The 70,796-nt window shown below is 35.3% G+C and overlaps 1 long non-coding RNA gene, 1 other non-coding gene and 1 pseudogene across 2 annotated transcripts; 2 read left to right on the top strand and 1 right to left on the bottom strand.

Moving 5' to 3' along the window:
• Positions 1-12,496: 12,496 nt before the first annotated feature.
• Positions 12,497-12,603, top strand: LOC112781539 (small nucleolar RNA R71). Its single transcript, XR_003192312.1, has one exon. It is a non-coding gene; the product is annotated as a small nucleolar RNA R71 (small nucleolar RNA).
• A 15,482-nt stretch (positions 12,604-28,085) lies between these two features.
• On the top strand, positions 28,086-29,372 carry LOC112775159 (uncharacterized). Its single transcript, XR_003189475.3, has 2 exons — positions 28,086-28,604; positions 28,693-29,372. It is a non-coding gene; the product is annotated as an uncharacterized lncRNA (long non-coding RNA).
• Positions 29,373-29,466: 94 nt separating this feature from the next.
• Positions 29,467-37,758, bottom strand: LOC112779236 (alpha-amylase 3, chloroplastic-like; annotated as a pseudogene).
• Between the last annotated feature and the right edge of the window lie 33,038 nt (positions 37,759-70,796).

Below are 70,796 nucleotides of genomic sequence, written 5' to 3'. Positions count from 1 at the left end.
GACAATCTTCGTAGGATCGACCCTTACTCACGTAAGGTTTATTACTTGGACGACCCAGTGCACTTGCTGGTTAGTTGTGCGAAGTTGTGAAAAAGAGTGATATTACAATTGTGCGTACCAAGTTGTTGGCCCCATTGAGATCACAATTTCGTGCACCAAGCGGATAATTTATACGCTTTTTTACATTGTTTTTAGGTAGTTTTTAGTATGTTTTAGTCACTTTTTAGTATATTTTTATTAGTTTTTATGCAAAAATTCACATTTCTGGACTTTACAATGAGTTTGTGTGTTTTTCTGTGATTTCAGGTATTTTCTGGCTGAAATTGAGGGACCTGAGCAAAAATCTGATTCAGAGGCTGAGAAAGGACTGCAGATGCTATTGGATTCTGACCTCCCTGCACTTGAAGTGGATTTTTTGGAGCTACAGAAGCCCAATTGGTGCGATCTCAATTGCGTTGCATAGTAGACATCTTGGGATTTCCAACAATGTATAATAGTCCATACTTTGCCCGAGATTTGATGGCCCAAACTGGCGTCCAAACGCCCATTAGAGACCCTTTTCTGGCGTAAAACGCCAGAACTGGCACCAAAGCTGGAATTAAACGCCCAAACTGGAACCCAAGCTGGTGTTTAACTCCAAGGATGGCCTATGCATGTGAAAGCTTCAAGGCTCAGCCCAAACACACACCAAGTGGGCCCTGGAAGTGGATTTCTGCACTATCTACTCATCTTCTGTAAACATAGTTTACTAGTTTAGTATAAATAGCACTTTTTACTATTGTATTTGCGTCTTTGACCTTTTGGGGAGTTCTTCGAGCCATTTTTGGAGGCTGGCCATTCGGCCATGCCTAGACCATTTTGTTCTTATGTATTTTCAACGGTGGAGTTTCTACACCTCATAGATTAAGGTGAGGAGCTCTGCTGTTCCTCATGAATTAATGCAAGTACTATGGTTTTTCATTCAATTCACGCCTACTTCTTCTCCAAGATATACTCTTGTACTTAATTCAGTTAAGTCAAACTGAAGGGGTGTCCCGTGACAATCACCCTCTATCTTCAGTACTCGCTTAGCCAAGATCCGCGTGCCTGACAACCACAAAGCGGTCTACATGATGTTCAATATAGTCATTGGACGACAGCCGGAGTATATTCTCTTGGGTCTCTAATCAACGATTCACATCGTCTCTCTTGACAACAGAGCATCTGAATCTGAGATTAGGATCTTCGTGGTATAAGCTAGAACACTAGACAGCATTCCTGAGATCTGGAAAGTCTAAACCTTGTCTGTGGTATTCGGAGTAGGATCTGGGAAGGGATGACTGTGAGGAGCTTCAAACTCGCGAATGTTGGGTGCAGTGACAGTGTGCAAAAGGATCAATGGATCTTATTCCGATGCTAGTGAGAACCGACAGATGATTAGCCCTACGGTAGCTGTGCCTGGTATTTTTCATCCGAGACGAGAAATTCGACAATTGATTAGCCGTACAAAGACCGTAGCCGGACCATTTTCATTGAGAGGATCATATAGCCTACCAAGGAAGGGAGCACGCATGATTGGATGAAGACAATAGGAAAGCAGAGGTTCAGAGGCAACAAAGCATCTCCAAACGCTTATCTAAAATTCCCACCAATAAATTACATAAGTATCTCTATGTTATTTTCCGCTTTATTTATCTTTTAATAATCAATTCCTCATAACCATTTGAATCTGCCTGACTGAGATTTACAAGATGACCATAGCTTGCTTCAAGCCGTCAATCTCCATGGGATCGACCCTTACTCACGTAAGGTATTACTTGGACAACCCAGTGTACTTGCTGGTTAGTTGTGCGGAGTTGTGAAAAGTGTGATCACAATTTCATGCACCAGTGTGCTTTGGCTGGCATTCAACGCCAGCTTTGTCAGCATATTGGGCGTTGAACGCCCATGCTGTCCACCCTGATTGGCGTTAAACGCCAGTCCCTCTAGCATTCTGGGTGTTGAACGCCCAGCAGGCAGTTCCTCACTGGCGTTCAGCGCCAGGCAGCCTGCCTTATTGGGCATTGAACGCCCAGCCAATGCTCTCTAGCTGGCGTTCAACGCCAGCTTTTCTGCCAGGATGGGCGTTAAACGCCCAGTGAGGGGTTCCTCACTGGCGTTTAACGCCAGGCATGCTGCCATTGTGGTTGTTGAATGCCCAGTGAAGGCTTGCTGCCATTGCTGCCATTGTATGTTGTGAGTTTGGGAGCTTTTGGAGCTAGTTGGTGCTTGTTAGAGTCCTTTTGGAGGCTTGCTTGTGGTTGGAATCTCAACTTGTGCTCTTTTGGGATTTTGGTTCATATTGGGAATCGGCCAACGTATAGTTTCGGTTTTCTCTATGTAGTATATAATATTCATGGGCACTTAGGCTAGTGAACCATAGGATAGGTTTGGATTTAAATGGTTGTTGAGTTGTTGATTGATTGTATGTGATGATTTAAGATGAATTAATGATTGTTGGGTGTTGAATATTGATGTATGATGATTTATGATGGGTTGAGGAATTTTTTTTTCAATGATGATGACTAATATTGATATGATGAGGATGAACGAATGTGTGGATTGAAAGGTGGTTGGAGATGTTATATTTTTTATGATTGAGATGGAGAATGATGAAGTGTGATGGAAAAATTGGTGGGAATGATGGATGGTGACCTAAAAAGGGTAGATTGTGTTGTAATTGGTAGTTTGGAATGATTTTGGGTGGATGTGGTTTGTAAAAGTTGGTAAATTAAGATTTTGTGAGTTTTGGAAAAAGTTGGTTTTTGGTAAACTTTGTCTGATTATAACTTTTGCCTCGATTTTCAAAATTTGATGAAATTAGTTTAGAATTAAATTTTTTTGAAAACTCTTCGAATCTATATAAAGTTTGTAAAATTTGGAATTTTTTAGACGAAATTATGATCATCCAAAGTTGGTGTTAAAAATCTGAAATTCTGCCAAGTTACAGAATTTTATGATTTCTGGTATGTACGGACGCACAACCCTGCGAAAATTGTAACCTGTGCGCACGCACGCAGGGGAAGGCTCTCTGTTTGCAGCGCTAGCAAAGCTTGTGCGCGCACATACCAATGAGGATTTGTGACCTGTGTGTACGCACACACCTGTGCACCCGTACACGTTGGGAAGGCCAGTCTGTTGGAGGCGCTGGCATAGGTTGTGCGAGCGAACAGACATTAACAAATTTGACACCTGTGCGTACGCACACCTCTATGCGTACGCACACTTTTGAAAACTCTTCTGGGCGTGCGCACGCACACCCCTGTGCGTACGCACACGCCCTGTTTCTCAAACTTAAACTTTATTTTTAACTATTTCACCTTCCCAACAAGCTTGTAAGCTTCTGTGACACCATTTTAAGACTCTTGGGATTATTTTGGGTATTATAACATGGGTAAAATCTTAAAGGATTTGGTTTGGTTTTATTTTGAAAAGTTAGAGGACGGAGGCTTAGGTTTCTAATGTACTGAGGATAGGTTTGGTGGAGTGCGAAAGAGGAATGGGATGTGAATTGAGAAATTGACGAACTAGTGAGTTTGGAATAGAAAGTTGTGAATTGATGATGGTTGTGAGGAGTTGGAAAACTTGGAAATGAATGGTTATGACTGATGAAATGAGTATGAGTAGAAGTGTGCTATGAGGAGTGGCCTCTGAGATTGAATACATGATTATAATATGCAATGTTATCCATCGTAGGGACTATGGAAGTCTCCCGCCTACGTTCGAATGTGAGACTTGAAGCTGGGATTCCCACTCATGTTTATCGCACAAGAGAAAGGTGGTAGGGCATTCTCCCTCGGAACGTTTTCCTCTGAAAGAAGAAGGTGGTAGGGCACTTATCCCTCAGAATTATTCCTCCTGAGCATGGGTTTCTCTCTGGTTGCAAGGTGGTAGGGCACTAACCGACGAAATTATACGGCATCCAGAGGATGGTGGTAGGGCACTCTCCCTCGGAACGTTTCCCTTTGAAAGGAGAAGGTGGTAGGGCACTGACGATCAGAATTTCTGCGCGGTCTAGAATTTTCACAAAATAAATCCTCGTTGCAAGTATAGCTTCTAAACCGGCAAGGAATCCCTTCGTACAAACGTTTGGTTGTCACAAGTAACAAAACCCAATAAAATTTATAAACCGAAGTATTCAAACCTCGGGTCGTCTTCTCAAGGAATTGCAGGGAAGTATGATTTATTATTGGTTATGGAAAACAATATTTTTGGGTTTTTGAAAAGGTTTGAACAAGGAAAATAAATTGCAGGAATTAATAAATTAATAACTAGAAAACTCTTGGCAAGGTATGCAAATTGGAAATCCCATCCTAGTTATCCTTATCAGGTGTGATGAGTATTGTCCGTTGCTCCCACTTAGTTAACCCTTACTAAATAAAGGAAAGTCAAGTAGACCAATTAATTTAATTCCTCAAGTCCTAGTTAACTCCTAAGGAAAGACTAGCTTTAGAGGGATCCAAATTAACCAGCAAACTTCAAATATTAATCAACTGCTGAGTTTGATAACTCAAGAGTTACCAATTACTCAACCAAAGCCAAAAGGGAAAAATCTAAATTATTTATATAATAAATAAAAGAAAGCAATCATAAGTCTGAAATACCTCAAATTGTATTAAATAGAAGATTAATCTAAACATAAAGAGTTCATAAACCAAATTGAGAAAATAAATAAAAGGAATATTAAACCTGGAAATTGAGAAGAACAAATCCTAAATCCTCTAAGAGGAATCCTAATCCTAAATCCTAAGAGAGAGGAGAGAACCTCTCTCTCTAAAAACTACATCTAAAAATCTAAAATTGTGAGTTATGAGTGTTGTATGAAGTATTTTTTATAAATGGATGGACTCCTCCACTTTATAGCCTCTAATCTGTGTCTTCTGGGCCGAAAACTAGGTCAGAAACAGCCCAGAAATTGCTGGGCAGCTTAGCAAATTCTTCAACTTCTTGTATTCCTTCCACTTTTGCATGCTTCCTTTCCATCCTCTGAGCTATTCCTGCCCTGTAATTTCTGAAATCACTTAACACACATATCAAGGCATCGAATGGTAATAAGAGATGATTAAAATACACAAATTAAAGACTTTAGGAAGCAAGTTTTCAATCATAGAACGAATTCTGGAAAGGAATTGTAAAACCATGCAAATAGTATGAATAAGTGTGCAAAGGCTTGATAAAAATCACTCAATTGAGCATAAGATAAACCATAAAATAGTGGTTTATCATGCACTTATCCCTCGAAACTATTCCTCCTGAGTATGCGCAACACAGAGACTAATCCGGGAGTTGCCGTCCGGAATTTCTGTCGGGTTTGGCACATTAACCGACATGTGATATCACGCCAATAGGGCAGACATTCATCATATGCATCTTCTATATGTTTGCCTGCTTTGATTACTTGAGTTTTCCTAATTATATAATATGCCTACTTGCTTCTTGAATTACTTGTTATATATATGACTACTACTTGTGCTTTCTTTGCCTGCATTATCTGTGTTTGTCTGGTGCTGAGGAGGTTAGGTAGGCGGTGGCGATGGAATTGCACGGAGGGTAGGTTGGTGAAGGCTGTGGGACAGCGGTGACTAGTTTTAGTTAGAAATTCCCTAAGATCAGATACCTTGTTTATTATTTACGGTTTATGTTATTTATCTCATTTAAGCTTGAATATCTGTTTGGTATGAAGCTTTAGGATTGGCTCTGGCATCCCAGTATCTTACATCTTACATTAATGGGTACTGTTACCATGCTGAGAACCTCCGGTTCTCATTCCATACGTTGTTGTTGTTTTTCAGATGCAGGTCGCAACCCACCTTAGTGAGTTGTTTGATAGTAGCAGAGCGGAGTATCTTATTCTATTTTGTTGCTAGTAGGGTTATTTTGATTTGTACTCTCACTTTTGCTTTTACTTTTGCCTAGAGGCTTCCTTTGAGAGGAAAAACTTGTATAAGCTATTTTAAATCTTCATATTTCTGTATTGTTTGTATATTGCTAGCCGGCTTAAACTTTGCGAGCCGTGGCTAGATTCTTATGCTATTATACTTTTATATTTTGTTATATTATATCTATATCTTATGCGTTAGGTTAGTAGCTTCGTGAGTACATTTTGCGCTTTTCAAATCCTATTTTTGAGTTATTTTCTTCATCGGCCTTCTAGAATTATTATTCCTTCTATATATGTATTTATGTATGAACCTTAGAATTGTTGTAACCCTTGATTAACCTTTACTTTACGGCATGCGGTAAGGCTTAGGGTAATTAGGGTGTTACATTAGTGGTATCAGAGCGGTTCGTCCTGATGAGCCTGAGGGATGGACCGATCGTGCTTCATTGCATACTCTGGGTCATTTTTCTTTCATGCTATTTAGGTTATCTACTTGATATTTCATAGCATGCTTGTTTGTGAGTGCCTTTTTGGGATAATTGAAGCACTAGGCTTTTGATATTGAGACTGATCACCTTGATATCGAATGTTTGGTGTAGACAGGAACCCTAATGGCTACTCGCGGACGAGGTCATACACATTCACGATGGGAGAGTCAAAACGAGCAACCAGCTGATAACCATCCGAGTTCATGACGGAAATGGCGAATCTTGCAAACACCATGGAGGCAAATGCTCCTACGACTCTGCAAACTACGAAGAGGCTGGGTCAACCGGTGGGAAACGAGAACGGTAATGGAAATGGAGACAGAAATGGTGATGACTTGGGAGGTGCTCTGATGACTTTGGAAACTTTTCTCAAGGTTCGTCCACCAAGTTTCAGAGGATCAACTAATCCCACGGAAGCGGACAATTGGTTCCAAGCTATGGAGCGTGCGCTGCAAGCACATCATGTCCCGAATAACCAATATGTGGAGTTTGCTGCCTATCAGCTTCGGGAAGAGGCCCAGCATTGGTGACAAGTAGAATGCCGCTTACTACAGCTTCAGAACACCGATATTCCTTGGGATGTATTCCAGACGGCCTTCTACAAGAAGTACTTTCCTGAGTCTGCAAGGGAAGCAAAGGAGATGAAACTTATACAGCTGAAGCAAGGCTCCTTATCTGTGGCGGACTACACCATTCGATTTGAGGAACTCTGTAGGTTCTCTAGGGCGTGTCATGGTGCCCTGGAGACCTATGAAAGTTGGAAGTGTGTCAAGTATCAAAGGGGCTTGAAGGATGACATCATGATTGCTGTGGCTCCTATAGAGATTCGGATTTTCTCCGATCTGGTGAACAAGGCAAGAGTGGCTGAAGAATACGCAAAGGCAGTAGCCTCGTCAAGGGACACTCATGGAGGAAACGCTAGTAGGGAACGGGATAATTACCTTGAACCAAGGAGACAAAACTTCAAGAAATATGGTGAAGGGAAGCGGTCAAGAGCTTACTCCTCTGATATGAAATGTCAGGAGTATGGGAACTTCCATCCGAATAGGCCATGCCAGTTGGGCAAGAAACTATGTTACAAGTGTGGCTCACTGGGACATTTGGTTAGAGATTGCCCACACCGAGGAGCACATGAGGCGGATCGATCACAACAACGGGGTTGAGGTAATTACGAAGCCGATGGCCAGACCTCAACTTATCTTCATAGTATAGACTATCGTCGTTCGTGTTGAAAAAGTTTTAAAGTTTAGATTGACTTTTAAACTTGGTTTGGAACTCTGGTTTGAATGATTTGGTTTTGAAACTAGAACTGGAACTTTTGATCAAATGATACGAATTAAAAAGGAAAGTGAGTCCTAAAATTTTGTTATCTTGTGATTTTCATTTGTAAAAATTTAACTTATCAAAAGGGATTCAAATTGAAAGGTTCTGATTTAAGGATTTTAATGAATTTAGAAAAATCGTGCTTCAAAGTGATTGATTTACAAATAAAAGGTTTTTGACTCTTTTGATAAGGTTTTAACAATGGACTCATTTAAATTGAACTTGTTTTAAAGGTTTTGAAAAATATTACAAAATCGGTATTTGAGTTAAGGAAAATTTTCGGATTCCTAGTGACGATAATCAGAGTGACGCAGCGGAAGGCGAGAGAGAACATTGACACGGTGGGATGATGATGAACGAGATGCTTTGGCAACTTGTTGGGTTGGTAACGTTGATAGTAGGATGATTCGTGGAGAATATATATATATATATACATTACATCGCGTGATTCGGATTTTTGAGGGCGAAAATCTTTTTTAGGAGGAGAGGATGTAAGAACTGGAGTTTTCACGAAATAAAATAATTTAAATGCCTGAATTAAGTTCCGGAAATTTAGAATGAGAATTTGGGGATTTAAATATGATTTTTGGACTCAGTAGGTCTTTCTGAGTCAGAAAATGTATTTTCTGCGAAAAACCGTGAAAAATCGCAAACCGGTTTAAGTCTGTCCGGTATTGCGCGAGAAAAGTGAAAACGGTCGAAAATCCTAGAAACATATTAGAAATGAAAAACCGGGCGTTAGTGTTAAAGGTTTGGCCCAAAGTTGGGCCGAACGGGCTAAAAATGCTAGCAGGTTGGACCGGGCCCAAGTTGGGCCCAAGCCCAACATATATAAGAGTTCATTAATGAACCCATTCAACCCAACACACCCATAAACACATACACACCAGCTGCAAGAAGGAGAAGGGAGAAGAGAGAAGAAACACTATTCACCTCCTCACTCCTTTCATCATATCTTGAGCTACGGTGCTCCGATTTGTGTGCCGTCAGCGGCTACGCGAAGCTCTTGCCAAGCTCGTCGTTTCTATTCAAGCTTTGTGGTAAGTATCTCGAGTTTCCCTTCTCAGTTTTCGTGCCCTTGTGAAATTTGAGTTTTAGGGTTTGGTTTTCAGTGATATCTTGTGATTTGGATGTTTAGATACACTCTAGCACTTGATTGCTTATGGTTTTGGCTTCCAAAACTGTTGGGCAAGGTAAGAGCTCTTGAAACTCTTGTGATTATATGATTATGTTGAGCCCTAGATTGGTTAGTGATGGTTTGTGTGTATATAGCTTGTATGTTGTGAGTTTGGGAGCTTTTGGAGATTGTTAGTGCTTGTTGGAGTCCTTTTGGAGGCTTGCTTGTGGTTGGAAGCTCAGCTTGTGTTCTTTTGGGGTTTTGGTTCATATTGGGAATCGGTCAAGGTATGGTTTCGATTTTCTCTATGTAGTATATAATATTCATGGACACTTAGGCTAGTGAACCATAGGATATGTTTGGATTTAAATGTTTGTTGAGTTGTTGAATGATGGCATGTGATGATTTATGATGAATTAATGATTGTTGGGTGTTGAATGTTGATGTATGATGATTTATGATGGCTTGAGGAATTTTTGAGTTCAATGATGATGACTAATATTGATATGATGAAGATGAACAAATGTGTAGATTGAAAGGTGGTTTGAGATGTTATATATTTGATGATTGAGATGGAAAATGATGAAGTGTGATGGAAAATTTGGTGGGAATGATAGATGGTGACCCAAAAAGGGTAGATTGTGTTGTAATTGGTAGTTTGGTATGATTTTGGGTGGATGTGGTTTGTAAAAGTTGGTAAATTAAGATTTTGTGAGTTTTGGTAAAAGTTAGTTTTTGGTGAATTTTGTTTGATCATACCTTTTGCCTCGGTTTTCAAAATTTGTTGAAACTGGTTTAGAATTAGAGTTTATTGAAAACTCTTCAAATCAATATAAATTTTGTAAAATTTAGAATTTTGTAGAAGAAGTTATGATTATCCAAATTTGGTGTTAAAAATCTGAAATTCTGCCAAGTTGCAGAATTTTATGATTTCTGGTATGTGCGCACGCACAATCCTGCGAAAATTGTAACCTGTGCGCACGCACAAAACTGTGCGTACGCACATGCAGGGGAAGGCTCTCTGTTTGCAGCGCTAGCACAGCTTGTGTGCGCACATACCAATGAGGATTTGTGACCTGTGTGTACGCACAGACCTGTGCGTCCGCACATGTTGGGAAGGCCAGTTTGTTGGAGGCGCTGGCACAGGTTGTGCGAGCAAACATACATTAACAAATTTGACACCTGTGCGTACGCACACTTTTGAAAACTCTCCTGGGCGTGCGCACGCACACCCCTGTGCGTACGCACACGCCCTGTTTCTCAAACTTAAACTTTGTTTTCAACTATTCCACCTTCCCAACAAGCTTGTATGCTTCTGTGACACCATTTTAAGACTCTTGGGCTTATTTTGGGTATTAGAACATGGGTAAAGTTTTAAAAGATTTGGTTTGGTTTTATTTTGAAAAGTGAGAGGACGGAGGCTTAGGTTTCTGGTGTACTGAGCATAGGTTTGGTGGAGTGCGAAAGAGGAATGGTATGTGAATTGAGAAATTGACAAACTACTGAGTTCGGAATAGAAAGTTGTGAATTGATGATGGTTGTGAGGAGTTGGAAAACTTGGAAATGAATGGTTATGACTGATGAAATGAGTATGAGTAGAAGTGTGCTATGAGGAGTGGCCTCTGAGATTGAATACATGATTATGATATGCAATGTTATCCGTCGTAGGGACTGTGGAAGTCTCCCGCCTACGTTCGGATGTGAGACTTGAAGCTGGGCTTTCCACTCATGTTTATCGCTCAAGAGGAAGGTGGTAGGGCACTCTCTCTCAGAACGTTTCCCTCTAAAAGGAGAAGGTGGTAGGGCACTTATCCCTCGGAATTATTCCTCCTGAGCATGGGTTTCTCTCTGGTTGCAAGGTGGTAGGGCACTAACTCACGGAATTATGCAGCATCCAAAGGATGGTGGTAGGGCACTCTCCCTCAGAACGTTTCCCTCTGAAAGGAGAAGGTGGTAGGGCACTTATCCCCTGGAACTGTTCCTCCTGAGTATGCGCAACAGATAGTCTAATCCGGGAGTTGCCGTCTGGATTTCCTGCCGGGTTTAGCACATTAACCGACATGTGATATCACAGCCAATAAGGCAGACATTCATCATATACATCTTCTATATGTTTGCCTGCTTTGATTACTTGAGTTTGCCTAATTGTATAATATGCCTACTTGCTTCTTGAATTACTTGTTATATATATGAGTACTACTTGTGTTTTCTTTGCTTGCATTATCTGTGTATATCTAGTGCTGAGGAAGTTAGGTAGGCGGTGGCGATGGGATCGCACTGAGGGTAGGTTGGTGAAGGCTGTGGGACAGCGGTGACTAGTTTTAGTTAGAAATCCCCTAAGATCAGATACCTTGTTTATTATTTACGGTTTAAGTTATTTATCTCATTTAAGCTTGAATATCTGTTTGGTATAAATCTCTAGGATTGCCTCTGGCGTCCCGGGATCTTACATCTTACATTACTGGGTACTGTTACCATATTGAGAACCTCCGGTTCTCATTCCATATGTTGTTGTTGTTTTTCAGATGCAGGTCGCAACCCACCTCAGTGAGTTGTTTGATGGTAGCAGAGCGGAGTATCTTCTTCTATTTTGTTGCTAGCAGGGTTATTTTGATTTGCATTCTCACTTTTGCTTTTACTTTTGCCTAGAGGCTTACTTTGAGAGGAAAAACTTGTATAAGCTATTTTAAATCTTCAGATTTTTGTATTGTTTGTATATTGCTAGCCGGCTTAAACTCCGCGAGCCGTGGCTAGATTCTTATGCTATTATACTTTTATATTTTGTTATATTATATCTATATATTATGAGTTAAGTTAGTAGCTTCGTGAGTATGTTTTGCGCTTTTCAAATCCTGTTTTTGAGTTATTTTCTTCATCGAACTTCTAGAATTATTATTCCTTCTACATATGTATTTATGTATGAGCCTTAGAATTGTCGTAACCCTTGATTAACCTTTACTTTATGGCATGAGGTAAGGCTTAGGGTAATTAGGGTGTTACAACTTGTACCTACAAATTTCTAATGGAGGACCTTGTTTTGTTAATGAAACTATGAGTGGTCTTAGTGAGGCTGAAGACTAGAATGGCTAAGTCAGAAAGGCTCTACTTAAAGGTTTCCATATTCTCTTGAAAAGATGGGAATGATGGTCTATTGTTGAACCTATTCTGGTTCTTTCCACCTGGATTGTTATTGAAACCTTGCTGAGGTTTCTGTTGATCCTTCCATGAGAGGTTAGGATGATTCCTCCATGAAGGGTTGTAGGTATTTCCATAGGGTTCTCTCATATAATTCACCTCCTCCATGGTGGGTTGATTAGGATCATAAGCTTATTCTTCAAGAGAAGCTTCCTGGGTACTGCCAGCTGCAGTTTGCATCCCAGTTAGATGCTGAGAGATCATGTTAACCTGTTGGGTCAAGATCTTATTCTGAGCCAAGATGGCATTCAGAGTTTCAACTTCATGAACACCTTTTTTCTGAGGGATTCCATGGTTTACAGGATTCCTTTCAGAAGTGTACATGAACTAGTTGTTTGCAACTATCTCAATGAGCTCTCTTGCTTTTGCAGTGTTTTCTTCAAGTGGAGGGATCCACCTGCAGAGCTATCCAATGAAATCTTGGATATCTCAGATAAGCCATCATAGAACACGCCTATGATTAACCACTCTGAGAGCATGTCAGGAGGACATCTCCTGATCAGCTACTTGTATCTTTCCCAAGCTTCATAGAGGGATTCACCTTCTTTTTGTCTGAAGGTTTGAACTTTCACTCTAATCTTGCTCATCCTTTGAGTAGGAAAGAATTTAGCCAGAAAAGCATTAACCAGCTTTTCCCAAGAGTTAAGACTCTCTCTTGGTTGGGCATCCAACCATAGCTTAGCTCTGTCTCTTAAAGCAAAGGAAAAGAGCATCAGCTTGTAGACTTTAGGATTAACTCCATTAGTCTTTATAGTATCACAGATCTGTAAGAACTCAGCTAAAAACTGATGTGGATCTTCCATTGAAAGTCCATGGAATTTGCAATTCTGCTGCAAAAGAGAGACTAACTAAGGCTTAAGCTCAAAATTGTTAGCTCTAATGGCAGGTACAGAGATGCTTCTACCATAAAAGTCAGAGGTAGGCATGGTGAAGTCACCAAGGACCTTTCTTGCCTCCTCTTGAGGTTCGGCCATGTCCTCTGTTTCTTGTTCAAAACTTTCTGAAAGGTCTCTTCCGGAGTGTTGTGCTTTAGCTTGTTGTAAACGCCTCCTCAGAGTCTTCTCAGGTTCAGGATCAGGAGTCAAGAGGGGTTCTTTATCCCTGTTCCTGGTCATAAACAAGAAGAAAAGAAAAGAAAGATGGAAAAGAAGAAAGCTCTCTGTGCCAATTGGCAAGAAACTCCTACTTAAAGTGAGATGTGAAGAAAGAAGAAGAAGATAGAAAAGAAATAAAAGAAGTAGAAGAAGAATACTTTGAAAATAGGGATAGAAGTAAATAAGAGAGGATGAAAGATAAGAAGGAAAAATAGAGAGGAGGGTAGAGTTTGAATAATTAGAAGTGAGAAGAGAAGAAGTATAAGTAGAAAACGTAAATAAGAATTAAAATATTTTTGTTTTTTTTATTTATTTAATTTATTAATTTTTGAAAATTATGGTTAATAATTTAAAAAGATTTTAAAATTGGTTAGTGAATTTTCAAAAATAGTAAAGAGAGAAAAGGAAGAAGTTTTCGAAAATTAAGAGAGATGAGAGTTAGTTAGGTGGTTTTGAAAAAGAAGAGAGAGAAGAAGAGATATTGTTTTCGAAAATTAAGAAGAGAGGAGTTAGTTAGGAAGTTTTGAAAAAGAAGAGAGAGAAGAAGAGAGATAATTTTCGAAAATTAAGGGAGAGAGGAGTTAGTTAGGAAGTTTTGAAAAATAAGAGAGAGAAGATAAGATATTAATTAAGAAAAGATTTGAAATTTAAAATAAGATAGAAGATAAGATAGGAAAAGATTTAAAATTAAAATTTGAAATTAGAAAAAGATAAGATAAAAAATTTTATTATGAAAGAGATATGATTTTTAAAATTGGAAGTTAGAAAAGATAAGATAAGAAACAAAAAAGATTTGAAAAAGATAAAATTAGAAATTTGATTTTGAAAAAGATTTGATTTTTAAAATTTGAAATTTGAAGAAGATAAGATTTTTAAATTTTGAAAAAAATATGATTTTGAAAAAGATAAGATTTTTGAAAAAAAGATATGATTTTTATTTTTGAAATGATTTGATTTTTGAAAACTTGACAACTAAGATATGATAAGATAAAAATTTAAAATTGAAATCTAAATTTTTATTTATAATTTTCGAAAATTTTGGTTAAAGTTAAGTTAGAAAAGATTTTTTTTTTTTAATTTTATGATGAAAGAGAAAAACACACAAAAGACACAAGACTTCAAATTTTTAGATCTAGCACCCCTAATTTTCAAAAGTTTTGGAGGAAAACACAAGGGGACACCAAACTTAAAAATTTTAAGATCAAAACACAAAAAAGACTCAAGAACGCAAAGAACAAGACTCAAAGAACACAAGAACATAAAAAGAACACCAAACTTAAATTGTTTAGAAAACCAAAACACAATTTTCGAAAATTAAAAGAAAAGCAACAAGAAAACACCAAACTTAAAGACTTGACACAAGATTTAAACAAAGAAACTATTTTTAATTTTTTTTTGAAAGAAAGACTCAAAGAACATGAAAAACTCAACAAGAACAAGAACACAAGACACACAAGACTCAAACAAAGAACGAAGATTAAACAAAGAAAGTAAAAAATATTTTTAAAAAGGTTTTTGATTTTTTCGAAAAATTTTGAAAAAGAAGAAACCAAAAATAAAAGACTCAACAAGAACACAAATTAAGCAAAGAAAAGAAAAATATTTTTGAAAAGGTTTTAAAAAAAATTTCAAAAAAATAAGAAGAAAACAAAAATTAAAAGACTCAAATAAAATAAAAATTACCTGATATAGGGAGCAAGATAATCCATCAGTTTGTCCAAACTCAACAATCCCCGGCAACGGCGCCAAAAACTTGGTAGCATGAATCTTCACACTTTCGTACTGTTGTACCAGTAAGTGTACTGGGTCGTCTAAGTAATACCTGAGCGAGTCAGGGTCGATCCCACGAGGATTATGGTTTGAAGCAATCTATGGTTATCTTGCAGGTCTTAGTCAAGCAGATCGGAAGGTTGTTGGATAGATGCAAGGGCAATTCATGAAAGGAATATATTGTATATATTAAAATCAGTGATAGGAATAAGGTAAAGGATTGGAGTTGCTTCTCCTTTTTGAGTTAACTCTGGTACTACTGTCTTCTCTGCTTGTGAATGATCTTCTTCTATGGCAGGTTGTATGTGATCAACGCCATGGGCCGTGGTCATTGATCTCCTCTGCTACAGATTGAACGCCATTGGCCGTGGTCATCCAATCTGATGAAGGGTGAAGTGCTTAGCAGTCATTCCCTGTCGGTCCTGCCTAAAGCGCCCCAGACAAGGTCGAATCTTCCGGATCATAGAACGCTACTTCTATGGATTCTAGCCTATACAACGGAAACCCTAATCTCTCCAAAAATTGGCTGAACTGGTGTCTTGAGAAGTCCCCAACGAAATCGTGGATTAACCGTCTGAGAGATGTATTAACATAGCTGTTGGCTCGTGCTTTTCAGTCACGTATTCACATGAACCCAAGTAGACGTGGGTATTTGTCAAGAACGTTCATCTTAATGTGATGAACAGAGCTAATTTGTCAGATCATCCTATTCACCATGATGAAGATCGGATATACATCTTAGAGATAGATCAAACACGGATCGGAGAAGAAACAATAGTACTTTTATTAATTCATAGGACTCAGTAGGGCTCCTCCCCTCCACCTAGGAGGTTTAGAAACTCATACTGAAGTAAAAATACAATGAAAAACATGAATGGTGTGTAAAAGGTCTGTGTTGTCCTAATGATTATGTAAAAATTAACTTTAAATACTAAACAAATGACTAATAAGGGAAAAATAGTCTATCTAGTGCTAAACTCCACTTCTGGAGCCCACTTGGTGAGTGTTTGGGCTGAGATTTGATGAGATCCACATGCTATGAGGTCTCTTGGGTGTGGAACACTAGCTTGGAGGTCCTCTTTGGGTGTTTGTACATTGGTCTCTGGTCTTTGGGCGCTGGACGCCTGGAAGGGGGCAGGTAGCTGCCGTTGGACGCCAGTTTTGGGCCTTTTAATCCAAAGAAAAGTATAGACTATTATATATTGTTGGAAAGCTCTAGAAGTCAGCTTTCCATATCCGTTGAGAGAGATCCATTTGGACTTCTATAACTCCAGAAAAGCTCTTCTGAGTGCAAGTAGGTCAGATCCAGACAGCATCTGCAGTGCTTTCTCTGTCTCTAAATTAGACTTTTGCTCTAACTCCTCAATTTCAGCCAGAAAATACCTGAAATTGTACAAAAATACAAAAACTCATGGTAAAATCTAAAAATGTGAATTTAACACTAAAACCTATAAAAACTAAATAAAAACTACTAAAAACTATATGAAAGTGATGAGAAAAAACATATAAAATATCCGCTCATCAATTCCTAATTAATGTGACAATAACAACATGACACTTAACCTTGTAGATCATCAGTCTAATGTGCTAGTTAGGCCATTTTTATTATTAGTTATTAATAGAGATGACAAAAGGGCCCACATTTTTTTACGATAAACAGAATCAAGGGCTGAAGTGTCCCATTTTATAGTATGGAATTGTATTAATATTCATAAAAATAGAAGAGTTGAATTGCATCTTTACATTTGTTTTTTATTATATATAGGATTCAACAGTTGTTTTTGCAACAATAACAAAATCAACCCATAAAAAAATCTTAGATATGTCAAATATATGCATACAAGAAGTTTGAAGGTCAATTATCATAATCAAAGTCATTGTTCTCTAAGTCTTGCATCCTCATAGGTATAAAAATCCTTTTGAGTTCCTCGTTTACTATATTTTTAGCAATGTTTAAGATAGGAGGTTGATTTGACTGGACCTGAGAAATTCAGGTGTGCAAAACGGTAGCAGATTGTCGATTAAATGGAGAAGATACCCACAAAAGGACAACAATGCTCAAGTAAAAAGACTCTTACAGTGTGGTGAAATTATGGGTTTATAAAACAAAAGGTATTATATATTTATATCATATTTGGAGGTTCTAATTGTTTCCCTTGCATTACTTGAAGAGGGAGTAGGCTTGGTTATTGGTTCAATTTCATCCTTTATGCAATGTTTTACGCGAGTTAGATAAGATAAGATAAAATAGAGCTTTAAGCTTTTCTAATAAGACTACTCACAAAGTATTGATTCCACTCTTTGATTGGACTAAGTGTCCTAAAGAACTAAATATAGATTAGCGGGATTCACTCCTAAATAAGGTGTTCGAAACAATGCCCCCAAACTAGGAGGTCATGTGCCAACATCATGTTTTTTCATGTTACCAGTCTTTATATCGTTGAGTGTCATTGAGGCCCCACTGTGGTTTTGGTATGCCAATTTTAGATGGGCTGCACTTTGACTTGAGAGCTACCTTGTGGTAGTTCCTCGTAGAAGTGTTCTCGGTATACGCTACACATGATCGTGCTCTAAAAACTTCTTAGTGTCCTAGGGTCTCACGTCATTGTTAATTGAGAAGTGTGATTCCTAAAGAGTCTCTCCTCATCACCTTGTGTATTCTCAAGGAGATTACTGGGTGTTTTTATTTCTCTGTCTTTGCTGAGTGGGGGCACAAACGACGTTCTTCTACCCTAAATTTTATCTGTATACTAAGTTTCAGCAGTTCCTTCTACAATTCGTCGTTTTATCTTCATCTCGAGTTCACGTAATTTTGTTTGCACCCATAATTTCTACAATTTTATTTGCATTTGAAATCTTTGCAATGGTTCAAAATTTCTAAGAATTTTATTTATATATTATTTTAATTTTTTATTTCCTTTCTTTTCATAGGTTGCAAGTTTAATTTGAGAGAAGATGTTATAATATATTTAAGATATTATAAATTATTATAGCATTTATGGATTGATTTTATATTTTTTTTAGTTTGATATTAAATTAATTTTATCATCATTATTAGATTGTATCATTGGTCTATAACAATAAATAGACATTGTTCATTGTATATTCCCATAGATTGTACATTCTCACAGCGTCTGAAGAAGTAGTTTTCTCCTGAATTATTATCATAGATTCTAACAATGTTCAGTTGTTGATAGAATAATGTGTTCCTTTTTTACATGAATAAGTGGCATCTGAAAGGCGTGGTTCGCAATATATTCTCTGTTCTGGCCTAGTCTAACAAGAACCAGAGGACTATCAGACAGATTCGCGACCTGACGGGTCCACATTCCATCCGAGTAACGTGTCCTTCACGTGACATGATCTTATTAGCAGAAGTCTGGGTAGTTAGTAAAAGTTTCAGGACAACTGGGAGGGCCCACCCAATGAAGAGGAATAAAGGAGAGACACCTACCCCTCTCTACATGTACATCACCATAATCTTAATCTAGCCGTCTTATCGTATGGACACTTACTTTAGTATTGGAGTATCTTTGCAAGTATCTCCACTCGCTAAAAAACTAAGGACTTACAAACTCAATTCTTTATCTCAGCTCCCGTATTCAGATCCTCACCCTCACTCCCAACAATCACTCCTCAACTGATCCAACAAACAACCAAACATTCGCAATTTTTTTTCCAGGAATTGTTCTCAATATATTCTTTTTCAGGGTGGGCAACATTTTTTTCTGAAACTCAAGTTTTTGGTGGCTTGTTTCAAGATAGTTTTGGATAGCCGAGATTTGGATCTACTTTTGACTTAATGGGATATGTTGATATTCTTTTTATTGAATTATACGAAGTATGGATATTTTGTTAGAATGTTATATCCATGTATTTGACATATTGCAAAGAAAACTAAAGTATTCAATAACACTAGTCGGACATGCAAATATTCTATATCAAGTTGTGTCCTATCATATACTTTGTTGAAATGAGATTGAAATTGTACGCATGATTGAATATTAAATAAAAAATATAAAATATTTTTATAATTAAAAGAGAAAGAAAAACGTTACAAATGATTGTTTATATATTTACGGATCAACAAAATGTCGAAATATTATTATAATGTATTTAAAAGAGTTTTTGTATTTTATATATTGTTATTTGTCCATATCTAATAAAAAATTAAAATTAGTAAATTTAAAAAAATATATTAACTCTCAAATCTAAATTCATGTAACACAAAAAAATACTATATATAGATTTTATTAGAACAAAAATAAATATATAAATTAGTTATTAATTATTAAGATAATTTTTTATTATTTACGTTAGTTATACATTATATATTTGTTTTGTTAAAATTATGTGATTTTATCATATCATAATTAGAATCATTATTTTTTATCATGAATGGAATAACTCGGCCCAACTCCATATATTATTATTATTATTATTATTATTATTATTATTATTATTATTATTATTATTATTATTATAAATGGGTCACTATTAAGGTAATAACTTGCTACTAATAAAATTATTGAATAAAATAAGAATTAGAATTGTATCAATATAATTAAAATTAATATAATTAAAATGAATAAAAATATTTTCAAGTGATAATTAGTTTAATAATTGATACACGAAAACTTGTCTCTCAACAAATTTTCACCGGCAAGTGCACCGGATTGTCGTCAAGTAAAAACTCACTATAGAGTGAGGTCGAATCCCACAGGGATTGGTTGGTTGATCAACGTTAATTGGAGAATTGTTCTAGTTGAACTGAATCAGAAATTGAATGTATGTAGCAGAATGTAAATTGGCGAAAAACTTAAAGTGCAAGAAATGTAAATAACTGAAGGTAAATGACAGAAATTAAAGGGCAGAAAGGAAATTGCAGTTAATTAAAGTGCATAAGCTTAAATTGCAAGAAATTAAAAGAAAATGGGGTTGTTGAGCATCAAAGTAAACAGCAGAATGTAAAAGAAAATGGGTAAGATCAGAAATGGGGATTCACTGGGTTTTAGGAGATATTGAATTCTTCGGATCAAATCATTTTCATCTTTTTCTCAATCAATGCATTCATTGACATTGCTTGGCAATCTTAGGTGATTGGATTCCAATGTCTTGGCTCACCAATCTCTCTAAGCTTGAACAATTGCCCAATGTCTTGATTTAATTGCTCATGGGAAGAGATGACGTTCGGTCATCACTGATTATACCACACAGATTCATAGATCAAGGTATTGGTAGGATTAAATTGCACAATATCTATCCAAATCCCAACCTAATCCAATGTGAGAAAGCCTTTCTAACATGATTTCCTCATCCCTTTCTCAAGGATCAGAGAAAACCCAATTATGAATAGCTTCTCTGTTAAGACAACTATCCAATTGAACTAAGATAAAAAACTTTCTAACAAAATCAAGAAAAAAGAGAGAAAAAGAAGATGAAAACTATTATTGATCCATTGAATTACAACAGAGCTTCCTAACCCAATGAAAGGGGTTTAGTTATTCATAGCTCTGGAAATGGAAAGTAAAAAAGAAAAGTACATTGCAGAAGTAAACTAAAATTGCAGAAAAGAGAATTATGCAGAGAGTTCTCCGAATTGGGTTTCTGACTGGCTAACTCCCAATTACAGAAAAAGAAAAGAAAAGAAAAGAAAATACATAAAACGAAAAAGAAATGCAGAGAAAATGAAAATCAGAGTTCTGAACTCCCAGAGCCCCCTAAGGGCCTCCCGAGAGCTCCCTTCAATCTTCAACAACTCTTCTATTTATAACCTTTTTTCCATCTGCAATTGGATCTTCAAATACTTGGATGTGGGCCTTGGCCTTGATTGAAGTAGTTAGGAGTGATTCTTTGATGATGGACGTTGGCAATTATCATTCATATTCTGTATTAGTGCATTTTGGAATGAAATTAGCCTTAACGTTGGTGTCCACGTTTGTATAAAAACGTTGGATCAAACGTTACTTGAGAAAAATGAAGTCTGGGTGTTGCCAGCAACGTTTGACTCAACGTTGGTGCACCAACGTTCGCGCAGTCACACGTACACATGGCGTACACGTACGCGTACGTGTGGATGGTAGAATTTGCCACTTCACGCGTCTGCGTTGCCTGTGCGTGCGCATGGTTGGGCTGAAAAAGTATGTCAACGCGTACGCGTCGATGCAAAGTTTCCAACTCCAATTTTTGAAAGCTCATCGCGAACGTTGGCCTCAGCGTTGGCTTGGCAACGCTCCCTCCAATGTTGGCCTATCCACACGTGCGCGTCACGTACGCGTACGCGTGGATTATTTTTTTCAATTTTCAGAAAGCAAAACGTTGGGGGTAATGTTGGTGTACCAACGTTTCCTCCAACGTTGGCACCAGAACTTTTCTTTTTTGCATAATGTTGCACCTCAAGCCTTGGAATGTTACTTTGCCCTCTTGTCAACGTTGCCAATTTTATGCCCACTATAGACTATTATATATGGTTGGAAAGCTCTGAATTTTCGCTTTCTAACCCAACCGGAATCACCTCAATTGGACATCTACAACTCAAGTTATGCTCCTTTGAAGGGGACGGGGTCGTTGGCATTGGTGTGCAACATTGGAGGCAACGTTGGCACACCAACGTTGGTAACAATGCCGGATTATGAAGCTCAAACGTATTGTCCACCCCATACTATTATATAATGTTGGAAAGCCTTGAATGTCTACTTTCCAATGCCGTTGGAAGCGCATCATTTGGAGCTCTAAAACTCGAGTTATTCTCCATGGAAGGTGAAGAGGTCAGCTGGCCTTACTACAGGTTGATACTATGTTCATTTTTGCACTTTTGGGGCCAGTTTTTCCCCTCAAATTTAGTGTCCACTATGTAGTGCCATATATGCTTGAAAAGTTCTAGATTCCTACTTTCTAATGCTTTTGGAATCACTTCATTTGGAGCTTTGTAGCTCAAGTTATTCTTGTTTGAAGAAGACACAGTCAGGCTGTCAGGAGCAACATTTGTATCAACGTTGGTGAGCCAACTTTGGCCACCAACGTTGCTTGCTCTTCTTCTTCTCTTCCCTTCTTTTGCTTCTTTTTACCTATCATCAACCAAATAAAATACATCAAAGTATTGCCTTAATCACAAGATAATGCATCGTTCATAGCATCAAATAATTCTTTGCATTAATCTCATGAAAATGCACAAAATTAACAATGTTTGATTGAATCAAGACAAGCATGAATTTCTCATCCAAATACTTACTTATTGCTTAAGAAATGCATGAAATTACTCTAAAACAAACTAAAAATGGCTTGTGAAACTAGCCAAGATGTCCTGGCATCAATAATACATTAAATATTAATTTTATATAATTATAATAAATATATTTTTCTAAAATAGATTTAGAAGAAAAATATAAATTGGTTATTATTAAATTAATTTTGTATTATTTACGTTAGACAACATATATTTGTTTTGTAATATCATAAGATTTTATCATATCATGATTAGAATAAATTTTTTTTATCATGATTAGAGCAACCGGTGCCATTATCATATCATATTGTATTATTATTATTATTATTATTATTATTATTATTATTATTATTATTATTATTATTATTATTATTATTATTATTATTATTATTATTAAAATAATTAAAAATATTTTCGATTGATAATTGATAAGTAGTTTAATAATGCATTAAATATTAATTTTATATATTTATAATAAAGATATTTTTCTAAATTATTATAATTATGCATTATTCATTAAATGCTAATTAAGATATAATTATAATAAAGATATTTTTCTAAAATAAATTTAGAAGAGAGAATAGTGTACTCATTTTGGAGGAAAAACGGATTCATGAGAAATTGACACCTCACTTTTATTAGTTAGGGAAAAATCTAGTTTTAGTATATTAAGTAGATTTTGAACATGGGTATACATTATCATCTCTATGCGTCAAAATGTATATATTTACACCAGGTGAATTCACTATGGTAGCTATGTAAATAGCAATGTTATATGACTAGGAAATATTATTAATTTTTTATTTGCATTTGGTTAGTAATAATTTGTATTTATATTTACAGACGTCTTGCACACAAAAAATATACAATTTATACATATATTTATTAAAATTTTGCATGAATCAATACAGTTGTACCTACATTTTTCAGAGTTTACACTCATAAATTAGTAAAATTTATTTGTTAAAGATAATTTAGTCTTTGTACTGGCCAAATGATGACCAAAACTACTAAAATCTGCTGGCCCAAGAACTTCTTATGTAAGTATTGTTAAAAAGGTAAATTACTTTTTAGTCTTCAACGTTTGAGCTAAATTCTAGTTTAGACCCCTAACATTTTAAACATCTGATTTTAATTCCAAAAAGTTTCAAACGGATGTAATGTTGTTCCACCTTTAAATTTGATATGAATAATTAATGGAATAAGTGACATGAATGTTAACAACATTTTTAGTTAATTAAATCTTCTTATTTTTACGTGTTAGAAAAATATAACCAAACAAAATTTTTTTGTAACACTTTTCTTTTGATTCTCTTTTTTGTATAAAATCTCAAACCCTAACAATCAATCAACAACGCTCCAAAATCTAAAAAAAATTATTTATATTGGTGATCGTTGGAGTGTCAATTTTACTTAATTGAATATTATTGCATATTTCATATGTTAATTATTCGTGTCAAATTTAATAGCGGGACAACATTAAGTCCGTTTAAAACTTTTTAAGATTAAAATATGACATTTGAAACATTAGAAACCAAATTACGATTTAGTCCGAACATTGGTAATCAAAATAGAACTTTACCCACCATTAAAATTAGATTTTTTTTTAATATTTTGGTAACACTTTTTTGAAGAAACACTATTTAAAAAATATTATTTAACAATACAAAGATATTACTTTAATTTTAACCATACTTTTTAAAATGCTATAATCAACGTGACCAACTTTAGACTGTGAAGATTAGACATGAGCGGTGAAGAAAGAAAATGTGCGAGCGGAAGAGAGCAGAGCGATGAGAGAGGGAAACACAGTGAGACTTCCGATCATATCGTCGGTAATAATGAGGGGGAGAGTGATGGGGTGGGTGCTTCCAGTGTATGGACTATGGAGGGGGTTAAGGGATCCAAAGTCTCCTTCAAAGACAAAGTAGTAGGAAATTTACAATCGAAGCCTTTGGTTGTTGATGACTCTTTGGATAGAGACTTACTTGCAGTGGTGTCTGGAAAACAAAGAGATCTTTCTCCTCCTGTCATTATGTTCTCTAAAGAAGGACGGAAGGTCTTGGCGGAGCCCTATTAGGTTTCATTTTTATCAAAGTGCTCGGCAAACACTTCAATTGCATTGCTCTTGTTCATTGGTTGAAAAGCATATGGAGACTAAAAGGAGGTTATGACATTATGGATGTGGGGTTTGGATACTTCCTTGTGAAGTATGACTTGGCAGAAGATAGGGACAAGATCCTGATAGGTGGACCTTGGATGATTGTGGCTATTTTGTGGCGATGAAACCATGGTCCGCTACCTTTTAACCAAATGAAAAATCTTTTGGTTCCACTCCAGTTTGGATACGCATTACAGACTTGAACATATTGTATTACCAACAAAGAGTTATGAGGAGAATAGCTTCGGGCATAGGGACACCTATCACAATTGATCTAGCTACAAAGGAAGTGGAAAGAAAAAAGTTTATGCGAGCGTGTATTTAGATCGACTTGGGTCTTCCAGTGGTCTCTGAAATTATTGTTGATGGAGCCAAAATTTACTATTGAGTATGAAAATTTGGATCTTATTTGTCGAAAATGCAATTGCTTTTGCCATATTAAGGAGGATTGCAACAAGGATCGTGGTGTAAAAGAGGATGTGGAGCCGACTGTGACGGTGCCGCTGCAACCTGTGTCATTGGCAGAGGGTAGAAAAAGTGAAATGGATCAGAACCGAAATCGAGGCTTGTTTGAATTTGGTAAGAATAATAATGGTGAGGCAAATAATCAGGGATTGGAAGCATTAGAATTTAGAAGAGATTATGTTGCATGAAAATCCTCCTAAATCAAAGGAATTGGTTGAGAAGGGAGAGTGGGTTCGAGTTTCAAATAGAAAAGGCTAAAAGAAAGTGGACCCATCTGCTATAGGTCCATCTTCTAAGGGAGGTAATGGTCTAAAAAGGGTGCCAAAAGATCTACTGAGCTTGGCCCATATAGCAACAAATCAAAAAACAAACCTAGTGATATTAAACAAGGCCAGACCGAAAAGAAAAATGACGTTGTACTTCGTAAAGGGACAGAATCCTCAACTCCATCAGTTTTTTATCTTAGGAAAAGAACAAGGCCCATATCTTTGCAAGCTTTTCCGACAACGAAAACAGTTATGACAAAAAATATGCATGGTGCCAGACTGCCTGAAGCACCTTCTAGTAGCTGTAGCAAGGAGCAGCTTCACATGCCCATAGAATGATCTGTGGTTGGTTCTTCTTTATCTTCATTATTCATTTTATGGATAGTTTTGAATTGTTTGAAGTGGAATGTTAGAGGAGCTTCTAATAAAATGGCTCGGGTTTATTACAAAGAGCTTATTAGAAAATATAGTATGGCTTTTTTTATTTTGTTAAAAACTCATGTCATCTTTGATAGAGTTAGATCCTTTTGATCTGGGCTTGGCTATTGTGTTATTGGTTGCTCTGAAGCTTTAGGTCACAGTGGCGGAATTTGGGTCCTAACCAAATTTCCAGTTAATCAGTGTTGTGTTTGAAGTATTCATAATCAATGTGTTACCATTGAAGTTCGTTGGGGTTGCAGTAGTTGGTGCTTCAGCGCTGTTTATGGCAGTCCTATTGTTGGTCAAAGGACAGAGCTATGGAGCTTTCTCAAATCTTTAGCTGATAACATTTTTTGTCCATATCTTGTTGCAAGAGATTTTAATGATATTCTACTTCCAAATAAGGTCAAAGGGGAGAAATTTCATACCCAAAGAGCTGCTTTCTTTTCCGAAACAGTGGAATATTGTGACTTAATGGACCTAGGTGCTATTGAGAGATCATTTACCTGGTACAAAAGGGTGCGTGGGGCATGGATATTGCTAAAAAATTGGATCGTATTTTAACCAACCTAGAATGGTGTAACCTTTTTCCAGAAACTTATGTGGAGGTGCTTAATAGATTGCTTTCGGATCAGTGTCTCATTTTTATTCGAAACCAGAGAGTTTTTAAAAAGTTGTCTGAACCAAGACTTTTTAGATTCCAAGCTGCTTGGACAATCCATCCTGGGTTTGCTGGTATAGGAAATAATGCTTGGAAGAAAGGCTCTTTGTTGGTGACCTCTAGCCTTTAGAAGGTTTGGCAAGGGCGACCAAGTTCAATAAGGAGATTTTTTGCAATATTTTTGTCAGAAAGAAGAAATTGGAAGATAAGATTAAGCATGTTCAGTCTCTGTTAAAGAATTCATCCTCTTCAATGTTCTGGAAAGAGGAAAGAAGTTTGAATGAGGAATATAATAGAATTCTTCTTCAAAAAGAGATTCTTTGGTATCAGAAATCTAGGGAGCAGTGGGTAAAATTCAATGATAGAAACACCAAATTTTTCTATTTGCAGACACTTGTAAGGAGAAACAGAATAGGATCAATGTATTTTTTTGGATGATGGAACTTGGATCATTGAGAATGATATAGTCAAAGCGAAAGCAATTAAGTTCTTTCAAGTTTCAAGGTCTTTTTTATTCTCAAGAACAAGTTGATATTGATGCTCTGGGAACATTCCTCTCCCTCAGTTGAGCTCTAATGCTTGCAATCGGCTGACGGCTGACTGAGCCCGTTTCCCTTGTCGATGTGAAGAATGCTGTGATGGGAATGAATTCTTATAAAGCTCCTGGACCTAATGGATTCCAAGCTTTCCTTTTTAAAGAATATTGGGATCTTATTGCTCACTATATTTGGTATATTGTTCAGAGAGCCTTCTCCGGAGAACTTATTGATCGATATGTGTTTGAGACACTGATTTTTCTTATTCCCAAGACTGAGAATGCTAACCACATGAGGGACTTTCAGCCTATCAGTTTGTGTAATGTGGTCTATAAGATTATCACAAAGGTGATTGTTAATAGATTTCGTCCGTATCTTGAAGAGATTATAGGCCTTTTATAAGGGGATTCTATACCTGGGAGAGGAACTACGGACAACATCATCATTGCACAAGAAATTTTGCACTTTATGAAGAGATCCAAATCCAAGGAAGGTGCTTTGGCTTTTAAGATTGATTTGGAAAAGGCTTTGACATAATAGATTGGCTGTTTCTTGAGCATTCTCTAAGCAGTATTGGTTTTCCTCAAAGCACTATTAGACTTATTATGAACTGTGTTTGCTCGTTATCTCTCTCTCTTCTTTAGAATGGCAGTAGACTTCCCAGTTTTTGCCCTAAGCGTGGTTTAAGGCAAGGAGATCCCATGTCCCCTTACCTCTTTCTGCTTTGCATAGAGCGGTTAGCTTACTTGATTGCTCATAAAGTTTCAAATAGAATTTGGTCTTCGATAGTTATTTCTCGAGGGGGCCAGTCTATCTCTCACCTTATGTTTGTTGATGACCTCCTTTTTTGTAAGGCCACAATGTCCCAAGTTGCATTGATTATGGATGTTCTTAACACTTTCTGCAAGGCTTTCGACATGAAGGTTAATCTCCACAAATCAAAGGCTCTATATTCAAAGAATGTCTCATCTATTCACAAGCATATTTACTGGTATCTCTAGCATCAAATTTACTCAAAATTTAAAAAAGTATCTTGGAGTAGATCTTAATCATTCTCGTATCTCTAAAAGAGGGGCACATGATGTTATTAAAAAGATCCGAAGTAGACTTTCTAGTTAGAAACTCTTATCGCTCCCAAGAAATATGGTGGCCTTGGTTTTAGAGATGCTCACTGTGTGAATTTGGCTTTGTTAGGCAAGCTGGTCTGGCAAATTCTTTAAGGATAAATTATGGGTTACACTCATGTCAAGAAAATACATAGAGCGTTGTTGTAGCTTGGATTTTAAGATTCCCACAAACGCTTCTAACTGTTGACATAGTGTTGCTTTGGCGCTTAATTTTTGAAGGATGATTTTTCTTGGTGTATAGGCTCCCTTCATCAATCAGTTTGGCATGATTCTTGGAGTCTTCTTAGGTATATTGGAAAACTTCTCTCTTATGTCCACATTTCAGATATTCACATTAACCTAGAAGATATTTGTTTTAATTTTGTTTGGCATTTGGATTCGTTGACCACTCCTCTTTCCTTGGATATTAAAAATTTCATTCTTGGTATGACTCCTCACATTGGTGGTAACCCTGGATGGTGGTGGTCTTCATCCTCTACCAAAACCTACTCAACAAAAGAGGGATATATTTGGCCCTTGCAAAGGAAATACCATTGGGATACCCACATCAATTGAAACTGGTTGTGGCGCTCAAAAATTCCAGAAAAATTGAAGGTTCTTGTTTGGCTCTGCATCCAGGAACTTGCCACAGTAGCTTTTCGATTTCGGTGCGAGATAGCAATGCCGGATCTCTACCCTCGCTGCAATGGTCAAAAGAGTCAGCTTATCATTGCTTTTTTGAGTGTTATCAGCTTGAAACGTGTGGTCCATTCTGGGTGTGTCATTGTTCGGCATCAGCAGCTCTATGACTGGTTTAGTGAACCCCTTGGATATTTTCCAGCGTCGGATGGTGCAAGCTGATTTCACTTTTTTCGCAGGTATATAATAGATTTGGCGTAATAGAAATTAGCAAATTTTTAATCCCGAAGAGGAGTGGTCTGATCATAAAGTTACCTTCTCTGCCAGGAGGCTTGCTCAGGAGCTGGAAAATTTCAGCCACTCAAACCACCTCCTTCATGAACCTGACCTGATGATAGTGTGGTTTGGTCTCCTCCTCCAAAAGATATGGTCAAAATAAATTGTGATGCCAACATTTACATGAGTACAATCTTGAGGGATTTGGTTGTCTTCTTTGGGATAAAAATAGAACTTGGAGAAAAGGTTGCTCAGGATGTCTCCCTAATTGGAAAATTTTCAGGTGTGAACTTTTTGCTCTTTGGAGGGATTTGGTTCTTACTTGGGAATGTGGGTTAAAATCATTCATATAATCAAAACTGACTCGATGAAAGTTTATCTAAGACTTCAATTTGATTCTGATCGGCCAACTAACACTGATGGTGATCTAGTGTTGAAAATTAAAGAGTTGGCTTTGAATTGGAAAGTTCATTTTAGTCTAGTGAGAAGGGAAGCAAATTCAACTGCTGACCTGCTAGCTAAGAGAGGGGCTTGGGATGGGATTGATTTGGTGGAGCGGCTGGAGTCTTGGCAACAGTTGCGAGACGTTTTCAGTAGGGACTTAGTATTGCCAACTTGATTCTTGTTTTGTATTTTCTTTTAGCCCCTATGTTCTAATTTTTTTCAAAGACACAAAAAAAAAAAAACCACATCAATATAATCATCACCGTAATATAATCATTTTAGAATGACCTTTTACACTATTATCCATTAAGAATCTGAATATCCTACTATTGAAAATATAGCATGTATACAACTCATTTCTTACTTTCCCCCCCCCCCCCCCCCCCCAACACATTCACATTCAGCAAGTTCCAAATAAGCTTGCCAATCTTGCCTTTGGAGGTAATCGACCTTTTTACGCAACCTTCTTGGTTGTGTTGCTTAGATGGCTATGTGACTAATAGCGTGACAAAACTCACTCTAATATTGGAGCCTGCCATATCCGAATTTTACAGCATATTATCCTCGAGTACATAAGCTTACTTTCTTGTTCATAAACATACTATATACCTTTCTATATACTAATGAGTAATGATGAAATAAGTTATTTTTTGCCTCCCAAATCTTATAGTCTCTTCCCGCAATAGCTAAGGACCAGTTTTGGGAGCCAGCAGGGGGTTCAAAGTGGCCAGGTCCAATCTTCATGGCAATTTTTTCATCAATGATAGATGCATAAACATCCCATTCTGCCTTAACAATCTGAACCTTAAAGCATATGCAAAGATTAAGGTCAGTTTTCCAACAATATCAAATCCAGTATTTGTGCATAACATCATATTAATTAACAACTAAATAATACCCTCACTGTTTAATTAAGAGAGTCATGAACTTGTAAGCATGCATATGATATTTATTTCTACGTGCATGCACATACACAAGAGAGTTTAATTTCTAAGCACTATCAATGTTCAATATTACATAGGCATTCATCTAGGTATTGTTACATAAACAAAAAATAGTTTATAGACAATTGGGGTAAAGTTAACTAATTGTGTGTATATAACAACACTTGATTGGATGTTACTGTCAATTCATAGAGGATTTTAATTAAACTCTATACTATATCTTCCAAGCACTATAGAGAGAAACAACCAGAAAGATTATAAAAACAACTATTAACGAAAAAAGGATGCATACCAAAAATGCATAACACCACACACATTCCCAAAAAATATTGGAAAGTTTCCTATACATTACCAGTATTCAAGCACGGATATATTCTTATACTTACCACACTCCTGCAGTGGATCTTGTTCCTAGTCCTGATAGATATAAGTGTTCCTACTTCTGTTTTATTGTGAGAGAAAATGTGGTCCAAGAACACTGATGGAGTTCCAGGGTGAGTAAGAATGTAAGCATATCCCTCCATTTCTTTTCCACTTGGAAATCTCCAATGACCCTTCAGGAGAACATATTAAAAATATTTTACTTGATGTTGATAAAAGAGAGTTAATACTTTTATCATTACCAAACCATAGCAAAATGATAAGGGTTCCTGCAAGCATCATAACTTCAGTATGATATCTCAATACTAAAATGCCTATTATTCGAAATTTGGCTTCATTGTATTAACAGTTCCAAAAGAGTTATCCGAAATTCACTTACAAATAGCTAAACAATTAACAAAAGCTTCAATCTTATCTACTAATATTTTCTAGAGATTTTTTATGATGAACTCATGGATAGTTATATAGATTTTATGTAAAATGCGCTAAGAATATCAAGGTATAATCAATGAAATCCATCATGGAAGAGCAGTCAAACAGTGAGTGTGTGGAAGATGGTTACTGTGATGATGTGGTAGTATATAATTTGGTGGTCTAGGTAAAACTTTAATACATTGAAGTCCACACAAATTAAACCCGTAAAAGAAACTTTTACACAAATATCCATTCAACTATTACCATATTTGCAAAAGTAATCACCTTTTACACCTATTACTTGAATGATTATTCAAAATAACGTTTGCTCATCAAAACTAAACTCAAAATATTACAAGGTTTGATTGATTAGACTACTATTCAACTAAATATTTGCATGCAATAATGCAGATTTACACCAAAAGTCTTAAGAAATTCCAAGCAAAATGACTAACAGTAAGTTTTGAATTTTGCCAAGGTGTAAATTCAAACCTGGGTGGAACCAGTGTCATGATTTTCAATAAAGGTAACAGCATGAGATGGCCACCACCCCATAACTCCTGGTGGATTTCCACCGCTATCAGACAATCGCCAGTATTCACATGTTTCAAATGCCTAAATGGAGACAAATTTCAAAAATACGATTAAGGATTAAAGTGCACGAGAAAGTAAAGTACAAAACTAAGGAGTTGAGCACACCCTTGGAGCATAACTTTCATTGTGTGCAAGACTTATCAAATGATTCAATTGAGCTTAACCTCTCACTAATTGGTCCATCAAATCAAAACTTAAAAATACATATAAAATACAAGGTAGGACAAGTTAAGCCCTTGTCAGCTTTTTGCTGGAATTTGTCTTGATTGTGTTTTTGATAGAGGCCAATTTGAACTACCTAGAAATAGATCCATCTATGTCCTAAAATCCTTTTGATGATATAGCAAAGGGACCAGCTTGTTAGACATTACGGTTGATCGTCTATTCTATTCTCCAGGAAAAAATAAGAGGCGCCAATTCTCAAGGTTTTGTCAGACAAAACAAATGTTAACAGCATGCATATGCTAGAACAATGTCAAAAGCACATTTTTTCACCCTTTCAAAAAATAGGTGAAACTTGAGGTAAGTAAACCATTGAAATATGTCAGCTCTTAAAACGTGCAAAAGGGGTAAATGGAATGGAAAATACAAAAAATAAAAATAAAAAATTGAACAGACGCTGTTAAAATAAGAAATGCCTGAGTAAGTGTTTACAGAGTGAAGAATCCCTTTGGTTGTAACATCAAATGCACCAGCAGTGCCATTGGTAGCATTGATCCAATCAACTATCCTCTGCCTATGAGCATCTTGATTATGATCCAATTCACCATCTGTGTAACTCAGGGAATCCCAAAACTCTCCTACAGCAAAATAAGGGTCACTTGCCTGAATGTAGTCCTTTACATAGCCACCCCAAAATCCTCTGGCAAAGTCAAGCCTCCATCCATCATATCCAACTTCTTTTCTGAAAGTCACAAAATATAAGAAACTGTATGCTCTATCCAAACCAAAATAACAATCATAATAGAAAAACATAATTTTAATGAAACTTTACAGGACACAGGAGTAGGACTAGTTAGGGCCACTAATCGACAAAGTGCAAATGATCTCAGATATCTGATTTTTATGAGAAAGAGAGTCCTTCCGAGCATCTAAATCTGTAATGCTGTTCAGTTTAGCTTCCTCAAAAGAAAGATTGGAGATACCTATTTGTAAGGCTGTGTTTCGAATTTTGATACTATCCCAAAACAAAAAATAATAAACCTATTTATGTCTCAAGATAGTTTTTCTCTATATTTTCGGTCCACCCAGAATATGGGAACAGTGGAGACAAGGTTTCTCCATCTCTATGCCTTAAAGTCCCGGTCCTACATGTACTGGGATAGTTACAAATCGGGCTTAATAGGTTGTCCATTTGGGATCAGCAGCAATTCAGCAACATATATTCATCGATTTAGAAATACTACTTAGTATAAAGACTCCACTGTGCTTCTCTTCCCAAAAATAGAGAGAACAAAGGAAAAGAAGAAATGGGCGGACTATTGGTCAGTTGACTATTACACCATAAAGAAGCACACAGAATTCATTATGAATACTTCTAAATTTCAAATCTATCCCTGACATTTTGGGAAAGCAGAGAGTAAATAGCATGCCCTAATCAAGTGTGTACCAGGCCAACAGATAGCTATTGGTCCATAGTCAAGACATAGCTCATTTTTAACATATTACCAAGCAATTCCATCAGATTCTAGCCCTACATACGCCTTGCCACCTTTCTAAGGTAACATAATAGGGAAACACGACTCATAATTTGACTAGAATCTATGCTCTACCAAAAAATTTGATTGTGCAACTGTATCAAAATTTTCCCTGACAGCACTTCTGTTAATACTAAGAAAGGAAAAAAGAAGGGGTATGAGATATCAACCTCAACCAGCATAACCATTCTATAATATCCTTTCTCACAAATTCCTGTGAATGATCAATATTTGGTGCAGCATCAAAATTCTCTCCACTACTCTTGTTTCCCCTACCCTGTATGGCAAGGAATGACATCAATTATGTATCAAAGTTCACCCAGCAATATAACAATATCATACAACCCGAACATTCACTAGGAGTGTTATAGAGAAAGTAGAGAACCCTTTATCTGATTCTGATTTAGGATTATTACTAATTAATACGAAGTTAGAGAGAATAAATTACAAAACACACATCCAGAACTTTCACTAACAAACCTGAAAATGAGGATCATCAGCAACAATTGCACGTTCATCCCAGTTGAGACGCCCTCCAAATAAGTTCCAAACACCGTTAGGATTCTGATAATGAGCACAACGGTGATTTAAAACAGCATCTCCTAAAGTTTTTATTCCAAGTTCATGAAATTTTTTCACCAAATCCTTCAGTTCATCAATGTTTCCGTATCTGATATTTATTAAAAAAGAAAGGTTGTTACAACTCATGCACCAGTTCCTTTTCTTGAATGTGTTTTGCTGGTTATCTATCCTTTGAGTTCAAGATTAAGACTATGTTTGGATTGGTGGAAAGAGATGAAAATCGAATGGACTGAGAAGGAAAAAAATTAAAAGTTTCAACTTTTGAATACATAATAGTGGAAACTATGGAATGGAAAAGCATGAAATGAATTTTATAACATTTCGTCATATTATTTTATTTTTCTTCGCCCAAAATGGGGAGAAGCGTAGAATTCCTCATTTTTTTTTCCCTTCTCTTATGACAAAACTATGCATTCCATTCCTTTCTACACTAATTTCTAAATAACGGAGTGGTCACTTTACTCCATTCCATTTTGAATATCAAAACAGCAGGCATGGATCTCCATTCCATTCTACTCAATTGTTTCCTCATGTATTATATAAATATACAGATGAAAAACCACAGTATCTGCTACTCAATTTAGTGAATGATGGTCATATTTGGAGTGCAATTTGGATAACACTAGTCCTTCTATTATAAGTTCTAAAATAAGATTAATGCCAGCAACTAAATGGTTATACTACTTTTGACGTAGTACCTTGAATTTAAGTTATATAAATCCCTTGGCATGTATCCTTCAGGTGAAACAGACTCAGTGCACGGCGGTAACCAAACTACAGTAAAACCAAGTGATGCTAGCTCTGAAGCCTTATCCTTAAGCTCCACATACCATCTTCCAGATTTATGAGATTCCCAGTTAAACCCTTGGCATAATATTTCATATCCCGTGCCTTCTGCAGAACATACTTTTGGAACTAGAGTCGATATTCTTGATCCAACAGCAGGTTCAGGTTCCACAACAGCGGCCTCAGGCTCCACAACAGTGGCCTCAGGCTCTAGTGTAGAAGTTACATCTGAGAAAGTTGAAACCGAGCTTTTGAACATATTATAGGCTTCAGCAGCAAGTCTTTCAATTTCTTGAAGAATGCTTTCTTGTGGCTCTTTCGATTTTATCTTTCTGTTCTTATTAGCGGAAATGTCTGTCACCAAATTCCTTATTTCGCCGAATATTCCATCAGTAAATGAAAGGAAAGAAGCTTCTTGACTTGTCCCCTTGGTCACTTCCCTCTCCACACCTTCTGGTTGGTCCTCTTTATGGATGCTATTAGAATCCAAGAGAGAGACGTAAAAGTCATTTCCCATGCATTTGAACCAAGTTTCATTTTGCTTAAGAACAAAAGCAAATCCTGAAAACCCTTCGCCTAAAGTGATTTGTAGAGAAGATCCTTTTGTACTGTCTCCTGCCTACAAAATAGGATGGCCAAATAGATGTATAATGAGAAAAAGAAAGAAAAACATTTAACTACAACAATAATGTCTATATCCCCATCAACAAAATATAACTCAACTTTTAAGTTTTTAAAAAGAAAAATAATAAGGGAAAATAACAAGAGCAAGTACAAAGTTCTTGAATGCAATGTTGCTTCAATAGTATGCATGTATCCATTAAGGTATATAAACTTACATCAGTGTCTAAAAAAGAAACTGTAGTAAAATGAAAGAGAGAGTACAATGCATCCGGTCAGTAGTCTGCATATAATTTAAACAAAATCAACCTCTTGCAACAGAAAATCACATGGTGCAAAAATCAAGTTTAAAGTCTATTGGAAGTATTAAGCATGCCTATATCTTCATAGAATGCATGGATGGTGAGGACCACGCCAGCGGAAGAACAGAATTCAAATTATTTTGATAGCTTAAGGCTATGTTCTAAAACATTGAAAGAAAAATTCACAGTTTGTCAGCACTGTACCTGCAGTTGAGATCTCAAAGCTGTCTTTATACGGTACTGTTCCTGGTGGATGAGGACCAGGTGGAACTTCCCACCTTCTTGAATTGCCCCTGCAAAGTCCCCAGTGAAGTACAATATCTCCAGGTAGGTCAGTTTCTAAATATAGGACATTTTTTAATGTCTCAGACTGATGACACTTTTTAACAGAGACAGTAACAGAGTTATTGAAATCAATCTCCTTTGTGATAGGCACTTCTATACAGAAACCTTCTAGTTGACCATTTTCCTGTTTTGGATTAATTAGCTCACTGCTTTTATCTTGATCATTGTGAACTGTTGTTATTGACTTCAGGAGAATGTTAGATATCTTTGTCAAACCTCCTACAAGTAATGAAACTACAAATCAGGAGCTGCATCACAGGATAATGATTAATTTGATACCCTCAGAGCACTAAAATGAGAAGGTAATATACACTTTATTAGCAAAGTAAATAAAATCACAACATGCAATGATTTCAGAAACCTGGCCATAAACTAAAGCGCCTTTTAGGTGTCTTAAGGTATTTGGCCAAAGGAACTTTGAAATCTCTTCCCTTATATTGATGCCAAGCTCCATTTTCGTCATCCTAAATCAACCAAATTCGGAAAACCAAAGTAGCAAACGGAAGCAGCGAAAGGAAGAAAAACAATGTTCAGTCAAAAGGATTCCAAGATCCATCAAGTTATCTACTACTAACAACAAAACAGATACAACTTGTAATTGTTAAACCTAAACCTTGAGAACAAAATTAATTGTGGAAATTTTGCTGTCGGGCTTAAGATCAATCTTGACTTCATAAAATGTATCTCCTTCATCAGCAGATATTGATGACTTTTTCAGGGGTGTCTCTATTGCATAGTCCTGAAATTTTTACTTTCCAACTCAAACTTTTGCCATGCGAATAATGAGCACGCAGCATAAGTGATCATGGCAGGCCATGAAGCCATTGTCTACCTTTATAGTAACAGATCCAGGCGGTATCATATCACAAGGAGGTTTATCCCACTCCCTGCAAGAATCAAGAACATTATAGGGTCACTAACATTATCAATTAACATACAACAACATGGTTTTCAAACTTAAAGGAAAGAGAGTTCTTAGAGCTTATTTGTTTTGTGTTTTGTCTTCATATTTTCTTTTTTCATGATTTTAAAAAATATAAGCAGTGTGAAATGATTTGAAAAAGAGAATTCTATTTAGTTATTTATTTATTTATTTTCCTCACTCCGAAACAAAACAAATACTCAAAATGTAAATAGTAAATATAAAGAGAAATCAACAATAATAAGTACTAAGTACCTCCCAATGTCATCAACATAGGAAACTCCCCAATGAAGAGTCCATTTTCCAGGTAGATTGCAACCCACTGTAAGCTCCCAATTCCTCAATTCCTTACTCTGATCTAATCTCACGAAAATCATTCCCTCCATCTGCAAGATTTCATTACAATCAAGACAGCAATCCCGTAATGGCAAACGCCAAAATATGCTGAGATACATTCCACATAAAGCATGTTAAGTTACAAGTAAGGGGGAAATTTTGTAACATAAGTTGACGGATACCATTATCAATCTTTTTTTCTCTTCCGAGTATATTCCCCAACAATTTCTTAGAAAACCATGCACATACTCACGCATAGACATTAACAAAAACACATATGCATATCAAAAATATTTTCGTGTTCAAACAACATTGTTTCATATATTAGAAGGTTAAGTTGAGAACCATTTGCGTTCTCTTGATTGGGAAAATCTTGGTGAAAAGCAGATCATCAGAGCATTGATGAGGGGAGGATTGCACGGTAGGCGTGCCGATTTCAGAAGCAGCAACCACATGAGAAAGAAACCTATGGGGGTGGAAAAAGGTGTTGGTGGAAGAAAATGCATTGTTGTTATTGGTGGAAAAGCAAGTGAAGAAGGGTTTGAATTCGTGGTGGTGATTGGAAGATCGTTGTTGAATTGGAAGATTATTTTGTCCGCGGCAAAGGTGGAAGAGTGGGTCTATGGTGGTGAGGGTTCCCATTATCATGAAGATGATCCCTATTTCTTTTTCAGTCCCAGCAAAAATGGAAAAGCGGTTAATTGGAGGAATGAAATGAAGATACTTTGGCTCAGCATGAACATGCTTTGTAGTACTTTGTAGTTTGTAGTAATTTTGTACTTTTGTTTGGAGTGGCACACAATATAGAGTGGAAAAGTATATGAAACAAAGACGTGACCAGCCAAAAAGTAAATAAAATCGTTTAATTAAAATTACTTTTTAAATAATATGTTTTAAAATCGCTCTTGAGATCACGGAGCACAAACTAAAACCCGATATTTTATAGAACCCAAACACATTTTGACTGATTTTTGACTGAAATGATTTTGGTCCCTAGTTGTTCTCATATAGAATTATAGATTCCATAATCCATACTTCCCGATTGGTTAGAATTTCCTTTTTAGGAAAAAGAAACAAAATGAAATTTCCCGAAAGCAAAAAGAACCATTTTTCAGAAAAAGGACGTGTAGAATGAGAAGGAATTTTGTCTTGTCTTGTATTAACTAGTGGATTAATAGAAACTATCTATTAATCGATCTATTTATAAATTCAATAGGTATAATAATAAATATAATGGTTAACTAAGATGGTAGAATACTTTAATCAAAGATATGTTGTGTTTAGGTATCTCGTAATTATAAATATATATTTTTATAAATTATATATAATAAAAATTATTTTATATAAAAATTATATCAAATTTATTTCTACCCCTTTTATAAGGGGATATTTTTTAAATAAAAATTTTAATTATTTTATTTATTAAAATAAGTATTTTGAACATTATTTATAATTTTAGGTATCGTTTTACACGGTAAATGAGATAAGATATAATTTTATTTAACTTTATCTCGTTTGCAAATGAGATATTTAAAATTTAAAAAATTACACATATCTCGTTGAGATATATATCCATAATTATTTCGTTTACAGTATAAACGATATATATATAATTATGATTATATATATATATATATATTATCACAAAAAAATTATGATTAAAATAATATTAATTTAATTTTTATGTTTTAAATTAATTCAATTTTTAAAAATTAAAAACTTTTATAAACAGCTTCCCTAATATAATTTACTTTTATACAATAATATCAATTTTAATTTTTTTTAATAAAAAAGCTAGTGATTTAAAATCATACATTTTTTAGATGAATACATTATTTTCTTAAAAATCAACCCATTTAAAAAATAGATGAATTAAATTGATTTAAATTTTAATAAAATTACGTTTTCAGGTTTCATGATGAAAAAAAGACAGTAATTGTGTCCACAACTAACAAATAAGAGAAGATGAAGGATGAAAAGTTATTAAATTAAAATAAGCGGGACGTTGAATGAACGGGTAAATAAAACAGAAAATATGGAAGAGATAACTATTTAAATTACAGAAAAAAGTGGGAGAGATAATTGTTTAAATTATAGAAAAAAAAAGTGGCTGAGATAACTGGTTAAATTGTGTCCACTTTCCATCTATCTATGATCTTCTCTTAATTTAATAACTTCTCATCAATCTCACGCTTCTTTTAATTTAATAACCTTTTATCTTTGATCTTCTCTTATTTACTAAATGTTTCAAATGGATAATTTTAATTCATTAATTTTAGTTTAAAAATAATTAAAATTGATTTAAATTGCATAATTAAATTATATAATATTTAGGAAAAAGAATAGGAAAAGAGAGGGGAAAGGATTTCAAGGTAAAAGACGAATAGGAGGAAGAAAGGAAGGGATGTCGTAGTTTAGTGGATAGTATAATGCGAAGTGAGGAAGAGGACCCTTTTAACTGTTTAGGAAGAAAACTATGCCTTTTAACTGTTTACTTGAGGGGCTAAATTTACATAATTTTTTGTGTCAAACTCCTTCAAAATTTTCATCATATTTTCATCTTCCACAATCCATTCTTCATCTGAATCCAAGTCTTCAAAACTATAGTCAGTAGTATTTTTTTATGACTTCTTCCTTGCCAATCTTAAATTGGTCATCACATAAACAACATCATTCATTGTGCTTATCTTCAAGCGATTTCTCCTTTTCATGTGAATCTAATAATATCAAAATTTATTAACATTTATTTAAAATAAATACATATGCTAATTAGAAAATAATAGAATTTAATAATTAACTAATTCTATAATTTAAAAAATAAATTCCTAAACTAGTATCAAATTAAAAGCTTACCATCTCAAATGCACTCCAATTGCGCTCACATCTCGATAAACTACAAGTCAAGCTCAAGACACGGATAGCAAACTTTTGAATTTATGGATGTTCATCCCCATAAGAATCCCACCATTGTGAAGGTATTTTGGTTTTTAGAGCATTCTTTGTTGGAGATAAGTGTGTATGTCCAACAAAATACTATCATGAATTATTATTATTATTATTATTATTATTATTATTATTATTATTATTATTCCTTTTTATAAGAATAAACTTTTATAATTTATGATAGTGTCCTTAATTAAAATTAGAAACGAATAATTACGATAGGGATCGTAATAATGAGATATACGTTTTTTGAGTACTTTTAATTTAAATTGTTCTTAATCGTAGAATCACTAAAAATGGGACATTAGTGATTCGGAAAGATTAATAGATCTCATTTATTAACTTATATATATAAATGGTATATATAAAGATATAATCATTGAACTAACTCACTCTAAGAATTTCTAATGGTTATAATTACCGTATATTTGTCAATAGGACATTCTTATGATGAACATAATATTAGAATTTTCCTTTGACCTGCGACTATCTTAGTAATTGACAATGTATTTGTTATACTTTGATTCCGGACACCTAACACCCTACGGTATTAGTTGAATGGACATTGGGTATGATTTAAATACTTGTAGAATTAATGATTAGTCAAAATGGAATCCATCAACTATGGTAATGAGTTTGAGCTCTACGATTATAATGAATGAAATAAACAATGCCTTGGCCAAGGGGTTTGAATGAATTAAGAAATGAGTTTCTTAAGTCATTCATAATTCATTATAATAATGATAACAAGTTAGAGTTTGACAATCAAACCGTACTCTAAAAGTTAGCCAAGAGCTAGAAAGATAGAAGGAGTTGTATTTTTTTTCATCTTGGGTTCTTAGTAAAAATATTATTACTTCATACTATCGGGTCGTCAAGGAGCGTTGCTAGACGCCAACCTTGATTAGTAAATTTAGTATGACTAATTTACTACCCGCTTAGTATTGAACCTATGGGGTCACACAATAATGAGTGTTCTAATCCTTGGTAAATAATCATTTAATTATTATTTTGATTGGATCAAATAAATAATTATATTAATCCAAATAGAATATTATTATATTCTTTGCTAGCACAATGAATATAATAATATAATAATTAAGAATATTAAATAATTAATTATTTATTTTATGACGAGTTTTAAACGTGGATAAGATCCCAACTGATTCTATTTCAAATTAAGTTGTAATTTGATTTACAAATCAGTCACCAATCTCATACTATATATGTGTATATGATAAAAGAAAGACAACACAAGTTTTTTTCTTTTACCTCCACATACACAAATATTCCAATTCTTAGTGAAGAATTGTTGGTGCAAGGAGTTGCAAGAAATTTCTCAGTTAAATCCATTGGTAAAGGAGTTGACGACAAGGATGTGGATACATATAGTACCTTCGTACTATCGAAGGAGAAAGTTTTCATTCACTAGGGTACTTAGGTATTGGCATCTAACCCATCTTATTTCAATAAAGTTTTAAGCACAAAATAGATCAATAGGATCACTTTATTACTTCCGCTGCGTATTATGAACACTTGTAATCCATGACCCTTTTGTGTTTAAAATTTTATTGCCAAAAATTTACAGAATTAGTAGGATTAATTTAGGTTTTGTTATTATAGTGAATGTGATTCCTAATAATGGCATGGGATGGTATTATCAAAATTATAAATTTATATGGGATAAAATTATATGTATGTTAAGGAATATACTGTTATTATTGTTTTTATTTATTTATGAAATAAAACTGAAAGGAAAAAAAAAGTAAATAAATTTTATACTTTGTTTACGAGGAGCTACCTGATAACTTAGGGGTATAAAATATAATTCAATTAAATAATAACCTGACAACCAGGTAATTATTTAGGATTAAAATTGTATGTGATACATTTAATCATCTATTTAAAAAAATGTATGAGTAATGACTTGATAACCAAGATACTCATTCATGATTTTAAATATTTTTTAACACTTAATTTAAGAAATAAAGATTTCTTAATTTTCTATAATAATAATTGTTGTAGAAAGTGTTATTTGTATGTGTGAATACATACTTATATTTGTTTTTTCCTTTTAGATTCATGAATAATATGTCTACTCTATCACTGCGTGGCATACTTGAAAATAACAAATTGGTTGGAGCCAATTATGATAATTGGTATCACAATTTGAGAATTGTTCTCATGCATGAAAGGCTAATTGATATAATCGATAAGCCTGCTGTTACGGCCCCAGTTCCTAAAGAGGATGGAAGTATTGAGAATGAGGCAACCAAGGCTTATGAGAAGTTCTTGAAAAATTGTCTTAACGCCAAATGCATCATTCTGGCATCCATGGGTTCTGATCTTCAGAGGCAACATCAGGATATGGATCCACCAACTATTATTGAACATCTTAAGAAGATGTATGGTGTACAAAGTAAGACGGCCCGATATCAATTGTCCAAAACTTTGTTTAGATCCACACTTGATGTGGACTCTCCTGTTGGACCCCATGTTCTTAAGATGATTGATCTTATTGAATAACTTGAGAAGTTGGAATGCAAATTAGGCAAAGAACTTTCACAAGATTTGATCTTGCAATCTCTTCCAAAAACTTTTTCACAATTCATTGTTAGCTTTAATATGATTAAAGTAAGCTGTAATCTTCATGAAATGCTCAACATGCTAATTGATTATGAGAATCAAATTGCATCTGAGAAAAAGAAAGGAGTTGCTATGGTAGTTGGCAGCTCTTCTAAGAAGAAAGAAAAGTGGAAAGCAAAAGGAAATGGAAAGAATAATTTTACAAGAGAACCCATGGCACCTAAGGGTGGTGTGACCAAACCCAAGGGCAAACATGAAAAGGCTGACAAAAAATGATGTTGAATGCTTTTATTGTAAAGGTAAAGGTCATTGGAAAAGAAACTGTAAGGAGTACCTTGCTTCTTTGAAAACCAAAGAGGAAGGTAAAACATACTTGAAAACAGTTTTCATGATTTCTTTAACTACTATTAATTCTTCTATATGGGTATTAGATACCGGAAGTGCTCATAATATTTTTAATTCGTTGCAGGGACTACGAGTAAGTAGATGGCTGAAGAAAGGAGAAACTTACCTTCAAGTCGGGAACAGAGCAAATGTTGCTGTTGTAGCTATAAGATCTATTTCTTTAGCAATGCCTACGGGCAAGACATTAGTATTGGAGAATTGTCATTATGTTCCTAATTTTGTTGCAAATGTTATTTTTGTTTCTATGTTGGATAAACGTGGTTTTTATTTTAATATTAAAAATGGCATTTGTTCTACTTATTATGGTGATGATTTATACGTAAATGGCTATCTCCAATATGGCATTTATATTCTTCTCGATTTAAATGGTAATTATGTCATGCATGTTTCTACTCTCAAAATAGAGATAAATAATCAAGTAAATGAATCATATCTTTGGCACCGTAGGCTTGGCCATATAAGAGAAAAAAGGATTTCTAAGTTACATAAAGAAGGTTACCTTAACAAATATGATTATGAATCATATGTAACTTGTGAATCCTGTCTCAAAGAAAAAACGACCAAAACTCCATTTATGGGACATAGAAAAAGGGCTATAGAATTATTGGGACTAATACATACAGATGTTTGTGGACCAATGAAAATTCAAGCCAAAGGAGGATATTTCTATTTTATCACTTTCACTGATGATATGTCTAGATATGGCTTTGTGTATCTTATGAAACACATATCTGAGTTATTTGAAATGTTCAAAATTTTTTGTAGTGAAGTTGAAAATCAAACAGATAAAAGCATTAAGGTGCTTAGATCTGATAGAGGAGGAGAATATCTAAATGATAATTTTCTTGAGTACTTAAAGAAAAATGAGATTCTTTCTCAATGGACACCTCCTGGTACTCCACAACACAATGGTGTTTCAGAGAGGAGGAATCGAACTTTATTAGATATGGTTCAATCCATGATGGATTTTACTGATCTTTCATTGAATTTATGGGGTTATGCTTTAGAAACAGCAGCATATTTGCTAAATAAAGTACCCACTAAAGTAATTTCTTCAACACCATATGAGATATGGAAAGGACGAAAACCAAATCTCAAACACATTAGAGTTTGGGAATGTCCAGCATATGTTAAGAAATTGTAAAGTAATAAACTTGATGCTAGGTCTGATAAATGTAGATTCATTGGTTACCCTAAAGAACCAATGGGTTATTATTTCTATCACCCTTCTGACCACAAAGTGTTTGTGGCAAGAGATGGAACCTTTTTAGAAAAGGAATTTCTTTCTAAAGGAAGACAAGGTGAAGAAATAGAACTTGATGAAGTTTAAGAAACCAATGAAATAGTACAAGCTCAAGAATATGAAATTCAAGTTGAGCAACCAATTTTGGATGTACTCAAACTAACACCAAATTTATCATCTTCAAGATTTGAGGATAACAAACCGATAGTAGTTCAAAGAGAGATTAATGAACCAATCCTTGAACTACCTTTGAAATCGGTTCAGCAACCTCCAAATTTGGTACAAGAACTACCTCTTCCACGGTCCACAAGAGAACATCGTCCACCACTAAGGCTAAACCTAATGGTGCAAGATGATGTGGACAATGGGATCAATTATGATGATAATGATCCTAAGACTTATGAAGAGGCAATGCAAAGTTTCGAAAGTCTAAAATGGCAGAGTGCCATGGAATCCAAAATAGAGTCTATGAGGTTCAACAATGTTTGGACTTTGGTTGAACCCTCAAAAGACATAAAACCTATTGGTTGCAAATGGGTTTACAAGAAAAAGATTAGAGCAGATGGTAAGGAAGAGGCCTATAAAGCCCGTCTAGTTGCCAAGGGATACCGTCAAAAGGAGGGAATAGATTATGAAGAAACATTTTCTCCTGTGGCAACGCTCAAATTTATTCGGATTATACTTGCTATAGCAGCATACTATGATTATGAAATATGACAAATGGATGTGAAAATAGCTTTTCTTAATGGAGAACTCAAAGAGAAAGTGTACATGACACAATCTGAAGGTTTCACACTTCAACCTGATCATAGTAAAATTTGTAAATTGCAACGTGCCATTCATGGGCTAAAGCAAGCTTCTAGAAGTTGGAACATTTGCTTTAATAAGACAATCAAAAAGTTCGATTTTATCCGGTGTGAAGAGGATTCTTGCATATACAAAAAGTTTTGTGGGAGTACAGTCATTTTCTTAGTACTTTATGTTGATGACATATTACTAATAGGAAATGATGTACCAGCATTGCAAAATACCGAAACTTGGCTATATCAACAATTCTCCATGAAAGATTTGGGAGAAGCAGCCTATATTCTAGGAATAAAGATCTATAGAGATAGATCTAAAGGGTTGCTCGGACTCTCACAGTCTATGTACATTGATACCATATTGAAAAGGTATAACATGGAAAATTCCAAAAAAGGATATTTACCAATAGGCACTGGAATTACTCTCAGCAGAAAGGATTGTCCTAAAACTTCTGAAGAGAGAGTACGCATGAGTAGAATACCATATGCTAGTGCTGTGGGAGCTATCATGTATACCATGACATATACACGTCCTGATGTCGCATATGCGCTAGGAGTAGCCAGTCGATATCAAGCAAATCCCGGTGAGGAACATTGGAAGGTGGTTAAATCCATTCTTAAATATTTAAGAAGAACCAAAGACCAATTCCTCCTTTATGGAGATTCTGAACTTATACCAAAAGGGTTCACTGACGCAAGTTTTGCCTCAGACAAAGATGATAGCAAATCTACTTCAGGTTATGTTTTCACCTTAAATGGTGGTGCAGTGAGTTGGAAAAGTTCCATACAAGCTACTGTAGCTGATTCAATGACTGAAGCTGAGTACATAGCAGCAAGTGAGGCTGCTAAAGAAGCTGTGTGGATGAAGAAGTTCAAAAACGAGCTTGGTGTGGTGCCTTCAATTAAAGAACCACTTCCATTACTGTGCGATAATAATGGAGCCATTGCACAAGCAAAAGAGCCAAGATCACATAAAAAATCTAAGCATATCTTGAGAAGGTATCATTTGATAAGAGAGATCATTGAATCTGGAGACGTTGAAATTCAAAAGGTTGCTGGGAAGGATAATGCAGCAGACCCATTCACTAAGGCGCTTGGATCAAAAGAGTTTGATAAGCACATGTGGGATTTGGGATTGAAATATATGACTGATTGGCTCTAAAGCAAGTGGGAGATTTTGTTGGAAATACATGTATGCCCTAGATCAAATCTGTCATTGGCTCTAGTGCAAGTGAGAGATTGTTGGAGATAAGTGTGTATTATTATTATTATTATTATTATTATTATTATTATTATTATTATTATTATAAGAATAAACTTTTATAATTTATGATAGTGTCCTTAATTAATATTAGAAACGAATAATTACGATAGGGATCGTAATAATGAGATATATGTTTTTTGAGTACTTTTAATTTAAATTGTTCTTAATTGTAGAATCACTAAAAATGGGACATTAGTGATTCGTATATATATATATATATATATATATATATATATATATAGTCTTCATTGGATGAAGATTAATAGATCTCATTTATTAAATTATATATATAAATGGTATATATAGAGATATAACCGTTGAACTGACTCACTCTAAGAATTCCTAATGGTTATAGTTACCGTATATTTGTCAATAAGATATTCTTATGATGAACATAATATTAGAATTTTCCTTTGATCTGCAACTATCATAATAATTGACAATGTATTTGTTATACTTTGATTCCGGACACCTAACACCCTACAATGTTAGTTGAATGGACATTGGGTATGATTTAAATACTTGTAGAATTAATGATTAGTCAAAATGGAATCCATCAACTATGGTAATAAGTTTGAGCTCTACGATTACAATGAATGAAATAAACAATGCCTTGGCTAAGGGGTTTGAATGAATTAAGAAATGAGTTTCTTAAGCCATTCATAATTCATTATAATAATGGTAACAAGTTAGAGTTTGACAATCAAACTGTACTCTAAAAGTTAGCCAAGAGCTGGAAAGATGGAAGGAGTTGTATTTTTTGTTCATCTTGGGTTCTTAGTAAAAATATTATTACTTCATACTATCGGGTCGTCAAGGAGCGTTGCTAGACGCCAACCTTGATTAGTAAATTTAGTATGACTAATTTATTACCTGCTTAGTATTGAACCTATTAGGTCATACACTAACGAGTGTTCTAATCCTTGGTAAATAATCATTTAATTATTATTTTGATTGGATCAAATAAATAATTATATTAATCCAAATAGAATATTATTATATTCTTTACTAGCACCATGAATATAATAATATAATAATTGAGAATATTAAATAATTAATTATTTATTCTATGATGAGTTTTAAACATGGATAAGATCCCAACTGATTCTGTTTCAAATTAAGTTGTAATTTGATTCACAAATTAGTCACCAATCTCATACTATGTATGTGTATATGATAAAAGAAAGACAACATAAGTTTTTTTCTTTTACCTCCACATACACAAATATTCCAATTCTTAGTGAAGAATTGCTGTTGCAAGGAGTTGCAAGAATTTTCTCAGTTAAATTCATTGGTCAAGGAGTTAACGACAAGGATCAGTCTCGGTGTGGATACACATAGTACCTTCATACTATCGAAGGAGAAAGTTTTCATTCACTAGGGTACTCAGGTATTGGCATCTAACCCATCTTATTTCAATAAAGTTTTAAGCACAAAATAGATCAATAGGATTACTTTATTACTTCCGCTGCGTGTTATGAACACTTGTAATCCTACATTCTTGGCTACATCTCTACTAAAAAATTTATCCTTACCTTTGGAATCTTCAAGTTGACTATCAATAATTGTAATGAGTGTAGGATCTCCCACAAGTATATCCAAATTATAAAAAAGTCATTTCTTAACATCATACTCAACCTTAAAATTAGGACTATAATGAATTTGTAGATTCAAATAATAGCCTACAGCATGCAAAGGCTTAAAGAGTTGCTTATCCCATCTTGCATCAATAATATCCCACAAAGGCTTATAACTAAAAAGAACATCGAAATAATGAATTAGACAACTACCTAATTAGTAAATAATTAAATGGTAATACTGAAAGAAAAATATTTACTTATTACTAGTTTTATTACCTTACTTCAACACTTTGAAAAGTATCTTTAATCTTTTCTTTAGCATAATTAATTTCAGAATACATGTATCCCATAGCTGGTTTTTCCTCTGAATCCACTATACAGAGCACATTAAAAGGAGGATAAGCACCTCTAAAGCAATGGATAATGTTTTTCCAAAATGTTTTATCCAAAACAATATTTTTAATATTTTTTCCATCTCTTGTCTTTGAACACTTGCTTGCCTTCCACTCATCCGAGATAAACATTCTAATTATTAGATTCTTTTTCTCATTAAGACTACCCAAATTAAGGTAGGAAGTAGCAATTGTGTCATATCTGGTCTCACAAAATCTCTTCCTTTGGTGTGTTGTTGCAAAAAGGAAATTAGAGAAGTGATAAACCCCAATTTTGTGGTTTATCTTGTGCTTAATTTGGGAGATTTTATCACCTTTTCTCATATTTATTCAATAAAATAGCATGGTTTTGTAATTCTCCATTGAATTGTGCTTAAATGTGAAAACATGCTTTTTAGGCTCTAAAATTAGTAATTTTAATTCACTTTAATTCCATTCGATGCCTTGATATATTTTTTGAGTGATTTCAGGTTCATAGGGCAAGTATTGGATGGAAGAAGTGAGGAGAAAAGCATGCAAAGTGGGAGAACTCATGAAGAAATGAAGGAACCGTAAAGCTGTCAAGCCTGACCTCTTCGCACTCAATTGACCATAACTTGAGCTACAAAGGTCCAAATGAGGCGGTTCTAGTTGCGTTGGAAAGCTAACATCCGGGGCTTCGAAATGATATAAAATTCATCATATGTTGCTTCGCGTTAAGGGGCGCGCACGGGCCATATACGCGTGCTTGCCGATTGAGCACGTGGCCCACTAATGTGAAATCGCCCCCAGCGATTTCTGAAGCACTTTGGGCCCAATCCAACTCATTTCTAAGGCTATTTCATGCAGAATTCAAGCTTGGGTAAAGGGAGGAGCAATTAGTTTAGTCAATATGAGCCTTTAGTTAGATTTCTAGAGAGAGAAGCTCCCTCTTCTCTCTAGAATTAGGTTATGTTAATTTTCATCTTAGATCTAGGTTTAATTCATGCTTTGATTTACTTTTCCTTTACAATTTCTTGTTCCTCTACTCTTTCTCTCTCTAATTTTGTAATTCATTCTTGTAATTGCTTACTTTGTTGTTGATGCACTCTTTCTTCTTCTACTTTCCTTTAATGCAATTTATGATTCATGTTCTTTTATTATTGATTTGCTTTATTGTTGTTTAGTTCCTTGCAATTGAGTAGTGTAGATTTATATTCCTTGCAATTTTACTATGCTTTTCTTTTATGCCTTCCAAGTGTTTGATGAAATGCTTGGTTGGATTTTAGTGTAGAATTTCTTGTGCTCTTGGCTTGGGAAGGTAACTTAGGAACTCTTGAGTTACTAATGTCCAAGTGATTGACGATTGGGAGCCATTAACGCTAGATCTCACCAATTGATTAGGTGTAGAACTAGGACTTATGGACTTGGATTGACATAGCTCACTTGACTTTCCTTTACTATTAGTTAGGGGTTAACTTAGTGGGGTTGGTCCTTGCCAATTCTCATGTTGTGGTTAGTGATTAGGATAGAGATCCTTGACCACCTAACCTTGCCAAGACCTTTTTGTTAGTTTATTTCCTTTGCCATTTATATTTCTTGTCCATCATCTCAAAAACCCCAAAACATACCTTATAACCAATAACAAGACACTTTATTGCAATTCCTAGGGAGAACGACCCGAGGTTCCAATACTTCGGTTTATAAATTTAGGGGTTTGTACTAGTGACAAACAAATTTTTGATTGGGAGGATTGTTTGTTGGTGTATAACTATACTTGCAACGAGAATTCATTCAATTGAGGAAATTCTATACCGACACGACAATTTTCGTTCATCAAAATGGCGCCGTTGCCGGGAAGTTGCAATGGTGTTATGTTATTGGTTATTGTATATATGTGAATATTGTGAATAGCTTGAATTTTGGATTGCTTGTTAGTTTTTGCTAGTTTTAGGACTTTGTTTCATTATTTCTTATTAGCTTTTATTTCTTATTTTCACTTTTCACTATGAATTCTCACTTTGGCTATGAGTGTGATTACAACTATGTTGTAGGAAATGGGAACTTCAATGAAGATGTGCATCAAGGATGGGATAACCAAAGGTGGGAGGAGCCATATGCATATGATCAATCCTCTTGGCAACAACCTTCACCAACACACTATGAAGAAGAGCCATTCTATGATGCATACCAATCCAATGGTTATGGTGAATCCCCTTGTGACTTCCAAGAACCACCACCATACACCTATGAGCCATATCCTCAATATAGCCATCAACCATACTCACAAGTCACCTTTCACCAACCATCTTCATATGTCCCTAATCCATATTCATCCTACCAACAACCATATGAGCCATATGAACCACATATAGGGCCACCACCATTCCAACATCAACATTTTCAAGAACCACCCCCTCCATATTGTCACCAAGATGAACCACCTCCAATGTATGAAAATTTCCAACCACAAGATGAACACCAATTTCCACCACAACCTCCCATAGAAGAATATTCATGCCCTTTAATCCAAGAGCCATATGATCCTACTCATGATATCCAAGAGGAGCAAGAGTCAAAGGATCATTTCAAGGAAGCATTGGGTCAATTTCAAGCAACCATGGAGTGTGTTGTGCAACAAATGGAAAGAAAGGAAAATGTTGAACCACCACAACTCTACCCAAAAGAACCACCTTCCGACTATAATACCTTTTCCTCAAACAATGAACCCTCTCTTCCACCATCACCCCATGATGAAGCCTCTATGCTAGAATTAAGGGATCTTGAATCTCACATCTTAAGGCAACACGAGGAGGATAAAAAGAAATTTGAGGAGTTAAGAGCAAAAATGGCTATCATGGTAGAAGCCATTGGCAACAAAGTCTCATCCCGCCTAAGCCTATGTGATCAAGGCACTCCCATTGTGGAATGTGGAAAAGCAACCAAGGAGCTTAGTAAGGGAGTGAACTTGAAGCTCCAAGGTGAAGAAGAGGAGTTAAAGCAAGAATTGCAACAAGAGGAGGAGGTAGAGATTATTGAAGAAAAGGAAGAAGTGGTTGAAGACTTAGGAGATGTGGAACCACCTTAGGAATCTAGGATTGGAGAAGACCCCTCCAAGATGATTGAAATTGATGCTAGGGAGGAAAGTGCACACCTTCCAAGGCATATCCCTTATGAAGAATTGGATGGGGTAGATCAAGGATTGAGTCCCCTTGGTGATGGAGATCAAGCATCAAGTCTTAGTGGTGAAGAATCCTTTGAACATGAAGAACCTTCCCCCATTGGATTTGAAAGCAATGTGAAGGTAAATCTCTCTCGCCCTCCCAATTATGACTTGAGTAAGGGAAAGGGCTTAGATAATATTGTTGAAAAAATGATCACATTTGAGAAAACTTGTGAAGAGGTGGAGATCCTTAGAAAAAAGAGGATGGAAATTGAATACGCCTTGTCAAGACCCTTGGAATCACCTTTACCTAGGTTGCCATATACACCTTCATTTGAGTGGGTGAAACTCATTTCTATTATCTTTATTATCCCACTTGAATATGATTTGCTTGAAACGGATGGTCAACTTAGGGAGCTTTGTGGGATGAAGCGTAAAAGAAAAAATGTTTTGTGGTTGGCGTTGTAAGTCTAGGCTCATTATGGTTGAAGCTTCAAAGAGCAAGAGTTGGACTAGTGCTCAATTGGGTGGGTCTAGGAGAATAGTTTGGTACCCCCATGAGAATTCATCTCTCTTGCCACCCGGAGGAAACCACCATGATCAACTCAAAGACGGGTGTGAAAATAAAGTGTGGGATCCCGGATCACAAGACGAGGATCAACTTTGGGAGCCCGTGGGTTTTGAAGAACTCCATCAAAGCTTGGGTTATTAACTTTGAATGATGAAGCACAATGGAAGTCCAAGCATTGGTGGATGTTCAAGGATGGATTCAAGCACAAGCCACCTTGATGAAGAGCTCCCCATAAGTCCAACTTAAGGACAATAAACAAAAGTGCTAGGTGGGAGACAACCCACCATGGTAACATCTTTCCCTTACCCTCTTTGTAAATATTGGTAATTTAGGTTTAATTTCATGTTTTGTTTAGTTAGTCGAGTCTATTTGGGAGTCTAGTAGGTTAAATAAGGTTTTATGATGTTTTGGTAGTTGTTTGGAGGTTGGGAATGCTTGGGTTGGTGCAAAAACATAGAAAAAAATATTTAAAAAACAAAGCACCAACCCGCGTGTGCGCGCACCTGGCGCGTACGCGCGCCTCAAGCAATTTTGGCCATCCACGCGGACGCGCCATGTACGCGCATGCGTGGATTTAATTTTTCCACCTCCCATACATTCACCCGAGAGTTGTGCCTGAAGTGTGCCAACTTTGTGCCCCAGGGCACGCGAACGTGTACCTTGCGCGTCCGCGTCGCTCTCTGCCTTGCCATGCATGCGTACGCGCACTGTACGCGTATGCGTCGCTTCCATTTCATCAATCCATGCTTACGCACACATGACGCGCACGCGTGGATTGTCCTGTTTCACTCACCTTCTTTTCTTCTCCTTTTTCCATTTTTTTCCTTCTTCTCTTCTTTTTCCACCCTTCAATCATCATCCAAAACTACCAAGCATCATATAACACTATTTCTTTTAGTTAGTTAGTTTGTTTAATTTTTGTTTTCCATTATAAGTGTTGGATTACTAATCTTGTTTACCATTTACTGCTGCTTATTACTAATGGGATGTTAGTTTAACATCATTGTCGTTATTGTCATTGTTGGATTTCTTTGTTGAGGTTATATTTGGTTACTTGGTTTGGAACTTTTCATGTTTAACACTTTTGAATACCAAGTACTTGTTACATTGCCTTCATGCATCTTAATTCTTTGAATTGTATGTTTTGGCCACCATGCATTCATCATCTATTGTTAGGCAATTGTATATTCTCATTGCATTTTTTTAGGTGATGCTTGTTTATGGTTTACCCTTATTCACATCACTTATTTCATACATTGAGTTTGTGGAATTGTGAATTTGGATCGAAAGCTTACCTAGCGACATATTTTTGAGCTTTCTAAGCTTTGTGGGCCATGCTTGCTATGTGATTGATTTTCACTTTTATCTTCTTTTTTCTAAGTTCCATAGCATCCATGTGTTTCACCTCTATGTCACTTAGGTGTTGCAACAACTTCAATATGTGTCATTAATTGTTGTGTGAGTTTCATATACCATTTTGTTCACTAAGTCTACCTACACATCAATCAATGTCCATGCACTATCCAATTTCACAATCGCTTGATTTTTGCTTGAATGCTTTTATACTTCTTCACTACTTGTTGGGTTACTTTAGCCTACAAATCTTTTAAAGTATCTCAAGCACACTAGAATGAGTGAAGTGCATGTTTTATTTTGTATAATTGTGACATGATTTTTAAATACTAGAGTGTGAGTTCTAAACCGCATGCAAGTTAGAACCCATACAACTATTTTTCATCAATGTCACACCAATTCACTCACTCAATTCTAGTGATTCACCTCATTCCAACAATTCACGCTTCCTAGCTTTTGTATGTTTTCATCTTACGGTGTTTATTTTATTTTTCATGATCGATGCACCACAAGCAAAAATAGAAGCGGAAGGAAGAATACGCAGCACCGGTTGACCTACCAGCTGAAGGTAGCAACTCAGAAAGTCGCCGTATCCCCTTGCTCATCTTTGAGTGCACCGAGGACAGTGCAAACTTTTAAGTGTGGGGAGGTCGTCCGACCGCTCGGCATTTTTGGGTGACAAGTTTCTAATCCCAACACTTTTTTATTTCATTTTTAGATCTTTTAGGATTTTTGGTTGTATTGCATATGTATATATTAAGCTTAGTCAAAATCATGATATTTTCCAAGAATTTTATCTATAGGGCACCCCAATTGAAGAAAAAAATTTTTTTTTTAGAACTTGCTTGAATTATATACTTTGTGGAACATGATTTTTGAGCTAAGAACACAAGCATGTGAGATTTGAGCCTAATTGTGTGGTTACATTATATATAACCACTTACTTTCATTCTTGTGTGCATTATTCTCTTCCTATGATTGTAATATTTGATTTGTTTAATTCTATATGTCTATTATTTTGTGTATACATGCATTTATATGATTGAGGCCATTATTCAAATAGCTCACTTATCCAAATAAGCCTACCTTTTATCTTCCATTGATAACCAATTTGAGCCTATGTTTAACCCATTTGTTCTTAATTGTAGCACATTACAAGCCTAAGTGAAAAATAATAAATATTCCTTAATTTGGATCTTTGATTAGCTTAGACTAGTGAGAGTGTTTATCATTTGATTTTGGGAGAGTTGGGAACATTGGGTAGAGATAAAAGTGTGTTTTTGTATTTGTGTTGAGAATCTTGGGAATTGGGTACATACTCATGTATTAATCATGTGTAAACCATATGCATTGATGATCTTGTATATATATTTTAGTTTAAAAAGAAAAAAAATTAATGAAAAAAATAATAAAAAAAAAATAAAAATAAATAATAGAAATAGAAAAAAAAAGAAAGACAAAGAATTGCAATAAAAAGGGGACAAAATGCCCCAAAGCAAGGTTCAATAAAAGTCAATGCATATGGGTGGTGATCAAAAAGAGAATGCATGAGTGTGTGAAAAAGTGAAGAATGGGTAGTTAGGTTTGTTTATAATTGTTTAGGTTGTCATAGGTTGGGTGGAAAGTTTAAGTTAATCAAAGATTCAAATTTCAAGCTCACTTGACCATATGCATCCTACCTTGACCCTAGCCCCATTACAACCTATGGGAAAGCCCTCATGATATTTGTATGCATGCATAAAGTAATTGTTGATTGTTAGATAAAAAACAAATATTGGAAAGCATGATTAGGGGAGAATTGAGTGAATCAACTCCATACACTTGAGTGCCTAGAGCGGATACACATCCGGTGAGGGTTCGATCGCTCAATTACATGTTTTCACCCATGATCATCTCTTTTCTTGCAAGTTTGTAAAATCTTTTTAATAATTCAATTCAATTGTGGGTTGAGTGATTTCTATTGCCTTAGCCCTTGTGTTTGTATATGTATTCTTGGAAATTGATTTATTTTGACTAAGTGGATGCATTCATGTAGATAGATTGCATATAGATAAGTTGCATGTAGTAATTTGCATTGAATAAATGTGATACCCTTTGCTTCTTTCTTGATTTTAGCATGAGGACATGCTTAGTTTAAGTGTGGGGAGATTTGATAAACCCCAATTTTGTGGTTTATCTTGTGCTTAATTGGGGGAATTTTATCACTTTTTCTCATATTTATTCAATAAAATAGCATGGTTTTGTAATTCTCCCTTGAATTGTGCTTAAATGTGAAAACATACTTTTTAGGCTCTAAAATTGGTAATTTTAATTCACTTTAATTCCATTCGATGCCTTGATGTATTTGTTGAGTGATTTTAGGTTCATAGGGTAAGTATTGGATGGAAGAAGTGAGGAGAAAAGCATGCAAAGTGGGAGAACTCATGAAGAAATGAAGGAACCGTAAAGCTGTCAAGCCTGACCTCTTCGCACTCAATTGACCATAACTTGAGTTAAAAAGGTCCAAATGAGGCGGTTCCAGTTGTGTTGGAAAGATAACATCCGGGGCTTCGAAATGATATAAAATTCACTATATATTGCTTCGCGTTAAGGGGCGCGCACGCGCCATATACACGTGCGCACCGATTGAGCACGTGGCCCACTAATGTGAAATCGCCCCCAACGATTTCTGAAGCACTTTGGGCCCAACCCAACTCATTTCTAAGGCTATTTCATGCAGAATTCAAGTTTGGGCAAAGGGGGGGGGGGAGCAATTAGTTTAGTCAATATGAGCCTTTAGTTAGATTTCTAGAGAGAGAAGCTCCCTCTTCTCTCTAGAATTAGGTTAGGTTAATTTTCATCTTAGATCTAGGTTTAATTCATGTTTTGATTTACTTTTCCTTTACAATTTCTTGTTCCTCTACTCTTTCTCTCTCTAATTTTGTAATTCATTCTTGTAATTGCTTATTTTGTTGTTGATGCACTCTTTCTTCTTCTACTTTCCTTTAATGCAATTTATGATTCATGTTCTTTTATTATTGATTTGCTTTATTGTTGTTTAGTTCCTTGCAATTGAGTAGTGTAGATTTATATTCCTTGCAATTTTACTATACTTTCTTTTTATGCCTTCCAAGTATTTGATGAAATGCTTGGTTGGATTTTAGTGTAGAATTTTTGTGCTCTTGGCTTGGGAAGGTAACTTAGGAACTCTTGAGTTACTAATGTCCAAGTGATTGACGATTGGGAGCCATTAACGCTAGATCTCACCAATTGATTAGGTGTAGAACTAGGACTTATGGACTTGGATTGACATAGCTCACTTGACTTTCCTCTACTATTAGTTAGGGGTTAACTTAGTGGGGTTGGTCCTTGCCAATTCTCATGTTGTGGTTAGTGATTAGGATAGAGATCCTTGACCACCTAACCTTGCCAAGACATTTTTGTTAGTTTATTTCCTTTGCCATTTATATTTCTTGTCCATCATCTCAAAAGCCCCAAAACATACCTCATAACCAATAACAAGACACTTTATTGCAATTCCTAGGGAGAACGACCCGAGGTTCTAATACTTCGGTTTATAAATTTAGGGTTTGTACTAGTGACAAACAAATTTTTGATTGGGAGGATTGTTTGTTGGTGTAGAACTATACTTGCAACGAGAATTCATTCAATTGAGGAAATTCTATACCGACACGACAATTTTTGTTCATCAAGAAGTCCTAGAATATATGTAAGTGGTAAGTCTTCTTCCTTTGGCAATGGTGTCTTTGTGAAGAGTTAGCTTCTTTTCAAAATCTTCAAACATCAAATCAATGCAATGAGCGGCACAAGGAGTCCAATAAAGATTCTTTCTCTTTTCCATCAACATTTGTCCTGCCTTTTTGTAGTTAGCTGCATTATCAGTTACAACTTGAACCACATTCTCTTCTCCTACTTCCTGTACAACTTCATCAATCATCTTGAATATCTTTTCAGCTATTTTGCATATATCAGAAGCATTAATGGATTTCAAGAAAACAGTTCCCTTAGGACTATTCACAAGGAAGTTGAGAATAGTTCTCCTTCTTTTATCCGTCCAACCATCTATCATAATAGTGCATCCAGTTTTCTTCTATTCAGCTTTATATTCTTCTAATATTAGTTTGGTTGACTCTACCTTCTTCTTCAATAATTTTCCTCTTAACTCATCATAAGAGGGTGGCTTGAATCCTAATCCATGGTGGGCAACCTTCTCAAACATGCTATGATATTCTTCAGACCTTGCAACATTAAAGGGAATAGCATTATTGTAAATGAACGAAGTAATTTCATCACATGCCTCTTCCTTTAGACCCTTTTTAAAAATAGAGTTGATTGTTGTTTGAGTGCTCACACCCCTTTTCTTAAAGAGACTTGTTGGTGTCTCTATTTCTTTTTCCTTTATCTTCTCACCAACTAAAGCATCCCCTTCTTCTTCTACTCCTTCATCTTTACTTTGTATCTTTTTCTCAAAGTCTCTTGTCTTAACCAATTTTTTTTGCAAACCAACAACAATATCAAACATCTCCCTTTTAACCTCATCAGAAACACCTATACAAAGTTCAACATTTTTTTTTGTTCCTGCCAAATGATGTTTCAACCTATACACTCCTCCTGTCACAACCTTATCACAATACTTACATTTTATTTTCTTGGCATCTCCATCAATAGAAATCTCATGCTTCCAAGCTTTGTCACTCCTATTTTCTGGAGTATTTTTAGCGATCTTCTCAGATGCACCACCACCGACAGTTTTAGACCCAGTATTATTTCCACCATTATTCACATTTGAAGCCATTTCAAACCTAGATAAATAGAAGTAAACAATTAATCCCTTAAGATTAAACTATGGCTTTTGAAGTGATAATACAGTATTAATTTTTTTTTTCGAGGGAGGGGTCTTAAAGTCCCAAATATAGTAGTAATAAACTAATAATACAGTACATTAATAAAATTTGAACAACTTGATATACAGTAAACTAATGAATGCATTATCAAGTGAGAATACTTAAATATTATTATCAATAATACAACAAATTCACATAATTTTCAAAAGAAAATGGTGCAGTATATATCAAATTCATTACACAAAGACTTATATGGTCCAATAAACTTCAAAAATTATCAAACATCATAACGAAAAATAACTTATCAAGAAAACTCCATAGCCACTTCTTGAACAGATCATGAACATGAACCCCAAAGTATTTGTTTCATCCGTGCCTAGCTAGCTAGCATTAAAAAGAAAATAAAATCATATTGAACATTACCAAAGGTATGAACGTGTTCTTTGTAACATAAATTTCTATCTATACTCTCAAACACATCAATTGGAGCAACTAATTACCAATTACAGCACGAGAGCTAAATATGCTAAATATTAATACACAATTACATAAAGGCTTATATGAATATCGGATATTGTCACTAATTTCATTAAATAGTTAACAATCTTTAATAAGAATGAATTATAAATTTTCTTCTAGAACAAACTTATATACAAAAGCATATATATCTACTAATGCTAGTCAATTGAACAAATAAACATACATGCCACTATTATCTAAATACTAACATAAATGATCTTTATTTTAATCAATAACTTTGTTCTATTATCTACTATCTAATAATATAGTTGGTATAAGAAACTCCAATTTGATGTCAGCAAGTTTACAATTGAGAGTAGATTATATTACTTATTTGATTTGTAGTCGCAAACTTAAACTCTATTTTAATTATTTGAGAAGCTTACCTCAGAGTCTTTAAATTTGAGAGTTGAGAACTTGAGATATTTTATTGGATTCATTAACTTTGAGAAGCAGCAGCTGCAATCTTTCTCACATATCCACAAAGTGATATTAGAAAAAGTATTTTTCATAATTAAAAAAAAATAAATAAAATTGATACCACAATTCTTATTCATATCCAATAACAACTAGATTGAAGTATTGAAATTAAATAGAGCATATAGTTAAAACTTAAAATAAAGTATTAAACATTCATAAGTAAAATATATAAATGAATATATAATTAACTATGTTACTATGTAATGTAAGCATTTAGGCTTTATCCTGTAGCAATTGAAATATATCACTCTTCGATCTTTGTGAATTGTGAATAACAATAACAGGTAAAGAGCATATGCACCTAAATCCTGATGTCCTAAATCATATGATTCATATCATATTGGCAACGAGCCAACTACAATTTATTTGCTAATTTGTTGAATATAATGATAGTAAGGAAATTAAAATCAAGAAGCATGAGAAGGAGTCGAGGACCTTACATGCACAAAGCAGAGTTGCAGATGCTAACTTGTCGTGGAGAAGGCAATAATGGCAGAACCGCAGAAGTGCAGAGTCCCAGAATAAAAACCATAAAAGTACAGAACTAGAATGCGATAGGTTAGAGAAGTGGGAGTCAGCCAGTCAGGGAGAGTAGGAGAGTGACAGGGAGGTTACAGTATTTCAAATTAAAACTGAAATTGAAAAGATTGAACTAAGGCGGTGAAGAAATCGAAGGGTTTTTTGGTTGGATTTGGGTTAGGCCAGGCAAGTCATCCCAAACCCGCTGCTATTCATCTTCCAAATTGTCTCGCTTTTGACGCGGTGGAGACGAAGACAATTTCACGATCCCACGATCTTCCACAACGATTTTATGTTTCTAAGTTTCATCAGGAACGGAAGTAGAAACGGACACATACAACACTTGTAGGAACGTATAATCGTCCGTTTTTACGATTAAAGATGCGATTTTTGTTACTTTGGTCAAAAGCTCCTCTTCCAGGGATGAAGCCACCTTGATTTGGACTTATAATGTCAGCTAAGTAAGGTTTTAGGCGGCTTACAAGCACCTTAGTCACAATCTTATACATGACATTGCAGAGACTAATTGGTCAAAAGTCATTCATTCTTCTTGGGGCTTCAACCTTAGGGATGAGTACTATAAGAGTTTCAAGCATGGAAGGTGAAGGTTGTAGAAGGCTTAGAAAAGGGGGGTTGGATCTATGACCTTCTTTTACAATAATGAAATAAGCCTTTACTTATAAGCTTTCACTTAGATTCTGTTTTACCTGTGCAGTAGAAAATTTATGAGACAATTTTGTTTTATCTCATAAATATCAGAAAATAGAACATAAAGAAAGAGAAGAAGAATGACACCAGCATGTATCCCGGTTCAGTTGCCTTGTGCAATGCAACCTACATCCAGTCTCTACCACAACAGTAGTGGAATTTTCACTATAGTTAAAGTATTACATACACCAATTTCACAGGATTGACACAATCCTTTCCCTTTCAAGTTCTATCCTAACTTGACTTGGTTATGCTAATGCCTAACTCTCCACTTTAAGTGCTAACCCAACTTAGAAAGGGGTATCTCACAGGTACAAGACACAAGACATAATAACCAACCTAAAGAAATCTGAAATAACTCTAGACTTTTCTCTTAAGTGTATCACTCAGCCTTTTGTTACTCTTTGGATTTTTCTTAAATTCTCTCATTCAGCCTTTTACCACTTTAGAAATTACAGAAAGATATACATTAAAAGGAAATTACAATCTGTAAAACTTGAAGGAGATTGATGCTTCAACAGCCTCTTTTGCTATGAGTTGAACCGGATTGAGCAAACATTAATCAAGTTCTTCATCTTGGGGGAATGCTTCTTTCTTTAGATATCACTTTCCAAAATGTTGAACCTTCTCAGGAAGCTCTCAATGAAACTCTAACTCTTGTTCTTTCTCCTTGTCTTCAGAAGGAAGAAACTTTTTGTATCTCCTTCCATGTTGCTGAGTTACTTTCTTCTAAGTCAACTCCTCGAATTGTGTGCTACCAACTTATCATTTCACTATTTTCAATTAATCATTAAATTAGGAACTTTGAATCTGAGCCTTTTTGCTTGACCGAAAGCCTCAAAGAAGCAATGGAAAAGTTGTTCAATGGTAAACCCAGATCTGAACCCTTGAGCTACAACTTTGTCCCCAAGAAACAATTGTAACCATTGATTCACAGCAGTGATTATCAAAAATCACTTTCTCCATTTATCCCAAATTGGAGTAGTAGAGTGTTGGAGAAGGAGTGAGGAAAGTAAATTGCATGCAAATGGAAATAAATCACTTTTAGCTTCTGACTTAGCTTGAAATAGTTTGATTTGGGTGATTAGACCTTTGCCTTTTGGATTAAGCTTTCTCTTTCTTTCTTCTATGGTGAATGAATGAGGAATGAAGCTTTCTCTCTCTCTTTTCTTTCTGGTTCTTTTACTGAAGCAATCATGTGAACTTTGGCTTTGGAGATCTTCAACTTGATGGAGTCTTTATGGGCTTGGGTTGGATTTGTTTTATTTAGCCCAGCAGTTTTCTTTGCATTCTTTTCTATGGGCTCCGTTGGTTTGAAAGACCCACCAGCAATGATTTTGATTCCTTGCATTTTGGTTGCTATTTCTTTTAATTTTTGCCTGGATCACTTTATCAAACATAATTAAAAACTAATTGGATGATTAACCCAATAAAATAATATTTGTCATCATCAATTTAAATTAATTAATTTCTTAACTCAACAATCTCCCCCTTGATGACAAACATAATTATAACATTGTTTAAAGGAATTTAACTTGAATAAATTTAAAGAACTCCCTTTGATTGATGTCACTAGCTTTTGTGTTACTCTCCCTTTCCCTTTCAAGAGTTGCTCCCCCTAGATTTATGCTCTTCTCTTTTTTTCTGTTTGCATATTCTCATAGGAAACACAATAAAAGACTATATAAAATATGTTATCCATGGATGAAGTACTCAGCAAGGTTTTCAAACAGTTTATCATCTAATGAAGCTGAATCAAGAGAGTGTGCAAACATCCAAATGTGCATCCCAAAATTGAACAAATCATATCAGCAGTAATGACCAATATTTAGTTCAAAACTGCTCAACCTTAAACAAAATAGTTTATCAAGACTAACAATGGCAAAATATCAACAGATCATGTAAGGCACATTCACATTCTCATACAAAAAAAGAACACAGTAGCAACAAAAACAAACAAAATTCTTAAAAACAAAATGCCTTCTACTCCCCCTTTTGTCATCAAGGGTGGAGCAAAATGATCTAAAACCTGCAATAAAATGTTAGTGCAAAGTCCAAAACAGGTAAGTAACTAAAATTAAGTGCAACAGTTGTTATGAGTATTACAGCATCCGAAATAGACATAGAGTAGTTCAAAAGTAAACAACAACAGTTTTAAGAGACAAAATTAAACAAAAGGCTGCAGCAACGTGAGACCAATTCAGACATCTAATCATCCTCATCAGAAGCAGCATCTTCTTCAGGATTAGTGGCAGTATTGTCATCCTCTTGGAGGTTGTCAATGAATTTCAAGAAGACTGCCACTCTATCTCTGGATTTTCTGAGGAAGTTTTCATGCTTGGTGGCAAGTTTTCTTTGCTCCTTACTCATAGCAATCAAATGGTTTGAATAGGAGACAAACTCCCGCACTACATCCTCAACAACCTCATATAAAGCAGATTTGTGTTTAGTGGAGGCTGAAGTACCCGTGGTAGAAGGAGGAGGAATGTCTTCTGGTTCATAGTCATCATCATCATCATCAAGAACCACCCTTTCAGAATGAGTGGGTCCCTTTTTCCGCTGTTTCATTGAACCACCTCCTTTTAGATAAGAGTGTCTATTTTCATATGACTTATTTGACAAGTGAACACCAAAATGTTCAAAAATACAGGTTAAGAACATGCCATATGGAAGATCTTTATCCTTCTTCTCACTTCTAACACAATCAAACATATATCTTACCATTAAGTAAGCAAAAGAAATTTCAGTTTTTGTGAGAATAGTATACAAAACTAGAGTATCAGTGTAAGACACCCTTTGATATGAGCCACTCTGGGGAAGGATGATATGGTTCACTATGTGGTGGGATTTGTGAGTTGGAGTGATGCCATCAATCAAAGAAATATGTTCACATATATAGGCTAGAGCATCATTGAAAGAGAGACCTACCCCTTCATCCCACTTACCAGATGTATAGGCACATGCACCAACATCAGTGTATTTCAGAGAATCACTGATGGTTTCATTATTTAGAATTATGTCACGGCCTTTTACATAGGAATAAATACCTCCCTCATGGTAAGTCATGTTTACATAAAATTCCTTGACTAAAACTGGGTAAACTGATTTTTTGATTTTAAAAATATAATTCCAGTCAAGAAAAATAAGATTATCAACTTTTTTTTCAGATTTGGTAAATCAACCAAAAAGGTGGGACATAAGGTACGGTGAGCAATGACACCCTCATAGAAATCATTATTCTTGACAGATCAAAAATGATGAGGATTGTAGTTTGAGTGGGAGGTTATGAAGTGAGCTTTGTGTACAAAAGGGTCTACGGAAGGCTCTTTAACAGATTTGAGAAGGATTCGAGTTTTACCTCTTTGAGGACGAGAAGGAGCAAACCTAGGTTTAGGTCTAGTGGGTTCAGACGCAAGTTCCTCTGCAGCAGGACGCTTCCCTTTCGAGGTGCTTGGCTTGGAAAGAGCGTTGGGAGGAGCAGTTGGCTTGAAAGAGGGAGGAGACCTCGAAGGATTCTTTGTGCGAGCCATTGGATCTGTGTGAGGAGGTGAAGTAGGAGGAGAAGGTGAAGGTATAAAGGTTTGGTCTTGGGATCGTGTAGAGGGTTTTGATTTCGTTGGAAGCTTGAGAACCTTTTCATGGGGAGGCTTTTGCAGAATGGTTTTCTTCCTCATTGGTTGAACCTTGGTTTTGAACGAGGAGCACTAATGGTAGTGGGGAGAAACTGAAAAGGTGGAGGAAGGAGTTATGAAGGGAGAAGTCAAAAGGTTGGTAACCGCACCAAAAAAAATGTTTCTTGAAACATGCAACTGCATCACCTATGATTTGACCTTGAAAAGACTTGACATCATGAAAAAGTGATTTGATTTGAAAAAAATAAATATTTTAAAAGAATAAAAACTGATTTAAATAAAATTTTTTCACTAAAGACAAAATACACAAAATCACAAGAATTTAAAGAAACACATTGGATCATCACATGTAACACTCATTGGGCCTAGAGATAGTTATGTTTAAGGAAACATATTGGACCACTCAGAATCTGAACTTTAAGGTTGGCCCAGATGATTCAGCACGTGTATTAGAGCTTAGAAATTTAAGTTCAAAGAGATAATTCTTCATTTGCCCAGAATTGTCTCATCCCAACCCGTGAGACAAAAACTTCAACAAACACATCAGCAATGTGCAAACAATGAATCATGACTTAAAATTCCTAGATTAGTCCTAAGCTTGCAAAATCTGTCTTCAGCTAGAGGTTTGGTGAAAATGTCTACTAATTGATCTTCTGATTTAATAAATTGAATGCTAATATTCCCTCTTTGAACATGTTCTCTTATTGAGTGAAATCTCACCTCAATATGTTTATTTCTAGAGTACAAAACTGGATTTTTGAAAATATTGATGGCACTCATATTGTCACATAGCAATGGAATATTTTCAACATTTAATTTATAATCAGAAAGTTGAGTTTTCAACCAAATAAGTTGAGAACAACAGGAAGAAGCAACAATATACTCGCCTCTGCAGTGGATAAAGCCACTGTGGACTACTTCTTACTAGACCAAACATTTAGGGACTTCCCAAGAAAATAGCATATGCCTGATGTACTCCTTCTATCCACTCTATCTCCAGCAAAATCTGTATCACAATAACCAACTGCAGAAAAATTATCAATCTTAGGATACCATAGACCACAATTGGATGTGACATGAACATATCTAATGATCCTCTTTACTGCTGAAAGATGTGACTCTTTAAGTTTGGATTGGAATCTAGAACACATTCCAACACTTTAAACAATGTCAGGTCTAGAGGAAGTTAAGTACATAAGAGAGCCAATCATTCCTCTATACCTAGTCTCATCTACATCTTTCTTAGTTTCACCCTTTTCTAATTTTGAATTAGGGTGCATGGGAGTTCTTATGGGTTTGGCATTTTCCATACCAAATTTCTTAACTAGTTCCTTGGCATACTTCTCTTGATGAATGAAAATACCATTTTCAGTTTGCTTAATTTAAAGCCCAAAGAAGAAGTTAAGTTCACCCATCATATTCATGTCAAATTCATTTGTCATGAGTTTTCCATATTCAGTACAAAGGGATTCATTTGCTGATCCAAAAATGATGTCATCAACATAAATTTGGACTAGAATGAAAGAATCATTAGAGTTCTTAATAAATAGAGTAGTGTCTGTGGTGCCTCTTTGAAAACTATTTTTCAAAAAAAAAAAAAGAACTAAGTCTCTCATACCAAGTCCTAGGAGCTTGTGTTAATCTATAGAGAGCTTTGGAAAGTTTGAAAATATGGTTAGGAAATTCTTTATGTTCAAAACCAGGTGGTTGTGCCACATACACTTCTCTATCTATCACGCCATTCAAGAATGCACATTTCACATCCATTTGATACGATTTAAAACCACAATAAGCAGCATAAGCTAAAAGAAGTCTTACAGCTTCCATTTGAGCAATAGGGACAAAGGATTCATCAAAATCTATTCCCTTTTCTTGGTCATATCCTTGTGCCACCAATCTTGCTTTATTTCTAGCAATGCTTCCATCTTCACCCAACTTGTTCCTGAATATCCACTTGGTTCCTGTCACTTTCTTGTCACTTAGCTTTGGAACTAATGTCCAAACTTGGTTCTTTTCAAACTCATGATGCTCTTCCTCCATTGCCTTTACCCAGGATGGGTCATCAAGAGCTTCCATGATGTTTTGAGGCTCCATTTGAGAGAGAGAAAAGCAATGTTTGTTTCTTCATTTACTTTTCTAGTGGAAGAACGAGTTTTGACACCTTGTGAGACATCCCCAATGATGAATTTCTGAGGATAGTTCTTGAGGAATCTCCATTCACGAGGTCTTGTGGACTTAGTAACAGGTTCATTCATTGAGGGATTCAATGAACTAGTGGTTTCAAGATGTACACTAGATTCATGAGACAAAACAGAATTGTCTCCTGCAGGATTTTCTTCAGCTGCAATTTCAGATTCATTTTGTTCAGAATTTTCACTCTCATGATTTTGGCCATTTTCACCATCCTTCTAAACTTGATTATCTGCATCACAATCTTCCAAAATGCTTTGAACCAAGTTAGTGTCACAAAATGTAAGATGTATGAACTCCTCAATTATTCTAGCATCTTGATGATATACTCTATATGCTTTACTAGTTGTGGAATATCCTACAAATAAATACTCATATACCTTTGGATCAAATTTTTCTAAATTATCTTTGTTATTTAGAATAAAACATTTGCATCGAAAGATATGCAAGTAATTTAAGTTTGGTGGGTGACCCTTCCAAAGTTCATATGGTATTTTCTTAAAAAATTTCCTTATGATGGTTCTATTCAAAATGTGGCAAGCTGTGTTAACCGCTTCAGCCCAAAGGAATTTTGGAACATTACTCTCACAAAGCATAGGTCTTGTCATTTATTGAATACTTCTATTTTTTCTCTCCACAACACCATTTTGTTGTGGTGTCCTTGGACAAGAGAAGTTGTGTGATATTCCAAATTTCTCACAAAAAGATTCAAATAATTGGTTTTCAAATTTAGTTCTATGATCACTTCTTATTGAGGTGATCTTTAAATCCTTTTTATTTTGAACTTTCTTGCTAAAAAAATCAAAGGCCAAAAAGGCTTCATTTTTGTGTGCAAGAAATAAAACCCAACCAAACCTAGACTAGTCCTCCATAATTACTAAACCATAATGTTTAACACCTAAGCTTTGAGTTCTTGTTGGACCAAATAAATCAATATGTAGCAATTCAAGTGGTCTTTTAGTAGAGATGTTTTTCTTTGATTTAAATGAACTTTTTATTTGTTTTCCCATTTTACAAGAATCGCAAGTGATGTCTTTGTCAAATTTTATCAAAAGAAGACCTTTTACTAATCCTTTCTTAACAAGCTTGTTTATTTGAAACATGCTAGCATGGCCTAATCTCTTGTGCCATAGCCACTTTTCAGATTCTTTGGAGTGGAAACAGGCTACATTGTGATCCTTTAGTTCATCAAGTGTAAGTCCATATACATTATCACAACGCTTAGCTATAAACAACACATCATTGGTCTTTTCATCTACAACATAGCATTCTAATCTTTTAAAAGTCACTAAATAGCCCAAATCACACAATTAACTTATACTCAAAAGATTATGCCTTAAACCATTAACCAAAAAGACATCATCAATGAAAGTAGAGTGATTATTACCTATTTTTTCAACAGCAACAATTTTACCTTTTTCGTCATCTCCAAAGATCACAAAACCTCTATCATACTTGTTGAGTTTGATGAAGAAAGTTGACCTTTCAATCATATGCCTAGAACACCCACTATCTAAGTACTACATATCTTTCTTTTACTCAATTAACCTGGGTATCCAAATTAATTTGGATCCTTTGAACTTAATCCACCTTGGTTATCCAAGTGCATTAAAGTCACACACAACATTGTAAGTTTGGTTTTCTACTTTTCTTTTTTTAATGAAGCATTGTAAGTAAGAATGACCTATTTTCTTGTAATTAAAGTAATGATTTTCTTATGCATGTTGCTGAAATTGATTTGAATTTTGATGTTGGAAAAGATTTAGGACTTGAGTTTTTCTGGTTTTTGGAAGATGTGCATTTCTTTTGACAAAGTGATTTTTGTTGTTATTGTTCCTTTTTGCAAAAGCATTCAAACCAGAATTTTTGAAAGCATATGGGCCTTTTAAAGATGAGGTTCTGTTTTGAAAAGATGAATTTTTGAACGTAACCTCATTAGTTGAAATATAGCCCAGACCCGATTTGTTTAATATAGGTTAAGTTCTTAAAGATGATTCAGTTTCCTTAAAATAAGAATTTTCAAATTCCTCTTCATTGGTGGGAATGTGTCCCATACCATATTTGTTAATGAAGGATCTTGTTTTTGAGGAAGAGGCCATCAATTTTGTGGAGGAGTTATCAAAAACTGCATCATCTTTTATCACATATCCTAAACCAGATTTTTCAAATAATGGTCTTTGATTTGCAAGTAGTTTGTCCAAGTTACTAGAGCTATGAGCAAACTTTGCTAAATCACTATTCAATCTTTTAATCATTTCATTTAATCTTTCGTTTTCAGCAACTAGCTCTTGAGAAGGATCCACAATGTGCTTTCCTTTTAGTTTTTTAAGTTCAGATTTCAGAAATCTATTTTCTTCAATAATATCCAAAGCACATTCGTTTTCCTTCACTTTTTCTTTCAAAAAATCATTTTCAGCTTTTAATATTACTTTTTCAGATTTATATTTATTGTATTTGTTCCACAGTTTTTTAGAATTGAGGGTGAGATCATCAATGATAACATGTAAATCATCTATAGATAAATCATAACAATTTACCTCATCGAGTTGATCATCACCAGCCATGAAGCAGATTTGAGCTTCGCATTCGGAGTCTTCTTCCTCATCTGAATCATTTTCAAGATCCTCCCAAGATGCCATGAGTACTCTCTTCTTTTCTTTCTTTCCTTTATCCTCCTTTTTGAGTTTCGGACAATTATACTTGAGATTTCCAGCCTCCTTGCAATGGTGACAAATCACTTTATTCATGTCCTTCTTGTACTCCTTTGAGCTTGAACCTTTGTACTTGCCTTTGTTCCTCATTAGCCTTCTAAGTCTCCTAGCAAAAAACACAAGTTCATCATCTGAAAAACTGTCACTAGAATCACTTTCTTTTGATTCAACTCTTAACTTAAGGGCTATTCCCTTTTTCTTTGAGTCTTGGTTCGTGTTTGTGGTTTCATATGCAAGGAGTTTCCCTCTCAGCTCATCATATGTTATGGGACTTAGATTATTGCTTTCGGCTAGAACAGTGACCTTCATTTCCCATTCCTTTGTGAGGCTTCTAAGGATTTTTCTCACTAGAGTTTGTTCTGAGTAGGTTGTACCCAAAGCATCAAGGTTGTTGATTATGATTGAGAATCTCTCAAACACTTCATCAATACTTTCTCCATCCTTTATGTTGAACATCTCGTACTCTTTTCACAGCATATCGATCCTCATTTTCTTGACCTGTTTAGTGCCTTCGTGTGTAACCTGGAGTTTCTCCCAGATTTCTTTAGCTATCTTACATCTAGACACCTTTCGATACTCTTTAAAGTTGATAGCACAGTGAACAAGGTTGATGGCTTTAGCATTCAGCTCGACTTTCTTCTTGTCATCTTCATTCCATTCAGTTTCTTCTTTTGGAGTCACCACTCCATCAACACTTGTTTTTGTTGGAATTTTAGGGCCGCTTACAACAATCTTCCATATGTTGTAATCAATGGATTGGATGAAGATCTGAATCCTCTCTTTTCAGTAGGCATAGTTCTTCCCGTTGAAGAAGAGAGGCCTGTTGTTTGACTAGCCTTCTATTAGAGTGTAGGAAACTGTGGGTGTGCCCAAGTTGTTTGCCATTGGGCCTTTACTCTGACCGGTGAAGCTTGATTCTTGAGACCTTGGTTCTAGATACCAATTGAAGGTTGTAGAAGGCTTAGAGAAGGGGGGTTGAATCTACGACATTCTTTTATAATAATGAAATAAGCCTTTACTTATAAGCTTTCACTTAGATTCTGTTTGACCTGTGCAGCGGAAACTTATGAGACAATTTTGTTTTGCCTCATAAATATCAGAAAATAGAATATAAAGAAAGAGAAGAAGAATGACACCAGCATGTATCCTGGTTCAGTTGCCTTGTGCAATGCAACCTACATCCAGTCTCCACCACAACAATGGTAGAATTTCCACTATAGTTAAAGTATTACATATACCAATTTCACAGGATTGACACAATCCTTTCCCTCTCAAGTTCTATCCTAACTTGACTTGGTTATGCTAATACCTAACTCTCTACTCTAAGTGCCAACCCAACTTAGAAAGGGGTACCTCACAGGTACAAGATACAAGACATAATAACCAACCTAAAGAAATCTGAAATAACTCTAGGCTTTTCTCTTAAGTGTATCACTCAGCCTTTTGTCACTCTTTGGCTTTTTTTTTTGAATTCTCTCATTCAGCCTTTTACCACTCTAGAAATTACAGAAAGATATACATTAACAGGAAATTACAATCTGTAAAACTTGAAGGAGATTGATGCTTCAACGGCCTCTTTTGCTATGAGTTGTACCAGATTGAGCAAACACTAATCAAGTTCTTCATCTTAGCGGAATGCTTCTTTCTTTAGATAGCACTTTCCAAAATGTTGAACCTTCTCAGGAAGCTCTCAATGAAACTCTAACTCTTGTTCTTTCTCCTTGTCTTCAGAAGGAAGAAACTTTTTGTATCTCCTTCCATGTTGCTGAGTTACTTTCTTCTAAGTCAACTCCTCAAATTGTGTGCTACCAACTTATCATTTCACTATTTTCAATTAATCATTAAATTAGGAACTTTGAATCTGAGCCTTTTTGCTTGACCGAAAGCCTCAAAGAAGCAATGGAAAAGTTGTTCAATGGTAAA

Source organism: Arachis hypogaea, chromosome 19 (assembly GCF_003086295.3).
Source record: "Arachis hypogaea cultivar Tifrunner chromosome 19, arahy.Tifrunner.gnm2.J5K5, whole genome shotgun sequence".
NCBI lineage: Eukaryota > Viridiplantae > Streptophyta > Magnoliopsida > Fabales > Fabaceae > Arachis > Arachis hypogaea.
The sequence above is the reverse complement of the archived record's forward strand: the minus strand, read 5'-3'. Positions and strand labels throughout refer to the sequence as shown.